The sequence below is a fragment of the Trachypithecus francoisi genome, unplaced genomic scaffold, assembly GCF_009764315.1.
Source record: "Trachypithecus francoisi isolate TF-2019V2 unplaced genomic scaffold, Tfra_2.0 Lachesis_group3, whole genome shotgun sequence".
NCBI lineage: Eukaryota > Metazoa > Chordata > Mammalia > Primates > Cercopithecidae > Trachypithecus > Trachypithecus francoisi.
In genome coordinates, this window is record NW_022681468.1 from 26921087 (window position 1) to 26993175 (window position 72089).

Consider the following 72089-nt stretch of genomic DNA (forward strand, 5'->3'; position numbering starts at 1 on the left):
GCTTCCTGCCCTCTACTTTAATGTCAATGATTATGGGAGCAAACATTATTAAAAGAAGGAAAATAAGCAAAAGAAATTCATAGAGGGGAAGGCTAGGTAGATAAAAATGCAATGAAAAATGCAGATTGTTACAAACTTTGTAATCATTTCTGTTTGACAGTGTTTATCTCTTTAAATGTTTATTTTCTTACTCATTTTTATTTCATTTTTATGTGTCTCATAAAGTTGGATATCACTCAATGTTTAGTTCTTTGGTGTCTGATCATAGAAAGCAGATTGCCCTGGCATTTTTATGTATTGTAGGAAAAGAAAGTCATTTTCATGTATTGAGATTTATTATTTGAATATGTTTTTCAATATAGTCAAGCACACCTACAAAATTTAATGTACATGCATATGCAAGTGTGCTATACTTGTAGAGCATCAGGTAAAATTTTATACCTCTGTTAGAGAGAATGCAGAGAATCAATTAGTTGCACACACTTCTCCCCTCCCACCTTCCACCTCTCTCTTAGTAATCGGTGATATGGGGAAGGGTATTACATTTTCCATAAAAACCTCCAAAACATCCATTCATCACTTTCTGGGCTTGGGGTTGTTCTGGAATGGTAAGTAGTTGAGAAGATGACAGATCACTGACGAAAGAGGTTATTACTTGTAGGACAAGGTCAATGACTCAGGAAGGGGAATGACTTTAGAGAGTAAGGTGCACAGACCTATTATGAGATGCACTAAGAAGTTTGTAGTCATACAGTATTTGTTTTATGGTAAATTGCTTGTTTTTTGTATCAATGAAGTTTCATTATGAGAAGCTTCTCATTAGGAAACACATTAGTTTGGTATTGATTACTTCCATGAATTCTTATCATCTGCTTCTGTTTTATCACAGTTGTCAGATTCTTATGACCTGGATGGCAATTTCTTGTCATACCTTGTGGGACATTGCATTTTGGGATAGATGTAAATGAATAAACTGAGACCACCTCATAATTTTAAAAGCAATCTTACTCTGAGTCAGCATGTGTACTGCATACCATTAAAAATGAATGGGGAAAAAAAGGAAATGACTGTGGTTCAATAATTTATGAAAATGTTACAGTTTTATTATTATCTGTCTCTGCCTTTTTTAAAACACCTATCACTGTATCATATAGGTACTCAGACAAAACATTGGTTTCTAGCTCAGAAATGATGGAGAAAAATTTCTATTTCCCATATATTTCTTAGTAGCTTGACAGATGATTGTCAAAGAGTGAGCAAAAAGGTAGATATAAAAGAAAAAAAAATCAAGTAGCTAGCTAATTTATATAATGCTTTCTGTAGACAATAATACTGTTGTAGATATTCTGGGAAAACCAAAAACTTCACTGGAACTTCCTTCAAATTACATAGGAAGCAAGAAGTCACTAGGGGTTATAAAGATGGACACAAGATTGGTTAGGAACTTATGTTGAGTAGTTCCTTATACACATCATTCTACTTTTGCATGTTTGAAATTTTTCCATGATAAAAAGTTTTTTAAAAAATCTCAGGATTTAACTGTTTTCCAGCAACAATTTATACTCTGAATATGGAAATCAGAATGTTCATTGTACACATATATGAGAGACTCTGTATTTCATAAATACTTCCTATTTTCATGAAATCTTGATCCCTACCTCTTTCTTGAGATGGCCTATACAATTCCACTACCAGTAAACATCCTCAAAGTCTCTAGCCGTGCCTCCTGTGCACTGTTCAGGTAACTTGCCATGAGAAGACAGAGGTAAGAAGCACCACAAATAAAGAAGCAAGAGAAATTTCCTGAGGTTTAGACTGAGGAGAATTGGAAGAATGGAAATGTAGATTAAAATCATTTTTAGTTATAAGCCCATTCCCCCCACAAGCAGCATTAATATTAGTTATTATATTAGCACTAATATTCATACTAAGATTAATTCCAAAGGCTCTAATATTATCTAGTCACTAATTTGGAATGTCAACATGTTTTATAAAAATGTCTTGGTAAGGTACCTGGCCAACCCCAAAATGAAACGAATGGCTCCAAATTATACAAGTGTGACTGTGGAGAACTAAAACTTAATTGGTTGCTGCTATCTTCACCACTAATGTATTCTTTAACTATAAATTAACAGCATTGGCAAGAACTGCTTCCTAGTTTCCATGCTCTGTAACATCTAGATGCTGAGACTCATTAAGCTTGTATGTACTAACTTTCTGTTAATTGAAAAGGAGACAAAGGATGTACCCAGGTCCCTGTTCCTTGCTGATACTGATAGGGTCTGTCAAAAACAAAGATTGCGTGGTGGTGGGCGCCTGTAGTCCCAGCTACTCGGGAGGCTGAGGCAGGAGAATGGCGTGAACACGGGAGGCTGAGTTTGCAGCGAGCTGAGATCGTGCCACTGCACTCCAGCCTGGGCGACAGAGCGAGACTCTGTCTCAAAAAACAAAAACAAAAATGAAACAACAACAATAAACACACACACACACACACACACACACACAAAACAAAGATTGCAACGAACTTCTTTCCTTTTGTTGATCTCTGTCAACTTTATGCTTATTGAGAGAAGGTTATCCATTCCTAATTATGTTCTAAGGTCAAATACCACATAAGTTCCTCTCATAGTGATTTATAATAAAATGTTACAAACACGATGTATACAAAACAATCATTTTAAACTTGTTCCATTATCAGATACCACGTGAATGAATTTCATTTTGCAATGTTCCATTTAGCTGGGCCTGTGCATTTTCTTCATTAACTCTTTCTTGACTCTGGCTTCACACAGATTTGGGTAATTCTTTCTCTATACTCTACGGTACGATTCAGTTCTATTATATTATAGCACATATTATAGCACGTAAAGAAGCATTGTGTTGCCTTCTTTAGTTTATATGTCTGTCTCCTCCTACTGGTCTCTACATTTTTTTGAGACCCAGGATTATTTTCAATGCCCAGCACAATGACTAACTTTGTAGCTTTCGACAAATGTTTGTTGTAAGTGAATGGCTAACTCAACCACAAAAATAATAATAATAAAAATGACTTATAGTCAATCCTTTGAGTGATTTTGAGTAGAATTTCTAATGTTAGTCGACGTCTCTTGGCTTTTTCCTTTTCCTTTTCTCACATATCCCATGTCTTTACACTGGGGCTACAGATAGAAAAGGGAAATATTTTGCCTATTGACTTTCAATTTCATATCCTGCCATTGAACTAACCTCTCCATTCTTTATATTTCTCTACTTTTCTACTATTTAGCATCTATTGTGATCAAGGCAATCAAATACTATTTATTATTACACTGCCCTCAAATTCCTTATGACATCCATTCATCTAAATCCAGCCCTACCTTCCATCTTTCTGCTTTGCCATTTGCCTTTTCCAACCACTGGTACCCTCTACCTCCTTCTAGAAGAGTGAGTCTGTTGTATAAAAAGACAATATTTTGAGATCCATAGTTTTCAGGTCCCAGGACAGTAGGGTAACATTTCTGTGTAGGATGATTTAAGTGATCTCTTAAAGAGCATGCAAAGTAGTACCCAAAATATTGGCAGACACTGCATTTTTTTTCTTTTTTCTTTCTGAGACGGAGTCTCCCTCTGTGGCCCAAGTTGGAGTGCAGTGGCCCAATCTCGGCTCACTGCAACCTCTGCCTCCTGGATTCAAGCGATTCTCATGTCTCAGCCTCCCGAGTAGCTGAGGTTACAGGCATGCACCACCACACCATGCTAATTTTTGTATTTTAAGTACAGATGGGGTTTCATCATGTTGACCAGGCTGGGCTCCAACTCCTGGCCTCAAGTGATCCACCCATCTTGGCCTCCCAAAGTGCTGGGATTAGAGGCATGAGCCACTGCCCCGGGTCCAAACATTGCATTTTCTTGAGGCTTTACTTTGATAAGCACCTTGTCCATTAAAATGTCAGTGATTTTCCTCCTATGTTTTTAAAAGTTTTTCTACTCCTTTCTGGTCCAGGAAACTTAGAGAGCATTTGTTTTCCAGGGTCAGGAATATTTGGCCATTTTATTTATACTCCCCCTTGAATCTTGGAAAATAAAGGGAATGCTATGTGGTAATTTAGAGGTAAGGAACATACCTCTCTCGAGGGCTCTGCATCAGGTTCAGTTTAGGGTTGAGTTTAAGATTCAGGTTGATTATTATTATTCTTTAGGCAAAGAACCCACCCATAGGGTTCCTAGTTACAGATAATTTTTTCTATTTTTTACTACATCCAAAATCTCCATCAAGTTAGGTAGAACAGGTTGGTAATTCAAACTAAAAATAATATGTGGCCTGCCTGCCAGGATCTGTTTTTTTGTTTTGTGTGCTTGTGTGTGTGTGTGTGTGTGTGTTTCTTTTTCTTTCGTTTGTTCTTTTTTTGTCGTTGTTGTTTGTTTTTACAAAGAAGGTTTTATTAGAAGGAATCTATTGACTTAGGCAGGTCCGAAAAAACTTGTCAAGATTTTTTTTTGTGTATCGCATATTTTTAGAATAAAGCTAAGTGCTTATAAACTTGAATATATTACCCATCAACATGGTATAAATATGAGAAAACATTTTAACCTCCATTTTGCTGGTAGAAAAATAAAATCAGAGATTTGTTTCTGGTCATATGGGCGTCTATGGCCCCAGAAATAGATTCTGTGACTTATGAAGTTCACCAGAATGTGACATCTCTTGATAAAAGGTAAATGTCAAATTGCTGAGTGAGTTGGTTTTATTTAACATTTATCAGAAAGCAATAGAGATATTTGCTTTGAGGAGTTCGAGGTCTTAGATTGGTGTATCATTTAGCTCATTACTGACATAAAACGTCTTGGTTTTATTTTGGGAAGGTATAGAATCTTTAAAGCATAACAGAAAATTTCCCTGACATAGTAAAGCATGACTATTTGGAAATTTGTTTTTACATCTGTTTTGAAAATAATCATTTAGCTAAGTGGTCACATCTTGATAAAAGACTCCCAGTGTCCATCTAATAAATGAGACTGGATGTAAAAATAGATTCGAATTTCATGCCTTATATTTTGTCCTTGGAAGACACACTAACGCTTTCCTGTCTACCACCTCTTAGAAAAGCATAAGGATTCACTTAATCTGACAAAAAAAATTAGTCTTTAAAATTGAAATGGAAACAGAACAATAATTTATAAATTATTGTGTTCTGCCAGTTGCTGAGTTGTATTGTTTATGTAATGTTATGTAGTAACTTATTCTGAACCATTATTTTAAGAGTACCACAAGCTTAAAAAGGTTTTGAGAGAGAATTTTATTAGCCTACCTTGAGAGTGAATCCGCTGATAACATTTTCATAACCTCCCTTGGTAACACACTCATTATACAATCATCCTCATTGCAGGTATTTTATCCTGTTACCAAACAGGAATTTTTCATGCTACAGTTAATTCTATTAGCTTCCTCATTTCCACTAAAATTAGAATAGAATATCTAGTTTATTTCCTTTGAGCCTTACTTAGTGTACTGATTCTTGAGAGAGGGGATGTGGCATCCTTTGCTCTCAGTGGGAACAAACTACACCATTACCTCTGAAATGGCATGAGCCAGCATGTTTCTTAATATATTTTGCCATGCTTGGTGTTCACATATTCAGCATATGAGGGAGGTGATGGATAAGTGACTTTTTAAAAAAACTGCTGTAAAGCCTTTTATAAAGAATGACCTATTTTATTTTAAAACTTAATATCATCTGGTGGTTTCCTATGAGCTGAGGAAGGAAACAAAGTAAAGGAAATGTTGTTCCAGAGATGATGGCTATTTTTGACCATTTTCCTTTGTTTCTTTTGGTCTAGTGCATTGGGTCAAGGATTTAGAGAGAAAGAAGAGATTGAGTCATAGTTTCAGAAAAGAAAGGGTGAGTTCAATTTCCTCATTTTGAGTTTTTCTTTCCTTTTTTTTGGTCATGAATGAATTCACCATGTTTAACTTTACAGAGCCTTCTTGATTCCCCTACCACACCTCTTCCCACACCATTCCCAACTCTGGGTGTCTCTAGAGGTTGACAAACTGTTCTCAAAACCAAGTAACAGTCAAGGCACCTGGAGAGGTTTGGGCAGCAAGGGGAGGGCATTGGCTATCGACGTGGATCTAGACAGGCCAATCGCAAGTGAAGGCTACTGTTGTCTCCTAACAGCTGTTCTGTGGCCTCTGTGAAATGCGGTGGTGGCTTTCATCCAGATACTGGGCAGCTGTTGCCTCACAAAAAGCATTGCCACAATTGGCATTAATTGGCTCTCTGTTGGCGGCCTCCACTGGCAATTCATTGAACCTTTTCTTTCCCTGCCTTTCTCCTACTGTCCTTATCTGCCTTTTTCTCTTCATTTTTGCTTTCCCTCTCCTTTTTATTTCCTTTGCTTTCTTTTCCCCCCTCTGTCTTACCAGTAGGTAGCCTGGAAAATAAAAGAGAAGCCACAGTTCCTGAGGGAAGAATGCATTAACACCTCAGATGGATGCTGTCTGCCAGCACTGCAGAGGAACCTACGGAGAGGGCTGCTGGGAGACAATGCTCAGACCTCCCAAGGCATCAGCCTGCCCTCCCGCCCCCAAGTTGCTTTGCTCAAGGTGTGTCAGAGTTTACTTGGGATTGCGTATTTTATCCATTGAGCTTCTCCTTTCATCACAAGGCAGAGAACACGGCTGTGTTTATAGAATGGATGGGCCCACAGGGAATTTTTAGTGATTCAGTAGTTGTGGTGTAAGCCCTTCATCATAACTCCCTGTCAGGCACAGTCACTAGAGGCAGAAGGTTCTACAGTTTGTGATTCCTTGCCCTGATAAGAGCAGCGCTGTTTTAGGGGTTGTGTATGGCAACCATATTCTGAAATCCAAAATCAGCATACCTGCTGTTTCCAGACATTTTTGGATTTATAATGTATTTATTTGACAGGTTTTTAATAAAGTAAAAATGAAAATGCCATTTTTTAATTATGCACTTGACAAATCACTTGATTTAGAAAGAATAAAATTCCACAAAACAAAGACAGCTTGAAAGTCCATGGTATGAACTGTTAAAATCACAGAACTGTCTGGATGCTCTTCTGCTCCTTCAAATATAATAAGGAAATGGTAGTGGCAACTGTTGTGCTTAAAATTTCCAAGTCTGCTTTCAGATTATCCAACTTTATTTTCTCAATCTCAATTTTAGAGTCAAGAAGAGGACTAAAGAAGGCTAGTGACTCATATACTTGTTATTTTCCAACCAGAAAGAGGCAACAGTAGGACATAATGCTCTTTTACTATGGAATATAAAAAAGTTAAAACAATTTTGCAAAGGTTTTTTCATAAAAAGCCCAAAGCATTTGCCCGAGGCTGCTTCTCTTTGGAATTTAAACCCCATGTACAACATCATATGGGGAAATGCAACCGACATGCCGCTCATTTGTTTGCATTTAACTCATTACACGTTGATTGCTAAGAACACATACATGACCAAGAAGATAGCCAAGCTGCTAAGAACACATACATGACCAAGAAGCTATCCAAGCCCTTCGAAAGGATACATGAAATCTAAACAAGGATCCTCAGTCGGGACAGTCTTAAACAGATGTGAAGTCCTAATAGCCTTTGCCATTTTGAAGATTAAATTACTAGCAAACCACTTTCGACAAGGGTTTTAGTTCTCAGAGTAATGACCAGGACCCATAACAGCCATTAAAGAAAAAAAGAGAAACTTATTTAGAGTTAGGGAAAATATCCCAACACCAGCTGGGACTCCCTAATTTTGGTAATCTGCTTTCTCTCATCTATATGATGGGAAAAATCATACTCTATCACCTTAGGATTATTTTGTTACTTAATGAGTATAAAATTACTTGAAAATCAATGTGATAAATACTCTTAATAACTGCAACAAGCAATTGTGGACCATGCATAAAAAAAGAAATAGCTTTGGAGAAATGTAATTTCTTGGATGGACAGATTGTCTATCTGCTAGAGGAATGGCCCACAGTTTTGTGATTTGTTTATTCATTCATTTAGAAGGATGATAGAAGAAATCTGAGAAATGACATAATCAGATTGGCTGTGTGTCTTTTTGTTCTCGTATTTTTAAAAACATTCCCTTTAAACACTTCTAACCTCAATAAATAAATAAAGAGAAACAAAAGCCCCCAACAGAGTCCTAATTCTAATTTATAACGATTTAAAGTCTGGATATGCTTTGAACTTTGAATTTAAAAGTAAGGTTTTTCTGATTTTCTACCAATCCTTCTCCTTAGCTTGCAATTCACAAACGTACTTTTCTCCTTCAGAGCTAAAGCAAGTGAGAGAGAATTGGTTTAAAGCTGCTGAAGTCTCCACTGCAGGGGAGCACTGGTTTAATTCAATCAAGGTAGAATGAAGGTCTGAGAAGGGGAGAGATTTTAAGGTTTGGGCAGTGAGTGGAAGCAGCATTTCCTGAGTCCACAACGCATTCTGCCATTGTTGGTGGAAACTATGGCAATATAGCTTTCGTATCTCCACCAGTTAAAATACCGTGTTGTCAACTCCCTGCCTTTGTTCTTTCTTTTTTCCCATAAGGACATTGAGTAGTTTGAGAAGGTACATGCAGTAAATGTACATTGTATATATTAGTAATATTCTTTTGCTAACATTGTATGCTAGTCATAGGGAAAATATAATTTTTCTATATGGTTTATATTATTTTTCTAAGCTTTGAAGTATTTAACGATTTTATCCATGAGATACAAATTCAAAACTCATCAGGAGCCAAACTAAGGAAAAAAATGAAATAATTTGTAGGGAATGCTGAGAATTGTGTCACAAGAGAGGGCATTGCACAAGGCCACCACGTTTTACAATTCCAGGGCACCCTCCATTCACGTCCTATTGTATGTGAATGGTGCCCCCTAGTGTAGAGCAATGCAGAGGCCCTCTACATGCCCTGTTCATTCATTCATTCAGAACATCCATCCACATTGAGCTGTGTGGCAAGCATGGTTCTAGGTGTTGGAGAGGTAGCAGTGAACAAAGTGGGCAAGAATCCTTGATCTCACAGAACCTAAAGGCATTCTCTTTTGATTATTATGTTTTAAAGGCAAAAAGCAACCTGCCAACCAAATAAAATGCATCAATATGCAGAATTCAGTTCACAGGACCACAAATTAATGACTCTTGTCTAGACTTCTGAATTATTTCTGTGATCATGAAGGTTTTAGCCACATGGAAAAAATACACAATACACTAACCACAAGCTTGCACCTACTGCTTAGCTTATGCCTAATGAGAGCTCTGGCTACATAGAAAACTCAGCTAATTAATTTTCAATTACAATTTTACACCCCATCCCGAAGTCTGTACTTGCCTTACCTTCTTCCAAGAAAACATAATTCCTAGAGGTGATCTATTGGGTAACATAGGATGAAAAAGTAGAATGAAATGGGGGTCATGCCATTCTGCCAAAGCATTGTCTGCCTAAATATCTATCCTAAAGACTCATGGGAGAGGCAAGCCATTGAACAATGGTCAGTGTGGCACCTTGAGCCAATTCAGTCTGCTCTTAACTTCCTATACATTTAATTAAATTTCTTTTCAAACAAAAAGGAAGATTCCTTAAAGTATCAGGTCTCTTAGGGGTTATGCTAACAGAAGCAGGTGAAACACCAAATTTAAAGAGCTTTCATAAAGAATTAATTTCTCAGCCTTTTGGCTTCTTAATGCTAGTCCATGGAAAGTTTTAATTTTATCTGCAAAATGAAGCTAAAAGAATGTCACCTAGTTCCTTCCCTGTCTGGAGGAATTTGGATTTTTTTTTTTTTTCATTAGAAGCTTGGGTAAAACTAAAAAGAAACCTGTATTCAAGTTTCTGCAAGCAGGTTTAAAGAAATGCTGTAATGGTACTCAAATAGTTTACAAGTTTTCCACCTACAACTCACTTTGCATTTTCTTAAATAAGATAATGACTCAAAAAATTTAAAGGACCTAGGTCACAGATCTTACGAAGAATTGGAGTCATGGTATAAAGGTGTAAAGATTGTACATAAACATTCATATTTTCCAAGAAACAGAGCAAAGACCACCTGTGATAACTCTTCCTCTTTTCTACCTGCCTTCCAGGATCCTTTCTTTCCAAAATCCCTCATAATGATAACGATAATCGGAAGAGAGAGTGTCGGCCAAATCAATCTGCACATTATATTAAATTACTTTTCCCAAAGTTTGGGAGCATTTCCTGAAAGCTGTCAAGGGTATTAGTTTTCTTCTCTCTCTTTAAATCACAAAGCAAAATTCCACTGTCTCTCCCCCACCCCTTCTAAAAAAAAAAAAAAGTTGTCGAGTTTTGCTTTTCTATTCACTGCAGTCCTGGCCAAAGTAAAGCCCTCTTTCTCAATGACGTCAAGATCTTTACCAAGATTAGGCTTTCATTTCTCTATTGCAGCAATTAGCCAGGGAATGTATAAAAGGCGTCAGGGCGACTCACTGGGCTGCAGAGAGAGGCATTTTGCACCACAGACAGCTAGCAAGAAGGGAAAGACAGAGAGTGAGAAAAAAGAGGAGTCAGCCGCTCCTGGGGAAGAGAGTGAGACTGGGAGAAAGAGAAGCACAGAAAGTGTGTGTAAAACGGAGTAAAGAAAAAAAAAACAAAAAACTACCCTTAAAGCACATTAAAAAAAAAAAAAAAAAACCTCTGGCAATTCAAGAAAGAAACAGTCTACGTTTAAAGAGCATAGAGACAATGAAAGGCTAAAGAAAATTTTAAAATCTCTGCCACAGTCTCATAGGTGCTTGGAAATGAAAGTAGAACTGCCTGTCTTTAACGGACTCTGACAGGGGTAACTGGATTAGGGACGAGTACGCCAGTTTTTTTTTGTTTTTTTTTTTAACATCTTAAATCCTGAAAAAAAAAAAAAAAAAAAAAAAGCAGCAGCTCCGAATTGAATGAATTGATGGGCACACTCCAACTGCTGGGCTGGAGAGACTGGACTTAGTCTTGCCATTTCTGCTTCTTTGAAAGAGGAGACAACTTGGGCTTCCTTTTAATTTAGTTTTTTTCCCCCTTCTCCCCCAACCCCCAACCTTCCCCCTTACCTCCCCCACCCCCTTTATCACCACCCCCCTTTTAAATAAGAGGGTGAAGGGGAACCAGAGCGCACAAGGGAACTGACTCAGGAGGCAGAGAAGATGGGCATCCTCAGCGTAGACTTGCTGATCACACTGCAAATTCTGCCAGTTTTTTTCTCCAACTGCCTCTTCCTGGCGCTCTATGACTCGGTCATTCTGCTCAAGCACGTGGTGCTGCTGTTGAGCCGCTCCAAGTCCACTCGCGGAGAGTGGCGGCGCATGCTGACCTCAGAGGGACTGCGCTGCGTCTGGAAGAGCTTCCTCCTCGATGCCTACAAACAGGTGAGCTGAGCTGAGAAGGGCTTCTCCTTAGGTCTACAGGGGCAGGGGCTCACATGCTGGGAGCAGAGGCCATTGGGAGCACTGGGGTGAGAGCTGTGAAGCCCTATTTGTGGGGCTGCCAAGTGAGCCTCTGAGTTTACTTTCCACACCTGTTGCACAGGTTAGTTTGGGAGGGTGACAGCTATTAAGCCATAATAACTCTGTGTGACCTAATGAGGAGTCTTTCTACTAAGGGTTATTAATATCTTGCTGTGATTTGGGAGTAGAAGGCATTTGTGCTGGTACAATCTCTTGGGAAAAGTCAGAAAATGATCGGGAAGAGGAGACTGCTGCATTTATTCTGCTCTTGCCATAAACTGGAATTTTCATTTTTTGCTTGATGCGAGGCTATGTGAGGTACACTGAGGAAGTATGCTCAAGGGGTGGGTACTGAAAAGCAAGAAATGAGAAATGCTACTCAAAACTCTCAGACAGTTGACAAAATAAGAAAATGGTCACAGAAAGTGTGATTGGGCATCATAGCTGCTTGGTTTCTGGTCGAGGTAAGAGTTAATGAAAGCAAGCAGCTGTGTACCACCTCCTCTACACGGATTCAAATTTGAACCCTTCGGAAGCGATTTTCAGGCAGTGAGTCCTGAGTTACTAGATACCAACTTGCAAAAGAAAAATCTGAAAACTAGCTGTCAGAAATCCAGAATTTGCAAGGGGAGCCTCCTTTACTTTGTTTCTCAAAAATAAAAGATGTTGCCCTAGAAAGAGATGATGGGTCTATGCTTCATTAAATCTCAGAGCTGTTAGGAGCAGTAGAGCAGTGGTCTCCCTTACCTGGTCAGGTAGTGTCCGGGGGCTGCTCTCTCAAAATCAGAGGTGGTGATCTTAGTTTCTAAATGCAAAAGACTGTGTTCCAGGCTTTTTGCTGGTTAGAGAGGTGGGTAGAGCATTTTCAACTAAGATCTTCAGGGGCACAGAGGAAGATTTTGGCCATGGTCTTTTGTCAGTTTTCCGCTACCTGCTATGCCCGTATGACTTCTAAAGTTCCCCTCCACCCCCTCAACCTGGCTTGAGAAGAATGAACTATTTTGGCAAAAGTAGTTATCAAAATAGACAATCTTGGTTTCCCTAAAAGTGTAGTGGGACCTTGCCCAAGATGCCAGAAAAAGGAACTGTACATCTGTATTTTAGAGGAATATAGAAGCCAGGTGTTCAGTGAAGTGGTGTGCTTTAGGCAGGCAGCACCTTAGAACCAGAGACGGGGAACTTGAAATAGTAGAGGCACAAGGGAACGCGTCCTCCATAAATAAACACTAGAAAAATAAAACCATGCAGCAGGAAAAGAGAAGAAGTAACTTGTAAAATTACAAAGAATTCAGGACAGGATTGTTCTTCTGAACATCAGATGTTCAAGAAGAAAATATCTGTTGTGAACTAGGAAAATTTTACCACAATACATGTCTGTATTACTGATAGTAACCTAAAGAGAGTTTGTGTTTATTGTTGTTAAAAATGTGAATAGCAAGAGCTCTTTTTAGTAGATGGAAATTCTTTTATGAGACTATGAATTGGTGCTCAAAGTTCTAACAGTAAAAACTCATTTATATTGTGCATGTCAGAGAGCATGGGAGATCTAGAGAAGTAGATATTGAATTCGTCATTTCATTTTCACAAAAGTATACATTGAATGGGAAGTCTTCATGGTTTGTTTTAGGGGAAGGCAATCTGGAGGCAGGTGGAGGAGTGCACAAGTATATCAGACATTAACTAGGAAGTTCCCTGTTCAACATCCTATTTTATATGTGTTAGCAGACACCATGGAAATATCAGTGGTTGATCTCAGTATATTAAACTCTTACTTTTTGGGAGGACAATTGCCTTTTGTCTATAAAGTAAAAACAAAAATAAAAACAAAACACTTATTGGAGGAATTTTACTTATATACATAGATTTCTTATATAAATGTCATGTTTCATTAAGAAAAACATGAAAAACGTCATCTCTTACATAAACAATGGGGGCTGTAATGTTACCCACAAATATTAAGTGAGGTTGTTTCTCCCATTAAGCAGCTTATTGAACATAAAATGTAAAAGCAAACAAATACCTCTTTAATAAAGTTTATTGCTTTTTTCACTAATGTATAGTGTTCCATTGTGTTGCAATATGTTGTTATTCCTATTCCAGGAAATTGGGAAGGATGAGTGATTTGTTTTCTTTTTTTGCATATGGTTTGTATATTCCTCTTCTGTTTTTCTTTGTCTCTGCCTACTGATTTGATTAGTGACCAAGTTCACGACTGATGTTATTACGTTTGCTTTTGATGATTTATGTAATAACTACCATGTGTAGAAGCAACCTCAGGACCCACATGTCCAAAGACAAGACTGGAGTGGGTGTGTGGTAAATGGAAACATTATGAACACAGCTGGAACTGAATGATGGTCTTTTTCTGTCTTCAAGTATGGCAAGGGTAGCGGTTTCTCTGGTGGCATTTGAGGGTCACTCAGAACCTCTCAACCAGGTTGAATCACTTCTGTGAATGCTGTTGTCATCTGTGCCACTGTCTTTGGGTGTAGTCATTTCTAGAGACATTGTAGGAGGTTCTGTTTGAGATGGCGTCACACTATTTCATCATCCTGACTTGCATTATTTCAAGGCTGCCCATCCCTAGAAGTGAAGTTTTCCAGGATGAGAGGGGTGTGTGCCCATGTGATACAACTAGACATGTGATTTGCCGTTAATTCTCCTTGTTGCTGCATGTCAGATGCCTGAAAAGATATGTAGAGAAAGTGGAGTAAAAGTATTATCCCTGTGCTTTGCCTCCACAAGGGGCAACACAGAAATAAAGAAAGAACAAAATAAAATTTTCTTTTCTTTTCTTTTCTTTTTTTAAATAAACGCTTTCTTAAAAGGTTGAAAAGGATTTGAATTAACTTTATGGAGAAGCCTTTAAAGATAATGTGAGTTTAGTAAGAGATGGATTCTGTGTACAATTTTGATTGAAAGGAAAGTCTATAGACACTGGTGAGAGACCCTGAGGTGAATAAAAGGTGTTTGTTATTTAAGTTTCTTCAGTCAGTGTCATTGCATCTGAACAGTATATCCTTGTGTTGGTGCACAGAGACTAAAAACATGCAACCAATAAGCAAACTGCTCTGTCTGGGAGCCTGGCTCTTACCTAAATGAAGTGTAAAAGTAAACACACAGTATAGATGCTGACAGGCAGTTTAGCTTCTGCACGGTTAATATTGCAGAGGTACAAAAAACATATTCATTTGAACATATAATTTTGGTTTTGAAAGGGTCTCTTTAACATTCTCCTCCTCCTCTTCATTCACCTCAAGCCTTTGACACTAGTTTCCACAATGGAAAATGGCCCTTTTAAGAGAGAAACAGTCCCCAAAGAACACAAAGCAGGCCACAGCCAGAGCTTGTCCATCACTTGGATAAAACATTGGGGAATGATAGAGCTTAGAGCTACATTTTCAAGGTACAAATTAAAAAGAGAATAGCTAAAAGGGAATTGAGCTCAGAGGAAGGAGTACGTAGCCTATTCTTCAACTCTGATTTATTTGGCCAATCTGAATATAAATGGTTAAATCTCTGCTTAATGATAGTTTGGCCATGTTTCTAAGGACATTGATGTAGCCTGGTCATTATGTCAAAGAATTTGAAACTTCCTGATAGTTAATAAAGCCATTTTCAGGGCTTTGGATAGCAAGAAGTATGTGTGAAAATTCTGCTGCCACACACCCACCCTTCATTTTTATAATTTGCTTTACTTTCTATTATGAGATTATATGATATATTGTCCACAAGCCTTTCTCAGGCTGTGGAAAAGAAAAAGAAATAAAACTCCAAAACAAAAAACAAGGTTAGTAGTATATGCTGTATTTTCTGCTTCTACTTGATGAATGGTTCTTTTCTCTCCCTTGCCCTGCATTTCACAGTCCACATGCTAAAGCAGCATTTCCTTTTTCCCCATGCACTGAACACTGAACATCATCAAGGGAATCGAATTTTTATATATGCTATATGTTTGTGTTCATGTTCATACTTATAAAGATGTCCATGGCAACATTCGAACTTGGCCCAGAGATGTCTTCTGTTGTAAAAAGGCAAATCCTTTATTTACCTCCTTTGTTGGTGTTGTGTTGATGTTGCTGGCAAAATCGTAAGAAAGGACCACTGTAATAGTGCAGATGAGAGAGATAAAAGTCAGCGATGACAATATCACATTTTACGTATGTCCTTTCTGATCCTTGCAAAATAAAGGGACCCTTTGGGAACATCGGAACTTCAAGACCAATTAGTGGAAATGATGCTTCTTGTGTTTGGGCATTAAATACTGGGCAGGGTTCTCTTTAGAGCAGCTAATGCTGGCAGGGAAAGAGGTACCGACCTAATTACTCTTCCGCAAGAGTAAAAAATGCCTTTTGAATGCCTCTTTGGCAAATATGTCTCATTAAGGACAAAAACCAAACACAAACCCTCTAAGAAGGAGAAATTAAGATGATAGGTAACTTGTGGCCAGACTTTCTGTGCCACTGTGGGAAATTAAAACAAAGTTTGGGAGTACCAAGGGATAACTTGTTTTTGTTGAGCTTCTTTCCTGCAGCCTAAATTTTATTATGGGACCGACTTTATTTTCTTCATCATTTTGGCTCTGTGTCAAGGAATGCTTTGCTCCTGGGGAGAGCAAAGAATCGTCCATCATCGAAGACAATGGTGATTCTCCCAGCCTGTCTCAGCAGGGCGCATAACCCAGCAAACCAAGAAGTTCTCCATTTGAAACTCTGGTCTGTTAGGAATTTAATTTTTATGGTGACCAAATGGGGAGATGAGAAGGAACCGTAATATCCTTTTAGAATATTTTCTTTTAGTTTAAAGGAAACTTACATATCTAAAAAAAAGTGTTTTTTTCTTTATTTTAGCTAAATTGTCCTCCATCAGCTTTTAGCAAAAATGGACACATTTTATGACTAGTATATGAAGCTTATAAAAGCAGACTACTGGTCTATTCACATTTGGATTTATGGATGGTGGGTGTGTGTTTTTCCTTCTTAGTTTTATTAATAATATTAATTTTATCTATGCATTTTCTCTTGTCTAGGCACCGTCATGAATAAGAATATCCATTTATGACATTGTAATATTCAGTAAGGGACCCTGGCTGCTCAAAAAAATAAAAAGAATAGGCCACATTTATTTTGTGCACTGACCAGATGCGACAATCAAGGACGGATCAATGACACTGAGTGGTGATTATGGTAGTACTCTACGAGACAGCTCCAGGATTCATATTTCTAAATTTATCTGCCTCAGTGAGCTTATACATCACCCAAATATGATTATGTTCATTGCAGATCAGGGTGATGATTATGTGTAAAATTCTTCACTGACCTAGGATTATAACAACTAGCATTCATTCAATAAAATAAATACTTCCCAGTCTAACCCTAATCCTAACAAAATGCTAAATCCCCCACATAAGAGCATTATGAATTTGGTAACTTTCCTAATTTTTTATTTTAGAGTGACAGTGTTGTACTTACTCTAAATTTCCCAAGGCAAATTAGTCTGTGTTTTGGAAAGCATTCTGCAGCTGAACTATATACATTGTCTCTAAGAAGGAGAGGGTGCATTAACTTCCCAAGAAAATTTACTGCAGGTAACAAGAGAGCCTCCTGTGACAAAAGCATCAGATTAGATTATTCAGTTGGATAATCAGACATAATGAAAGGATCAACAGGTCTGCTTGGATGAGTCAGGGGGTTAGAGGCCCATTTATCAAGGCCACAAAATTGTTCATAGGTTTCAAAAATGATTCCAAAATGCAGATGCATGTTTTTACCTATCAAGAACCTACAAGTGTACAGGTTGCTTACTTAACAGGAAGTCACTATAACAGACTGATCTGAATGCATTTAGGTCTTCTTATCACAGTATGTTGAGGTACACAGTACACGTGATATTGTTAAAACATCCCTTCTAGAATCATTACTATTATTTCAAATGGGAAAGATCTAAAGAGAAGAGGCTGCTACCCACTACCTAGATCTATAAAAAAGGAAGTACAAAAAGAACCCAAGGATGAAAAGGTTTCTAATACCTTCAACATGCATATCTTTAAATTTGATGTATATTTTCACGCCTTAAAGACTGGTGTAGTTCATATGAAAGAATCCAGCAAAATGTGCTTATTAGATTTCTCCATCTAGTGTCACTTGCAAATTAACCAAGAAAGTTCATATAAGTAAAATAATTTTCTCTGTGGCGGTGACTAAAAAGCAAAATGTACTTACTTAAATCACACCAGCAGCTTCCTTTCTAAGAAGGAAGATTATTACCGTAAGATTTCTCTTAGAACACTAATGATGCTTATTTCAAACCTGCCCTGCTAGGATTTTTTAGACGGGAGAGAAAGAACTTTAATTCTTTCTCTACAGTTAAAAAGAGTTATGCATTCATATTAGATAGAAGCTTCTGACTAAAAGCCCTTGAGTGTATTATATCAGTTTGGACTGTTACATCTTTAACAATTCACTTCTAAGTGACTTCAATTAACAGTAGCATTATGTGTGGCTAGATGTATATGAGGGAAATAAGTCGATCCAGTTGGAAGTATATTGTAATATTAAGGATAGTATATAAAAATCAATTGTACTGTCGTAAGTTGTCCCTAATGTTATTGGCTTTGATTAAACCATTCCAAGGAAGATCCAACTGTATTAATTCAAACTGAAGTAATTGGCTCTTTTACTGTTGCCTGCTTTTTATTATCACTTTACAGATTCAAAGGCTGCAAACTTTCCTTCACTCTGTTTTCAACTATTTAAACCATGTGCAAAGGGAGCACATGAAACAATTTTTATCTCTACCTCTTCTGCCCCAATATTTTATAATTCAGAGGAGCTTGTTAACAAATTGTAGGGTAGAAAAGTACTGTTTAGTGTGACTGCCTAGATAAAGACAGGGAAACAAGCACACATGGAAAATGAGAAATTAATATAGAACTGTGGAGTAACCATTTTTGTTTCTTTTTGTCTTTTTTTTTTTTAATGGAAATTATAAGTTTGAAGTGGTAAGAACTACCTTGTAAGCAGTGGCAGTAGAAGCCTCCAGGGGGGATGCCATGTTGAGGAGAGTTCAAAGCTTTGCTCGGGATATATATATATATATTTTAAACACAAAATTGCCCAAGAATGATGATGTTTTATTTCACATGGTGGGGTAGCATCTGATAAGGGCAACACACACCCATATAATGACAGTGCACAAAGAGCTCTTTTTCTCTTGTTGCCCTCCAGTTGCCATATGTGGAAGATAGGCATTATTATTTCCATTTTACGGGTGGGAAGACTGAATCACTAAAGAGGTTAAGTGGAAGTAACCCTTCTTATAAATGGTAGACCTCAGGTTTTCTAGGTCTGGCCAAGAATAGAGCCCACTGGTATCATTGGCCATTGGTTGAGATTAAATGACTTAGTATCATGCAAGAAAATAGAGGTCCTGCCTGGTGTTTCAGAATTCAGAAGGAGGCACCATGTCCCAGGACCCTGATAATTTGTCTTAAAGTAGACCATTTGCTTCTAACTTTTAAAATGAAGTCAATTAATCATTTGTTATAGAATGCATGTTAAGAATTGATAGCAAAATAAAGATAGTAAGGATATCAGCCTTGGCTTAATTATAAAAAGAGTTAACTCCAGTGCCTTCAGTGATGAAAATAATTACCTTCAGTGACTATACAGAATAAAAAAGACTTTTATTCTCTTTTGGGCCATTCTTTACATTACCTGCCATGAAGCCTCTTTACGCAAATCGATACATGTTTACCACATGCTCTGAAGGAAATACCACACTCTGTTAGAGCCAATTGTAACTATTTAATGTGAATTGAAATGGCAATGTGTTTAATGTGATGTTCTCACCTTCTTTTTTTTTTTTTGTTTTACCCTCAGGTGAAATTGGGTGAGGATGCCCCCAATTCCAGTGTGGTGCATGTCTCCAGTGCAGAAGGAGGTGACAACAGTGGCCACGGTACCCAGGAGAAGATAGCTGAGGGAGCCGCATGCCACCTCCTTGACTTTGCTAGCCCTGAGCGCCCACTAGTGGTCAACTTTGGTTCAGCCACTTGACCTCCTTTCACTAGCCAGCTGCCAGCCTTCCGCAAACTGGTGGAAGAGTTCTCCTCAGTGGCCGACTTCCTGCTGGTCTACATTGATGAGGCTCATCCATCAGACGGCTGGGCGATACCTGGGGACTCCTCTTTGTCTTTTGAGGTGAAGAAGCACCAGAACCAGGAAGATCGATGTGCAGCAGCCCAGCAGCTTCTGGAGCGTTTCTCCTTGCCGCCCCAGTGCCGAGTTGTGGCTGACTGCATGGACAACAACGCCAACATAGCTTACGGGGTCGCCTTTGAACGTGTGTGCATTGTGCAGAGACAGAAAATCGCTTATCTGGGAGGAAAAGGCCCCTTCTCCTACAACCTTCAAGAAGTCCGGCATTGGCTGGAGAAGAATTTCAGCAAGAGATGAAAGAAAACTAGATTAGCTGGTTAAAGGTATGATTATAAGAGAGCTTATTGTTTTAAAAGTTATATAAAGGCAAGGACATTAAGAACTGAATCCCTATTTCAACAGAGCCCTGTTGGCTTACTGAAAGACAGGAGTTTATCGGAAGAACATGAATCTCTAACAGCTCCATCCTTCTTTCACTACTCAAATGGCACTGGGCTAAGAAGTAGCCGTATCACCTCTCTTGGTAAAAAGCCCTATGTGAAAAGATCCCAAGACGGAGAGGAAGAAACCCTGATTCAGCATGTGTTCATTCTGCATTGAGAAGGAACTGATACAGCTGATGCATGCTTTGAGACCAGAAGAAAAGACTTACCTGAATAATTACTACATTAGGGAAGCTACTGTCTACGTTAAGATAAAGGGTATTGCCTTGGCGCTATTTGGCATGGATGGAGCCCAGTTGGAAAATTCCCAAATATTACAAGTCCTTGAAACCAGGCCATGTGGTTAGACATTGGTGTTGTGATTAGCCATTGGTGTTAAGGTTAGACCTTATGTTAAAGTCATTTCTGATGTTCCAGTTTCTAGCCATGTAGTGCTCTCAGTCTTCATATCCCAGAATTTATTGGTATATTTTAGATACCAAGAATGATCCCTCAATCTAGGAGGTTAGAATGATCATCTGTAATCTGAGGGTTAATTTCTAGGCAGGTGGAGAGAGTGCTAAAAAAAGAAATGAAATTGACAAGCTAGGGAGGAGGAGGCAGAAAGATTTGGAAAATTCTCTGTTTCTAACCTTAAGCTGTAGAGAATGGGACTCATCTGTTAACCACAGAAACATAGAAACATACACAAGGCCAGAAAAAGAAGAAGGAGCTCAACTAAAAGTGGCATAGAGAATACACATATAAAAACAATATATTTGTCATATGCTCCTAGAGAGGAGAAAGGGGAGATGGAAAGAAAAGAAATACTTAAATATTTGTAATTGTGAGGGGTTTCTTTTGGAAATAATTACTTTTGAACCATGTATGTGGTATGTATATTTTCAGTGGGTTAATTATACCCCCATGATACCTATTAAAGGAAAACCAGTGGGTCTGGTGGTGCTGGTGTTTTCCTCTCCATTCCTACAATTACTATGTGGCCCAAGTCATTCCTAATCTCAGTCTCTATAACAGTGTTCTCTCTGAATGCTGCGCTAAAAAAAGTATACGTACATACATACATACATACAAATATATATATATATTCTCAGCTGCTATGGGAGGTAGGTACCATGGCCATTCAGCACAGCCTTGATTTCCTCCCACAGTAGGTGAGCTATAATGAAGAATAGGTGCAAACAAACAAGCTTACTTCCATTGCAAAATAGAAGAAGAGGAAGTTAGAGAGAATTCCGATCAACCATTTTGGAGGCTTTGTTGTAAGGCATCCCCCGGTATCATGGAATTTCCATTGACATTTGAATTTGGACTTGGATCTTCCTTTGGTCCCATTAGCTGAGGTTTAGTCCCTCAGTATCTAAAGTCCCTATAGCATATGATTATAATGCTATTTTAATATATATATTTTTTTCTTTTTAAAACAGACACTATAGTTTTACCCATAAGTAATATTTAAGATTATAGCCCCCAAAAGAATAGACCAACCAATTTCGTATCATAATTTCTTTTGTAAATGTGAGACTATTATGAAATCATAGTGTATGATTGTATTTGATGGTACAGTCAAAGAATCTTTTGTCCATTCCATTAATAACTGAATAAAAAAATAAAATGGATAGATAAAAACTAAAGTAGAAAATACATTCTTAAATTAGTTGTCTGAAATGAGAAAAGCATGAGAACTAAGTGCAAGAACCAAAAGTATTTTATTTTATTTTTTAAATGGGAGCAACATATCAGTCACATCACTAGCTGGTATATTGTGTAAATATTAAAGCTCCATTGTGACTGATTTTTCATGGCAACATCAGCTTTCTAATGTTTTAAATTCTATAAAAACCACCCACAAAGAAACAAAACAAATTTCAAAAATGTCATGTTATCTAATGAGTTGCTGGAAAACATACTGAGAATAACCATTTCCGATTCCTCAGTTGTTAACCTCTACATTCAAGGCTTATCTCGGCCCCCATTGATTTTTAACCTCAAAATGGTGTTGAGATTTACATGGGACGCTAAAGCAGGAACATAAAGAACCCGGTTGCAGCACATTCACACTGTTGTCCTTAAGCTTCCCCTTTGTTCTATATGTACGATAATGTAACAGTATGTCAGATAAGCCGGTGGGGGGATGAGATTTGGCTGAGGCAGTGCTAGTCAACTGGGGAAAAGGATGATGGAAAAATCACCCAGTTGTGCTATATTTTTAAAGAAGGAGGTCATTTATGTATGTGCAGACAATTCTCCCTGAGGATAGCCCAATAGAGAAATGAAGCAGAGGAAGGAAACATGGAAAGACGTAGGCTACCAGGGAGGAAGATGTTCAATAGAACATGTAAGAATTTTCTGGAAGAAAGGCTGTGGAAGGGCCAATGGAGAAAATGAATGGACAAAGCTCAGGAATCCTACACTATGTAGAATGCCTTGGTGTTATCAGGGTTAAGTCTGTAATTATGTAACCTATTTATCACAACATGAATTTTTATGATTTCTTGTGATGTATTCTTTTATGAAATTAACAAGAACTCATTATTTTGAGGTAGAGGAAAATCAATGCTTTAGCTGATATGCTGAGAAATTATTAGTTTGCCAATACTCACCTACCTATCATGTGTTTTATAAGGTGTGTTCCTTTGAAGAATTGTAGTTCTTAGTCTCACAGGGAAAAGTATATCTATTTATATATCATAGTATAAATCTATGATATATTTATATCATATATAAAAGTCTGAGTTCTCTTTCTTATTCCCTAATCATGTTTCTCCCATAGACTGTGTTTACATGGAGATATCAGTTAGGCCTTTTGAGCTGCATTAGCTTGTCTATTATTGAAATAGTTTCCAAGAAATTTTAGATATTATCATAGCATCTGGGTTTACTCAAACACTTATTGTTTGAAAGACTTATGTCTTGGAACTATCGAAAACTGACTTTATTTATTGCTTAGTGAAAATACTAGTGGGATCAACAATGATTTTCTTGAACGGGCATGAATGGAGATGCCTGCTTAGTAATGTAGAAGTGTTTCATACAGCTATTAAAATGTAACTGACCTCCTTAGAGGCAGATTAGTAACTGTTCCTGCTTTGTATAGCTAAGTGACAGCCACTTAACTTACATGACTTTCTTTTTTCACATTGGGTCTCTGGTCCTGTGTCTTCACCTCATTTATAGAACGTCTCCTTGATTTTTGGTAATATCAACTTCCCAGGGGTCTGTTTAGTTCATTTTTTCTCCCATTAACCAGGAAGTGCCTATTCTCTCATCAAGGTGGGAAGAATAGCCTATTGTCTTTCATTTTGCCTGAGTGTATTTTACTATTTGGGCTCTGAAATAAAAATTATGAAATATGGTGAGGTCACATGTTGGTGCTGCCTTGCTGCATAAAATTCTAGAGGGCAGGTTAGAGACAATATGTATGCCTTTGGGAAAAGTCAAAGGTGGATTATAAGGTGTTCTCAGCATGCCCTGTGGGCTATGTGCAAAGCAAGAGGGATTGACTAATTTACAGGATGTCCTTTTATGTCAATCATAAGAGGATGGGTGAATCTGGACATTTGTTCTACCCGACCTCTGACTGATGGTTTGGAAAATAAGTTTAATTAGAGTCATATGACCATTGAAAAAGGAAAAATGTAGACACTGACTTCTGTCCCACTGAAGGATTAATGAAAACCTTTACTAGCATTTAGAGCTTTTCAGAACATCCCCAATGTCATGTGTCTCAGCAGTGGAGACTGACAGTAAGGCTTTTAATTTTAGGAGCCTTTTTTTCCCCCCCTTAATGGTATTGCCAAAAATCAGAGTTAAAGTATATATAGTTAGATTCCAACTTCCTCCTTCACTCTAAAAATAGAATCCAAACCCACTCTTCATATATACTTCCGGAATGGGGCTTGAGTACCAATGTGTGCTTTGCAATTGGCACAATCTTGGTCATGTCCTGAGGCTCTCTAAGAAAAGAGAGGATCTAGGGTGGGAGAGCTAGAAAGTTGCTCACTGGGAAGAACAAGGCCCTAAGGGCTTGGTCTACAAATCTGGGAAGATTTGAAAACAAACTTCTCACAACTGAAGGAAGGCTGAAGGCTGCTGCAAGTCATTGAGTGACTTTAGGATGAGCAAAACATCAGGCCACTTCCTAATGCCCTATGTGTATAGTACCAGAAGCAAGGTCTCAGATTTAACAGACCTAGCTCTGTTCCAAGGTGAGTCTGAACCAATAGAAGGCAAACATGTGCAGGTATCCAAACAAGACTGCTCATGCAAGTCAGGGCTGACTGCCCGTCTTAGGCAGCAACAGCAGAGCTCCAGGGAGTTTATTCAATATTTACTGAGACTTCGAAGACCCAGCAGATGTTTAATGAAGTCACTATTTTGGCTCAAACCCTCCCTTTCTCCCCCTCCCCTGAAAAAGCAAACAGGTAAACACATGAATGAAAGAAACCCACAGAAGGGGATGGGAAATAACGAAAATTCTCTCAAGACTTCACCAGGCCCATGTCACTGGTCAGTGTGGTTTTTATGTGTGTTAGGATTGGGGGATGTAAAGAAATAAGTATCCAGTACTTTATAACCAAAGCAATGAAATGATATTGGGTAGGGAATGTTGGCCAGTTTTGTTTAGTTTTGCATCACGTTGTCACCAGACTCACTAGCCCAAGTAATCGGGCACCCGAAGAGGGAGACAGAGATGTGCAGAGTTGACCAGTGTGCGGATGATAACTACTGACGAAAGAGTCATCGACTCAGTTAGTGGTTGGATGTAGTCACATTAGTTTGCCTCTCCCCATCTTTGTCTCCCTAGCAAGGAGAATATTCGGGACATGATGCTAAGAGTCCTGGGTAAATGTGGTGAGAATGCATGCGTGCATATGCTACTCATATGTGCTTCTCAGTTGCAGAAGATGAACTGCTTTGGAGATTATCAGTAGAAAGAGTGTTATCATATGGGTGCTGAGTGGTATGTGTGCTTATACAATTTGTTCTTGTATTTTAATAAACTTTGAATAAAAGAATAAAGCTACTCTTTGGTTCTATTTGTTTATTTTAACATTTCTCCCTAGAACTTGCCCCAGGCTGGAACATATTCATGGTTGACAAGGGAAAGAGAATCCATCATTCTAATATTTATTCCTTGGTATTTGTGGGCAAAGGAGCCAGCAATGCCAGATTATTTTAATCTCATGCTGTGTGCCAGAGTCTTCAAGGAAATCAAGACACGTAAAAAGAAAATCTTCAGATACTTTCCATATTTATGAACAAGTTACACACAGAATTCATAGAAAGGGGCCTGTTTAAGAGACTGTGGAGCCAACTTTTACTTTGTTAGATTTACATCTCAGGTTTTCTAAGTGCAATTAATATACCTTCCAAGAAGTTGGTTAAACTGACACACACACACACACATGCACACATGTACTATAAACACACACATCTACATTATTTGTTATATGATTGGCAGTGTATTAATATGTGATAAATTTGAATACATTTATATCAAGCACTTTTCACTATGACGAGGTATAAAGGATATGTTATATGGAGGCAATGGACTGTTAATGAAAAGGAATATGTTCGTAACGTGTTTAAATATGTGCATTTTTTGGAAAACAGGCAACTTAAGTAGGAGTATCTCTTGGGACTCTGAACTTGCTCATGATTTCCTACATGTAATAATTTTATTAATATTAGCATCTTACATACTATTCCAGAATTTCAAAAGGAAATTTAAAAAGTCATTACTTTGACAACTATTTGTTGAGTTTCTATTCTTTGCAGGGCCCTGTGAGAGGGACAATGTAGTGTGTAAAAACAATATAACCAAACTCATAATAACATCACTTCATGCCATGGTTTGAATGATGCCCTCTAAAACTCATGCTGAAGTTTAATCGCCGATATAACAGTACAGGGAAGTGGGGCCTTTAAGAGGTGATCAGGTTATGAGGGTTCTCCCTTCTTGAATAGATTATTCCATTATGGAGGGAGTGGGTTAGTGAATGCGAGAGTGGGCTTCTAATAAAAGGATGAGGTTCAGCCTCCGTTTCTCTGTTTTGTGCACTCTCGCCCTCTCTCTCACCATGTGATGCCTTCTGCTACGTTATGACACAGCAAGAGGCTCTCACCAGATGTGGCCCTGAGATCTTAGACTTCCCAGCTTCCAGAAATGTGAGCCAAACAAATTTCTATTGTTTAAAAATTACCCAGTCTGTGGTATTCTGTTATAGCAACAGAAAATAAACTAAGACACTCCCTTAAGGAGCCTGTTGTGGATTCATTAAGACCCTGCAAGTGACCAAGTCAATCTAAAAAATAAAAATAAAAAAGTGGAACTTATTGGCTGAAATAACCAAACTCTGCAAATGATTGGGATAAAACCTGCCTTAGTAACAACTGGATTCAGGAACATAGAAGCCTTCAGTGCTTGCCAGATCTTTTGTCTTCACTCTTTTTTGGGTGCCAGCTTTTTCACCCAGACCAGCTACTCTGTATGTTGGGTGACCTGGCTAGGGGAAGCCTCTGACTTACAATTTCATTGTAAAATGGTTCAGAAGGAGTTTGACCTTATTCCCAGGGAAAAAATTGGATTGGACCAATTTGCGTAACATGCCCACTCTGTTGAATGGGGGTAGGATCTGTTACTAGAAAAAGGGAGAGCAAGAAGAGCTCTGAATATATAGAGATGTCAGACGTTAACTCAGTGGCTTTTTGTTGTTGTTGTTAGAAAGAGACATTTTATTTTTTAAGAGCAGTTTTATGTTCCCAGCAACTTTCAGAAGAAGGTATGGAGATTTTCCATATACCTCCTGCTCCGCACAGGAATAACCCTCCCCTATTATCAACATCTCTCACCAGAGTGATATATTTATTACAGTTGATGAACCTATATTGACACATCATTATCACACAAAGTCCATAGCTTACATTAGGACTGTTTATACATTCTACGGGTTTGGACAAATGTATAATGACATGTTATCCATCATTATAAAACGGAACAAGGTATTTTTATTTTCATTACCCTAAAAACCCTCTGTGCTCTGCCTATTCATCTCATGCCACTCCCAACCCCTGGCAACCACTGATCTTTCTATTGTCTCTACAGTTTTATCTTTCCAGAATGTCATATGGGAATTGTACAGTACCTAGCCTTTCAGATTGACTTCTTTCACTTAGTAATATGCATTGAAGAATTCTCCGTGCCTTTTCATGGCTTGATAGCTCATTTCCTTTTAGTGCTGAATAATATTCCATTATCTGGCTATACCAGATTTTATTTATCCATTTACCTACTGAAAGACATCTTGGTTGCTTCCAAGTTTTGGCCATTATGAATAAAACTGCTATTAACATCTGTGTTCAGGTTTCTGTATAGAATAGGTTTTCAACTCCTTTAGGTAAATATTGAAGAGCATGGTTGCTTAATTGTACAGTAAGAGGATTTTAAAGTTTTGTAAGACATTGCCAAACTGTCTTCCAAAGTGGCTGTACCATTTTGTATTCCCACCAGCAATGGATCAGAATTCCTGATGTTCCGCATCCTCACTAACCCTTGGTGTTGTCAATGTTCTGGATTTTGGACACTCCCATAGGTATGAGGTGGTATCTTATTTTTTAAAAATGATTTCACAGTCCATTCCTTATCTGTGTTTGTTCTTATATTCTGTTAGGTTTAGTCTTCATGTCTGAAATGATTTTTACTTTTTTAAAAAAGATAAAATTTTTGTTTTAGAACAATTTGAGACTTACAGAGAAATTAAGAAGATAGTACAGAGAGTTCTTATAAGCTCCATACCAGCTTTCCCCTACTATTAACCTATTGTGTTAATTTGTACACTTATTATAGCTAATGGGCCAATAATGATATGGTATTATTATGAACTAAAGTCCATACTCTACGTTCTAATGTGCTTTTTCTGTTCCAGAATGCACTCCAGGATACCATATTACAATTAATTTGCATTTCCTTGGTAACATATGATATGGAGCATCTTTTCATGTTATTTTCCACTTGTATGTCTTCTCTGGTGAGGTGTCTGTGAAGGTCTTTGGCTCATTTTTGAAACTGGTTGTTTGTTATCTCATCTTCTGTTGAGTTTTAAAGAGTTTGCTGTATATTTTGGATAACAGTCCCTTATTATATGTGTCTTTTGAAAATATTTTCTCCCAATCTGTGGCTTATCTTCTCATTTTTTTGACATTGTCTTTCACAGAGGAGAAGTTTTTCATTTTAATGAAATCTAGCTTTTCAAGTATTTCCTTCATGGATGAAGACTTTGGTAACATATCTGAAAAGTTATCACCATACCCAAGATCATCTAGGTTTTCTCTTATGTTATCTTCTAAAAGCTTTATGGTTTTGTATTTTACATTTAGATCTATGATCTACTTTGAGTTAATTTTTATAAAGGCTGTAAGATCTGTATTACAGAGTGATTTGTTGAAGAGATCGTATTGCCTTTGCTCCATTGTCAAAGGCTACTAGACTATATTTTTTGGATCTATTTTTAGGCTCTCTATTCTGTTCCATTATCTTTTTGTCTATTCATTCATCAGTATCACACTGTCTTGACTACTGTAGCTTTATGGTTAAGTCTTGAGGTTAGGTAGTGTCAATCTCTCAGTCTGTACTTCTCCCTTAGTATTGTGTTGGCTGTTGTGTGTCTTTTGCCTTCTTATAACTTTAGAATGAGTTTGTCGATATCCACAAAATAACTTGCTTGCATTTTTATTTGCATTGCATTGAATCTATAGAGCACATTGGGAAGAACTGATACCTTGACAAAATTGAGTATTCCTATTCATAAACATGGAATATCTCCATTTATTTAGTTATTCTTTGATATATTTTGTCAAAGTTTTATCATTTTCTACATATAGAACATATATATATATTTTGTTACATTTATATGTAAGTATTTCATTTTTGAGGGACCTAATTTGATGCATTTTGTTTTCAATTTCAAATTCCCCTTGTTTATTTACGGTATATAGGGAAATGATTGACTTTTTATATCAACCTTCTTTCCTGCAACCTTTCTATTAATATAGTTGCTTGTTAGTCCCAGAAGGTTTTTTACAAAAAAAAAGTATTATTTCGTATTTTCTACAAAGACAAATCATGTAATATGCATCCAAAGACAGCTTTATTTTTTCCTTCCAAATCTGTATATCTTTTATATTCGTTTTTGTCTTATTGTATTAGTTAGGACTTCTAGTACACTGTTAAAAAGAAGTGGTGAGAGGGGACATTTTTGCATTGTTTCTGATCATAGTAGGAAAGCTTTGAGTTTCTCATCAAGTATGACATTAGCTGTAGTATTTTTGTAGATGCTCTTTAAAGATTGACAAAGTTACTTTCACTCCTAGCGTACTGAGTGTTTTTATCATGATGTGGTATTGGATTTTGTCAGATGCCTTTTCTGTATTTATTGATTTGATCATGTGATTTTTTTAGCTCCTTGATGTGATGAATTACATGAATTAATTTTTGAATTTTGGACCAGATTTTAGCATTGCATACATGGGATAAACTCCACTCAGAATGGTGTATAATTCTGCTTATACACATGGAATTCAATTTGCTAATATTTTGTAGAAGATTTTTGCATCTGAGTTTATGAGAGATATGGGTGTGTAGTTTCTTTTTCTTCTGATGCCTTTAGTTTGGTAGGGTAATGTTGGCATTATAAAATGAGTTACAAAGTATTCCCTGTACTTCTATCTTCTACAAGAGATTATAGAGAATTGGTATACTTTCTTCTTTAAATATTTGGTATAATTCACCAGCAAACCCATCTGTAACTGGTGCTGTCTTTTTCTGAAGATTATTTAATTGTTGATTCAATTTCTTTGATAGATGTAGGACCATTCACACAGTCTATTTTTCCTTGAGTTTTGGCAGATGGTGTCTTTCAGGAAATTGGCCCATGCCATCTAGGTTGTCAAATTTGTGGGCATATAGTTATTTATACTATTCCTTTATTATCCTGTTAATGTTCATGGGATCTGCAGTGATGCCCCATCTCATTTCTGATTATGTGTAATTTGTGTCCTCTCTCTTTTTTTCTTGGTTAGCCTGGCTAGAGGTTTATCAATTTTATTGATCTTTTTAAAAAACCAGCTTTTCATTTTATTGATTTTCTCTTGATTTCCTATTTTCAGTTTTATTGATTTCTTCTTACTTCTTTTCCTCTCCTTACGCTAGATTCAATTTACTCTTCTTTTTCTAGTTTTGTGAGGTGAAAATATATTGATTTAAGATCTTTGTTCTTTTCTAATATATGTATTCAATGCTATAAATTTCTCTCTAAGCACTAGTTTCACATCCCACAAATTTTGATAAGATGTGTTTTCACTGTCATTTAGTTCAAAATATTTTAAAATTTCTACTGGGGTTTTTTATTTGACTCGTGTCGTTTAGAAGTGAGTTTAATCACCACATATTTTGGCACTTTCCAGTCATCTTTCTGTTATTTATTTCGACTTTGATTCCCTTGTGGTCTGAGAGCAGACATTATATGATTTCTATTTTTTTTAATGTTAAGGTGTATTTTCTTACCCCAAATGTGGTCTATTTGGTAAATATTTCTTGGAGCTTGAGAAGAATCTATATTTTGCTGTTGTTTGATGAAGGAATCTGTAGATGTCAGTTATACCAGTTGAATGATGGTGTTCCTGAATTCACGTATGCCCAACTGATTTTCTGTCTGCTGAATCTGTCCACTTACGATAAAGGGGGGTTTGAAGTGTTCAGCTATGATAGGAGATTCAACTATTTCTCCTTGCAGTTGTTTTGTTTTTTGTTTCTTTGAGACAGAGTTTCACTCTTGTCACCCAGGCTGGAGTGCAATGGCACTATCTCAGCTCACTGTAACCTCTGCCTCCCGGGTTCAAGCGATTCTCCTGCCTCAGCCTCCCAAGTATCTGGGATTACAGGCGCCTGCCACCATACCCAGCTAATTTTTGTATTTTTAGTAGAGACGGGGTTTCACCATGTTGGCCAGGCTGGTCTCCAACTCCTGACCTCAGATGATCCACCCAACTCGGCCTCCCAAAGTGCTGGGATTACAGGTGTGAGCCCCCGTGCCTGGCCTCTCCTTGCAGTTCTATCAGTTTTTGCCTCATGCATTTTGACACTATTGTTAGCCACATACACATTAAAGATTGTTGTCTTCTTGGAGAACTGGCCCCTTTATCGTTAACATAATATCCTTCTTTGTCTCTGATAACTTTCCTTCCTTTGAAGTCTGCTCTGTTTGAAATTAACTTAGCTAGTTCTGCTTTCTTTTGATTAACATTAGCATTACATATATATTGTTCTTCATTTGTTTACTTTTTTCTAACAGTGTCTTAATATCTAAAGTAAATTTCTTGTATAATACATCCAGTTGGGTCTTGTCTTTGATCTACTCTAACAATGTCTGTCTTTCAACTGGTATATTTAGACTACTGATTTTCAAAATGATTAAAGATATAGTTGGATTAATATCGACAATAATTATTACTGTTTTATATTTGTTGACTTTGCTGTTTGTTCCTATTTTTGTCTTTTACTCTCTTTTTTCATTTTGTGGTGTTCTTTCTTTTTTCTTTTTTTTGAGTTGGAGTCTTGCTCTGTCGCCCAGGCTGGAGTGCAGTGGCACAATCTCTGCTCACTGCAAGCTCCGCCTCCTGGGTTCACGCCATTCTCCTGTCTCAGTCTCCCGAGTAGTTGGGACTACAGGCGCCTGCCACCACACCCGGCTAATTTTTTTGTATATTTTTAGTAGAGACGGGGTTTCGCCTGTTAGCCAGGATGATCTTGATCTCCTGATTGCGTGATCCGCTCGCCTCGGCCTCCCAAAGTGCTGAGATTACAGGCGTGAGCCACCACACCCGGCCCCTTTTGTGGTTTTAAACTGTACATTTTATATTATTCCACTTTCTCCCCTTTCTTAGCATAACAGTAATACTTTTTTTGTACTTTTTGAAGTGGTTGCTGTAGTGTTTGCAATATATAATCACAACTAATCTAAGTTTACTGTCAAATAACGCTATACTACTTCACAGATACTGTGGGTACCTTATAATAACAAAATAATTCTTATTTCTCCCTCCTATCCCTCCTAAGCCTATATATAATAAGGTGTCTACATAAGCATACATAGTTAAATACATGGTTGCTATTACTATTTTGGACAAATTGTTATCTGTTAGATCAGGTAAGTACAGGAAAAATGAAAGTTTTTACTTTATCTCCACTTATTCTTTCTTCATTGTTCTTCCTTTATGCAGATCTCGGTTTCTGACCTATATTATGTTACTTCTTTCTAAATAGCTTCTTTTAACATTTCTTGCAAGGCAGGTCTACTGACAACAAATTTCCTCAGTTTTTGTGTTTCTGAGAAAGTATTTATTCTTCACTTTTGAGGGATAATTTCACAGGCCACAGAATTCAGATTAGTGGCTCCTTTCTCTCAACACTTTAAGTATTTCACTTTATTCCCTTTTTGCCTTCCAGGTTTCTGAGAAGAAGGATGTTATTCTATTGGTACTCTATAGTTTGTTTTTATTTCCTCCCTCTAATTTCTTTCAGGACTTTTTCTTTCTTTTTGATTTTTTATAATTTGGCAATAATATGTCCAGGTGTAATTGTTTTTTGTTTGTTGGTTGGCTGGTTGGGTTTCCTTTTTTTATTTTTTATTTTGACATTTATCCTGCTTGGTATTCTCTGAGCTACCTGAATTTTTGACTTGGTTTCTGAATTAGTTTGGAGAAATTCTCAGTTATTAATCTAAAATACTTTTTCTTTCCTTTATCTTTTTCTGTTCCTTTTGGTATTTCTATTACATATACGTTAGATATTTTTGCAGTTGTCCCACAGTCCTTGGATATTTTGTTCTGGTTTGGTTTTTTTCAGTCTTTATTTTTTTTTGCTTTTCTGTTTTGGAGGTTTCGATTGGTATATCCTCAAGCTCAGAGATTCTTTTCTCAGCTGTATTCAGTCTACTAATAAGCCTGTTAAGGACATTCTTTATTTGTGCTATAGTGTTTTTGATCTCTGGAATTTATTTTTAGTTCTTTCTTAGGATTTCTGTCTGTGTGCTTACATTGTCCATGTGTTTTTGCATGCTGTTTACTGTATCCATTAAGGCCTTTAAACTATTAACCACACTTGTTTTAAATCCTGGTCTGATAATTCCAAGATCCCTGGCATATTTGCTTCTGATGCTTGTTCTGTCTTTTCAAGTTGTGTTTTTTGCCTTTTAGTATGCTTGGTAATATATATTTTTTTTGATAGCTGGACATAACTTACCAGATATATGGAATTGTTGTAACTAGACCTTTAGTAATGTGATGGTAAGGTGTAAGGGGAGGAAAAGTGTTCTATAGTCTTAAGATTAGGTCTTTTAGTGACCCCAGGCCTCTGGGTTATAAATTTCTCAAGTGTTTCTCAATATTTTTCTTCTTTCTTAGATAGGACAAGATGGCTACAATTGGATAGAGTTGAATATTTCCCTTCTCCCATGTGGAACGCTAGAGCTGGCTGGAGTTGGGTATTTCTCTTCTCTCAGGTCATTTAGGCTTTGATCATATCCCAGCAGGTTGCATTCTGGTTAACTAGTTTCTCCTGAGGACAGGCCTTGTTAAAAGAACAGCGTGCTCTAGTATATTTCAATTTGTTTTTTCTCCTCTCCCTGCAGGAAGCTGGACGGAATTTTTCTCAAGTACTTACTCTAAGAAGAATCTGGTCAAGCTCCTGGAGGCAAAACTCACAAAAATACGAGAGCCTCCCACGACTAGGTCCTTCTGGAATTTTTTAACTCTCAGACTTGCTCACACAGAGCCTCTAGCTATTTGTTAATTGCAGTTCAGATTTTTTTTTTTTCAACTCAGGCTTGGTTCCTGCAGTGATTTCCACTTGTAAGTTTCCTGGTAAGCTTGACTTCCTGTATTTGCCTATCTCTCTAATCTTAGGAACAGTGTTTTGTCCTATGTCTTAACCTTTCTTATCAATCTAAGAGGAGTTACTGAAATCCAGAAGTCTTAGTGGCCATTATTTTTAACTTGCTTAATAAAAATCATTACATAAGAATATAAGAATACCTTGATTAGTATTAGTATATAGAGTTGATAAGGACAGGCCCAGAGGAAGGAAGGGCCATATGGATAGAGCTCTCATAGGTGACGTTGTGGAGTTTAAAGGGACTTGGATTGACCTAGAAGGATGGGCAAGCTTTAGATAGAGAAGATGGGTGGTTTTTCATTTAGAAAGTCAATTATTTACTAAATATCCGTTTTTGTGACTAAAGAGGACAAATCAGTCAAAATGCAAAGGCACTAAACTATGTCAATCATCCTTACAAGGGAGAATTCAATTCAGTAAAAGAACCGAGGATATGAGCTATGTTTTATTTTTTTTTATTTCTCCCTCTTGAATGAACAGACATTGAAATAACTAAAATACAACAATGATGAATGTTTTGAGCACCCATTAGTTCACAGATAAGCCACTAGTTACTGTAAGGCACTACAATATAGTGTGTATACACAAATAATATAAAATATGGTTTCTTACAATATAAGAGTTTCCTGTAGTTGATAAACAAGAAATCCAAATATAAAGATGTCTAATGTTCCTGACATAACCTTCAAATGTACTGAGCCTTAAAATCTTGAACGTTTACTCTTTAACTCTATCTCCAAGGACTGTGAGAAAAGAATTGGAGGAGAAACAGAAAAAAAGGCATTTATAAAATAAGGGAGTCTTCTAGTTAGCATTCAGCCCTTAAAATAAATATTTCAAGAAGTTATATATTAAAATTGCCTAGAGTAAGGCATTCTATCGGGACTTTCTCTAAAGGTATTCACCATTCTTTTCTGGATTTACGTGGGTGAGGATTCACTGTGGCTTAATCATCTTAGTCAACTGTAATGGCCTTGATTTGTGCAAGATCCAAAAGGAAAATAAGGTAGAGTCAGAGGCATAGAATAAATTCCCACCACACACTAGTCCAAAAAGTTGAAAACTTTCAACTGGGAAAATGCAGGCAAGGATTGTAAGGTTAATGAGATGTCCTGGGTGAGCCTGCACATCTAGACATTGGGTCAAGGGGTCTACCTGTAGGAGACAAATTCGATTCCTGCTTACTGATATTTGCATTTTGTAGTTCAAATATTCAGGAGGAGCAATTCTGGGTCGTGAAGCTGCCTAGGTCTTCCAGAGTAGTGGCAGAGATTCCAGGTACCTCTTGATAAATTATGGTTACATTAACTGATCCAAACCAGGGAGATTTGGCCGAGAGGATTCTGTGACAGCATGATCCCATCCTCTTCCATTCCTGCTGCAGAAAAGGGAATTTGACTTCTGTTTTCTCTCCTGGCTTCGACCTCCTGTACTACATATTTTTCCTTTCCCTTCAAAAAAAGGCAAATTTTTTTTCAAGGAGCATAGAGATAGGATGGCATGGAGTGCACTGTATAGTTAATATAATTTATGTAATCAGGTAAAAATCGTGATTTATCCACTTTAGAAATGTGTGAGGTGGCTGGGCATGGTGGCTCACACCTGTAATCTCAGCACTTTGGGAGGCCGAGGCGGGCGGATCACCTGAGGTTGGGAGTTTGAGAGCAGCCTGACCAACATGGAGGAACCCCGTCTCTACTAAAAAAGCACAATTAGCCTGGCGTGGTGGCACATGTCTGTAATCCCAGCTACTCGGGAGGCTGAGGCAGGAGAATCGCTTGAACCCAGGAGGTGGAGGTTGTGGAGAGCCGAGATCGCGCCATTGCACTCCAGCCTGGGGGACAAGAGCAAAACTCCGTCTCAAAAGAAAAGAAAAGAAAAGAAACGTGTGAGGCAATTTAGGCAATTTGTTCACACCGGTGCAGACCCTGTATCTACGTGTCCTCATAGGTGTCCACCTCATAGGTCTTCACTGCCATAGGAGGCAGCATCCTCACCTCATGTGGCAGGAAAGTTACTCATCAGGCATTTCTGCTTCAGCCACCAGGCAGGTGTGAGTGTCTTTTGTGTTTCTGTTTCTGTTTTAATACCTCATAGGTTACCCTTGTTACCTTTACTGTTTGAGGTTTAAGTGCTGTACTCATTCTACGGGAAGAAGGAATGCATTGTAAACGTTTGACGTAGTAAAGTTTCTGTAAAGTGAAGTAAATTCTAAGGGGAATTTTAAAAATTCCTGCCATCTGATGGCAATAGGGGAAGCTAGTCCTCTATTTCCAATCAGATCATCTTATGGAGGCAAACCTCCCTCGCTTTTGTAATTGCCACACTCTTCATCAAACCCAACACTGATTTTTTTGGTCAACGTTACTACTAAATCACTAAATCTACCAAATTAAGTATGCTTCTTTTTTAAATGTATTTTAAATTAATTTTTTTTCTTTTCTTTTTTTTTTGAGACCAAGTTTCACTCTTGTCACCCAGGCTGCAGTGCAGTGGTGCAATCTTGGCTCACCGCAACCTCCTCCTCCTGGGTTCAAGTGATTCTCCTGCCTCAGCCTCTGGAGTAGCTGGGATTACAGTTGCCTGCCACCACTCCTGACTAATTTTCATATTTTTAGTAGAGACAAGGTTTCACCATGTTGGCCAAGCTGGTCTCACTCTCTCGACCTGAGGTGATCCACCCGCCTTGGCCTCCCAAAGTGCTGGGATTAAGGGCATGAGCCACCACGCCCAGCTAAGTATCCTTCTAATTATACTTTAAGGATATTTGAATATAGGCTATTATATGTTGCAATGACTGAAATCCCCTAAATTTATTCTTTATCAGTACTTCTTAAGAAAAGTTTTCTTCTGGTATATGTGTTTTTAGTTCATGCACACATTTTCAAAAGCAACTCCCTTGGGTATGTCAAAAAATATGTACTCATAATTTGCAAAGTTCAGCACTGTGGCCTGCATTCACTTCTGTTTCCCTTGTTCTGGTGCTCAGGGCCTCTGTACAGAGATTGGTGAATGAGACATGGCTCATATTCTTGTTATACCTTTAGGATATTTGTCACTTTCCATTACACATAAACACTTATATATACATACATAAATATATTGCCAATAATACTCTTTACAGTTCATTCCATGGTATGCAATGGTTGCCTTCTAAAGCCTAGAGAAAAAAAAAAAAAAAAAAAAGGATTCCTTCATATAGTTAAGCAGAGAGAGATAGACAGAATTCCAATTGAATTGGCAGTTGCCATTCTAGTGACCAGATAGAGTAGACCAGGCATGCTCCTATTAGGTGTGTACCATGATGATGGAAAAGACATCAAAAATTTATCGAGGGTAAAGCTATTTCTGTGTTTCGATGATTCCAGTATACTTAGTTACACCTGTAGTTCAGAAACACTAAACGTGTATGTCTCCTCGTTTTGTGCTGAGCTGGATGGCCTCCAAATAATGTGCACGTGCCAGTAATCCCATGAGTGCTGTGTTGCTTCATTGGCTTCCTGGTCACTATTTGGAAACAGCTCTCTAAAGTCACCAGTGACATCTTTGCAATCCAGACAAATGCAGGAGTTATTATTTCTTTTTTTAGTCCTCACTCTTCACATTTCAGTAGCATTTGGCATTTCTCTTACAGCTTTTTCTCTCTCTTTTATTGTTCTCTCTTCTCATCTAGTGTATTAAAAATGAATGTTTCTATCAAATTATTTCTATGTATTCCGCTTTTCTCTCTTGCAGTTATTTTGAAGTAAGGAGATTAGAAATTGGAACTCCAGGTTTTAAAAAAGAAAATGAAATAAGGAGAGAAGAAATGTCATTGCAGATTGCAGTTAGCATTCGATTTGACCGTGAGGAATAGAGACCTAAAATAATAGTGACTTAAACAAGAAAAAAGCTTATTTTTTTCTCTCATGTGAAAGTCTCAAGCCAGGCAATCTGGAGTGGTATGGGAGTTCTGCTCCATACAGTCCTCAGAGATCTAGGCTCTCTCAAGCTCTCTGCTCTCATCTTATGATACCTTATTGCCCCTTATGTACTCATAGTCTAGGCAGAAAGGTAGACAAAGGAACAGAAAAAAAAAAGGGCAAGGTGTGTGTGTACCATCTGTCTTTTAAGAAGGTCCTTGGGAGCTGCTTTATGGAGACGTCCACTTATATCTTATTGGCAGTACTTTGTCATCCGGTGATCCTGCTTACCTGCAAAAAAGGTCAGGAAATGTAGTCTTTGTTCTGGATAGCCATATGCCCATATGAAAATTTTATTACTGTAGGAGAGGAAAATAGATATTTGTAAAGACTTTCTCCTATATTTTCTTTTACCAGTTTTAATATTTGCTCTTTATAAGTATGTGTTTTACACGCGTGCAGCTAGATTTGTTTATTGTATTAGGTAATAAACCTAATTTGACTTCACTTTCCTATCAGGTAATTAATTATTGGAGTACCCTTTATTAATTTTCTCCCAATGACCTATAATGGCCTTTCTGACAGTGTTCCCAAATATGCACAGATCTGTCTCTATACGGTGTATTCTGGATTTTCCTCATCTATTGTCTTTCCTATATCAGTACCATACGACATCTTTATTGTGAGCTTAAATCATGAGAAATGGCCAATATTTGTTTTGGACCTGTAAAACCTCAGTTTCATGTGATTCAAAATTAATGCGACAGTTTTATAATAAGCTTTGTTATAGCCAATTACTTCCCTAACTTTTCTCATGGACACTTTCTTCCTGAGGAGTATATTGATTATTATTGGCACCGTACCTTTTTAGATATACTTTAGAACTGGCTTTCCCTGTTCCAAAAAAAGAACACTTTTAGCATTTTAACTTGAATTTTGTTGAATTTATACATAATTTTGTGAGATAATGGACATCTGTTTGGTATTCCATCTTCCTATCTGTGAACATGGTATACATTTACATTTATTTAGGTCTTCTTTGATGTTTTTCAATTAAATTTTGTAATTTGCTCAATAAATATCTCCCACATCTTCTAACATATCTTGGTGCAATATTTTAGTCCTATCTTACTCACATTACTATAATTATTTTACTTCCTGTCATTATTTGTATTCACCTACATATTACTCAATTTATTTGCTTAACATTTCTTCTCAAATACCAATCCTACTTCGTGAACTGACCTTTTTTCTTCTTGAAGAACATTCTTCAAGTCTTCCTTTGGTGAGAAAGTGTTGCTACCAAAGTTTTCCTATTTTATTTTTTTTGTCTACAAATATCTTTATTTTACTCTTGTTCTTGAATAAAAGTTTAGACAAAGATATAATTATAGGTTGTATCTATATGTAACTGTATAATATCTATATATATGATATCAATCTATGTTAGATTGCCCATTATCTTCCCTGAACCCTTTGGAAATGTTACTCTGCTGGTGTTTCCAATATTGCTGTTGAGAATCTGCTGACAGTCTGTTACTCATTTGTGTGTGTGTCTATATGTATATATGTATAGACACACACATATATTTCTCACCAGCTGCATTTTAGGTTTCCACATTGTCACTGGCATTTTGAAATTTCACTCCCTACCATGTATTAAAGTGTGGGGCCAAGCGTGGTGGCTCACACCTTTATTCCCAGCACTTTGGGAGGCCCAGTGGGGTGGATCACCTGAGGTCAGGAGTTCCAGACCAGCCTGGTCAACATGGTAAAACACCATCTCTACTAATTTTTGGGCAAAACGCACCCCAAAATTAGCTGAGTGTGGTGGCACACGCCTGTGAATCTCAGTTACTCAGGAGGCTGAAGCAGGAGAATCACTTGAGCCTGGGAGGTGGAGGTTGCAGTGAGCTGAGATTGCTCCACTGCACTCCAGCCTGGGTGACAGGACAAGAGTCTGTCTGAAAAAAATAAAAATATGTAAATAAATAAAGGATGGATTTTCTTTTACTTACTTTTATTGGTGTTTGTTGTGTTTTCTGAATTGAAGATACATGTCACAGAGACTGAAAAATTCAAAGCTATTATTTCTTTCTTTTTTTTAAGATAGGATGTGCTCTTTCTTTTCTTTTTTTCTTTTTTTCTTTTTTTTTTTTTTTTTTTTTTTTTTGAGACGGAGTCTTGCCCTGTCACCCAGGCTGGAGTGCAGTGGCGTGATCTCAGCTCACTGCTACCTCTGCTTCCTGACTTCCAGCGATTCTCCTGCCTCAGCCTCCTATGTAGCTGGGACTACAGGCGCAGGCCACCATGCCTGGCTAATTTTGTATTTTTAGTAGAGACGGGATTTTATCATGTTGGCCAGACTGGTCTTGAACTCCTGACCTCAGGTGATCTGCCCATCTCAGCCTCCCAAAGTACTGGGATTACAGGTGTGAGCCACTGTAATCAGGTGTGAAGCACAGCCTGGCCATGGTTCTTTCCCCCAGGCTGGAGTGCAGTGGTGCCATCTCAGCTCACTGGAACCTCTGCCTTCCAGGCTCACATGACCTCCTGCCTCAGCCTACCAAGTAGCTGGGACTACAGGCACGTGCCATTGTGCCTGGCTAATTTTTGTTTGTTTGTTTTTTATAGAGACAGAGTCTCACCATGTTGCCCAGACTAGTCTCAGATGCCTAGGCCCAAGTGATTTGCATGCTTCAGTTTAACAAAGTGCTGGGATTATAGGCATGAGCTACCACACCCAGCATCAAAGCTATTATTTCTTTGAACGTCAACTCTTCTCCATTTCTCTGTTTTATTTTCCTTTGTAAATTCCAAATAGATGTATGTGTGTCCTGATCATTCTGTTCTCAAAGTCTCTTACACTTTTTTAAATTTCAAAGATGTTGCATTGTTTTTAGTTTCTTCAGATTTTTCTTACAAGTTCTTCAATTCTCCCTTCAGCTGTGTCTAATCCATTGTTTAACCAAACTGCTGAGTTTTGAAGTTCAAAATTTACATTGTTCATTTATACAAGTTATTTTGAGTTCTTTTTCAGATGTGCCTGGTTAATTCTTGAAAGCACATTGTTCTGTTGTTCTTATTTTTAATTATCTTCCCCCCCAAAAAAATTTAAAGCATACTTTAAAATAATTTGTACCTGATTCTTCCATATCTGAAGACCATGCATTATTTTTCTACTGACTCTTATTTTTAGTATATTATTTAATTGAGTTTTTGGTAATTTTCTATTGTATGCTTTCCTTTGGCTGATATTAATTTATAGGGATCCTGAGGAACCTAGGTTAAGCAAATATGTCTCCACACAGGATCTGTGTTTCCTTCTGCCAGGTGTCCTGGGTCACTATCAGCCTGGAAACCGTTAAACATTAATTTTGCTTGTGGTCTACTAGAATGCAAAGATAATAAATGTTCAGATCTCCAACTCATGTGAGGGCAGGCTTATCATTATGTTTTTTTTTGTTTGTTTGTTTGCATTGCTTTTTTGAGATGAAGTTTTGTTCTTTTTGCCCATCCTGGAGTGTAATGGCACGATCTCAGCTCACTGCAACCTCCGCCTCTGGGATTCAAGTGATTCTCCTGCCTCAGCCTACTGAGCAGCTGGGATTACAAGGCGTGTGCCACCATGGCCAATCTCATTATGAATTTTTAAGGGAGGCTTATGGTTTTTTTCTACCACGACCTAAGGCAAACTGATTCCTCTGTTCCTCTCTTTCCCAGCAGATGAAATCTTTTCTGGCTTACCTTTTTTTTTTGGTTTTGAGGGAATATCACTTCAAGTAACCCAACTTTCTCCAGAAGGCTCATATTTGACTTATTACCTTGAGCCAGACTGAAGGCTTTCTCACTTTCCCTGTTTGTAAACATTAAAAAACCCAAGCATCTAGATTCCTGCTCTCAGGAGATGCTCTTGCACAGTCTGTGAGTTTAGCATTTGCTCACCTTAAGTTTCAGGCTCTTTTTAGCCTTTTTGAACCTGTGAATTTCTTCCACTTTCTTTGCTGCTCATTAATGCATTTTAAAGTCTATTTATTTTATTGTATCCAGAATTTCTTAGGGGTTATGGTAGGTTTTTCCCAGAGTATGTAGCCAATCATATTGTCAAACGCTGGTTTTCGTTCCTTTGGAATGGTATGCATTCCTAATGATGAGTATCATCAATTCCTAATGGTGAGCATCACCAATTCCTAATGGTGAGCATCATCAATTCTATGCTCATGACAGTGAATCCTACTCCATACCTTCAGACTTCAACTCTCATCTACTTTCTACTTCCCAAGGCATTTGGAAATATGAACTGGCAACTTCGATATTTTATTAGCTGTTAAAGCTCACAAGGTGTCCAAAATAAAATTTATCTTCTTCTACAAATTGATTCTCCCATCAAACATTGCTATTTTGTTATTATAACATGTCAACATTATTCCTAGTTTTTTCAAATGTAAACCTTGAAAATACTAGAAATGATTACTGAACTTTAATATATTTCATGCAATCTGTCACTGACTCTTCTTTGTCCTAATGCCTGTATTATAAATAATCATTTCTAATTCCCACCCAGAATACAAGGTCCTAACTACCTCAATTGAGATTAATTCCATATAATTTTAATGCAACTAGTAGATATTGATCATCTGCTTTGTGAAAGGTAATATGCAAGCTGCTACAGATTATACAAAAGACATACATTATTTGGTCATTTCTGTAAGGTTCTTAGTTTCACAGGAATAAAAAAAATATGATATTGCTGGGCACAGTGGCTCACGCCTGTAGTCTCAGCACTTTGGGAGGCCAAAGCGTGTGGATCACTTGAGGTCAGGAGTTGAGACCAGCCTAGCCAACATGGTAAAACCCTGTCTCTGCTAAAAATACAAAAATTGGCCTGGCATGGTAGTGGACACCTATAACCCCAGCTACTTGGGAGGCTGAGGCAGAAGAATTGCTTGAACCTGAGAGGCAGAGGTTGCAGTGAGCCGAGATAGTGTCATTGCACTCCAGCCTGGGCAACAGAGCAAGACTCCATCTCAAAATAAAAGATATCTACTAAATCTATTATTATTAATTAAGTATTAACTAAATATAATCAATTGCCTAAATATATGGGTCAGGTAACAAATGTATGAATGGGGGAAAGAAAGATTCCATTGTTGACTGAATTTAGGGAATGTAATGAAAGACAACACATAGAAAAGCAGAGCTGGGAGCTGAGTGAGAGGATTTTCTGATGACATTATCTCAGTACCTAAATCTAGCTAACCAAGCCACTGAATTCCCCTCTTCCTTTGCTTTATTTTTCTTTAGTTTCTTCTGGCTAACTTCATTTTTTACATTTTTAAAACAAATTGGCTATTTTATTCTAGCCATCTTTCTTTCCCCTTTGGGGGTATAATTGGGATTTAATTTCAATAATAAAAAAACTTACTTCTCTATGTCTGGTGAGGTTTTAATCTTGCAGTGCTCTGAGATGTTCGCCTCTTCCTCTGTAGTTAACTGTTGGTTCCTCAAGGCTCATTGTCCCCTTGAAGCCCACCTTGACTTCTATCACTGTTTTCTTCCATTTTAAGGCATCTATTACGTTTATTTTCTGGGGATTTTCTTTTTAGAACAAAAATACAACATGTAGCTAAGCATGAACTGTTTTCTATCTGTCTTAATTCCTGTCCTTAATGAACATTTTTGTATAGGAAAGTAAATGTTTTGTAGTCGTCTTTCTATTCTTCCAGTGATAAACACAGTGACTGATTAATAGTGCTTAATACATGTTTATTAGAGTAAATTTTGTGGAGAAAGGACTGTTCCCTGGGAAATAAAAACTAAAACAAAAACAAAAACCACTTCATTCCTCCTACAGCTGCCACCAACTACAGTGAAGTCGGATTCATCATGAATATTTAGAAAACAATTTATTTGAGACTTCATGGGTGGCCAAGAATTTTTTTCAAATATTAATATTCTTACATCAGAGATATACTTTAAAATTAACCTTCAAACAGAGAAACTAATTATTGGCTACAAATGTAGATTATTAAAAGCATTTTAACTGAGTTCCAGAGAATTTGTTCTATCATTGGATTCATTAATTTACAGACTTCGAGTCCTTGATTCTAATTTGCCACTAGTAATATTGACTTTTTAAAAAATCATGAATTATGTGTCTTATATTTGCTGTCCTCTATAAACTATAAAGAAATTCTGCTTTAGATCTGGAGAAACACATGTTTAGGTTACTCACTGTTGGCAATTCTATGACAATGGTACTGCTAATGTATGACTATGGAGGCAGAGATCTTATTTGTCTTGTTCATTCTTTTTATCTTTAGTGAGTTTCCAATATAGTTCCCTGAACATGATAGGTTCTCAACAAATATCTGTTGAATAAGTGAACAAATTAATGTGTATATATGTTAAGGCAAAACACTTATGTTTATACAAGCTGAATCTTGTACAATATACCATTTTCAGAATGATATTGATATATAGTCACACAAGTAAATTGGCATCGTTATTGCAAAGGATTTCTTTCTTGTTCGATAAGGTAATGCACTAATGAAAATAGAGAAAAATGAGAGGCCAAGGAAACATGAGAACAGCAGGCAGATATTTTATAACACACTTCACATTTCTAAATTACTAAAGAATGTAATTTCATGAGATATCCTTGTTTCATTACGAAGTTTGTCAATAAACAGAATGATGGCCTGAGTGGTTAGAATATCTAGATTTTGTTGTAGTTCTGCTGTTTACCACCTATGTGACCCTGGGTTATATCGTATCACCTTTCTGGCCCAATTTCCTTATTTATAATAAAAAGGCTGAGTTAATTTTGCTAAGATCTCTTCCAGCTTTAATTCTCTGTATTCGGTATTTACTTCACATATGTTGTATGGCCCAAACTCACTGGCCCACAGTTGGAGGGACTATCCCTGCTGCTACTCAACTTAAATTGGGGAAATAAAATATAACCAGTAGATAGTTTTCATGCAGGGATGCAAGTCCAGTGAGATCAGATCTTCATATTGTTTTTAAAAAAGAAGCCAGAAATCTGATTTTTATGTGAATTTTAAACTTTTCAATATTGGCTATGAAGTCAAATAGCTTTAAAATACTGTTCAATCCAAACAAAACATAACAGCAAGTTGGGCTTGGCCCATGGGCTGTCAGTTTATGCTTTAAAATGATTTTTCTGCCCTTATCATCTTCAGTTTCTACTTTTCTGGTCAGCGAACAACAGTTGCTGTACAATATTTTTCTGCTGCCTTTGTAAAAGATAGATCAAGCCTAACAGAGCTGGGTCACAATATGTGCAGGTTTAGTGTTCTAGGATGACATTGTAGTCGTGACATGAGGAAAATGATATTCTTGAGCAAATTTGACTTCAGATTCTCAAGGCATAATATGGCTAAGTTATTTTATATGCTTATAATCAGAGAATTGTCAAATTATTTAGGAGAAAAAAAGAGATATCTAGGAAGGGTGTCAGAAGTAGTACACCAAGCAATTCAGTAGAAACCTTGGGGTCTATTTCCCATTTTGAATCAATGAGAGAACCTATAAAGTGGACTCAGTGAGGGAGGAATGTTGTTTCATATCTAACCCAATTCTATTTCTTCTACAAGTTTTCTGCCTGGTGAGGTCATCCCGACTTAATTAACATTTAATTGAATCAGAATGGTGTGGCAGAAAATCACATGGACCTTGGAATCAGACTTGGGTGTGAGTCCCATTTCAGTCACTAACTGGATGACTTGAAAGTTATTAATCTTGTCTGTGCCTCAGATACCTCTTTTACAAAAAGAAATAATACTTCACTCTGAGATTTGTTGAATGGACTAGAAATACCATATATACTGATATGGAGTGTATAATAGATGATAGCCAAACTTACCCTAAACTTACACTTCTTTTTGGAGCCCTTGCTATGTAAAAGTTTCTGTTGTGCCTTATAGAGGAAATAAACATCAACAAAGCATTATTCTTATTCTCAACGACTAAATTCTGTAATTGGGGAAATAAAATATAACCATATATGGCTATCAGTCATGGTAGACTTTAATATACATGAACCAACAGCATGAGAGCACACATGGAAAGAGTTCTGTATTACCGCATTCATGAACACTTTTGTTAACCATCTAGTTGAAAATTGTTTGAGGTTTGGTTATTTCCATAGGAAGAGCCAGGTTGAGAAGAAATACTAGGAATGATTTTCCTGGAGCAAAACACAGCCTGAGGAAATGCATGTTTCCCAGAAAGTGTAGGGCATATAGTAAAGATATTGATAGAAAATTATAGAAGAGATAAAAGATTGGAAAGCAAGGTTTTAAAATGGTGGTGGCATTCACAGAGGTATACAATTTCCCCATCAATGGATTTCAATAGGTCAAGGTCATGTAAAAATGTGGTAAAAGCATAAATTGTGAGATCTACCTTCTTTTTTTTTTTTTTTTTTTTTTTGAGACGGAGTCTCGGTCTGTCACCGGGCTGGAGTGCTGTGGCCGGATCTCAGCTCACTGCAAGCTCCGCCTCCCGGGTTCACGCCATTCTCCTGCCTCAGCCTCCCGGGTAGCTGGGACTACAGGCGCCGCTACCTCGCCCGGCTAGTTTTTTGTAGTTTTTAGTACAGACGGGGTTTCACCGTGTTAGCCAGGATGGTCTCGATCTCCTGACCTCGTGATCCGCCTGCCTCGGCCTCCCAAAGTGCTGGGATTACAGGCTTGAGCCACCGCGCCCGGCCGTGAGATCTACCTTCTAAAAACATCATGAAATTTCAGGTAAAGTTCAACAAAGGGCAAATGAAATAAAGGATAGAAGAATGACCTAAAATTTCGCCTCCTGTGAAGAACAGGTACTCTGTCCTTGAAGAGGTAGAGACTGAAGGAGGACTTGGTAGAACATATTGATGGGACTGTGATTTAGAGGAAGGGCCAACTTACGTGAGAAGTTACAGGAAGAGAAAATAATTAGAAGATCAAAAGTTTTTATCTTAGGGATATGGAGGAAGTCCTATCTCCTTTGGCTTCTACTCTTCTAGCAGAGGCCTAGTATGATTGACTTTCTTTCTTCAGCTCTGAGGACATTTAAATAGGAACATATCATCACACACATAAAAAATAATGCTGCAATTCAAAAGGGTGGTGCTATCTTTTCTTGGGTGGAAGAAAATTAGAAGTATTCTCGTTTCGATTATTGACATGATTCAAGAAGTTGTCACAGGTATAAAAATTGAGCATCAGTTGTGAAAAATGAATATTCTGAAATCAAGAAAGATTTTATAAGAATTTTCAAAAATGAATACTTAAAAGGAGGCAGTGGAAAGTTGATTGAATACTCTAAAAACTGTTTCAGATGTTTGAAACCGAACATTTCTCCAAGAACCAAGGAAATTAAAAAATTGGAATTCTTGAGAGACAAAAAAGTAAAAATTAAATACAAATTTAGAAAAAAAAATCCACTTGTGAGTGCAAATTTAGAACAAATAATGCACACGTAAAATGCAGAGTAGCAGAACAGAAAGAATAAGAAAGATATAAAAGAAAATTTTTCTGAACTGACAACTCAAGTCTTTGAGAGGATTCACCAATTATTCAGATAATTTTAACAGAAATATACCAACACCTATTTATAGCTTATTGAATTTTTATAAATCAAAGATGAAGTAAACTTAAAAGCACAGAAGCTAATTAGGTTAAAAAAAATACCTAAGATGAGACTGGCATTACATTTCTCCAAAATACTAAATATAAGAGGAGGGAGAATGAGCAAAAGTGTTTTGAATTTTAAAGAATTGTTATACAACACTATATATATATATATATCTTATAAGTGTATACTTCCTGAAAAATATTACTTGCATATACATTCTGAGAAGGCAAGTGAAAATTAAGACAAAATCATGAACTCAAAAGTAAGAGTGCTGGAAGGGAGGCCAAGGCAGGCAGATCACTTGAGCCCAGGAGTTTGAGACCAGCCTGGGCAACATAATGAGACCCTCTCTCTACAAAAATACAAAAATTATCCACGTATGGTGTTGTGCACCTATAGGCCCACCTACTTGGGAGACTGAGGTGGGAGAATCACCTGACCCCAAGAAGTCATGGCTACAGTGAGCTGTGATCACACCTCTGCACTTCAGCCTGGGTATCTGATTGAGACCTTGTCTCAAAAAAATAAAATAAAAAAAAAAGTATTGAGCTATAAAACTAGCAATAATTTGGGGATGATAAAACATTTTGCATATAAAAATAATCTTTAAAATAGAAGTTACAGTCTAAAAGTGATAGTAATTGGCTTTAAAAACTCAACTGAGATTATGTCATAAAAACTGGGAAACTGAAGAAATGAAAGAGTGATAAAATTATGTCATGTAATACAGTGAGGGCATGAGTGGATACTTTTCATTCTCGATTCTAATAACTAGAGAAACTAGTTTCTAATATCTTTTTTAAGATAGAAGTTAATTAGTTCATCATTGCTAGAAAGAAAACATTATGTAAGCCTACCAAATCACTAGAGAAAAAAGAGAGAAATGATAACCTCAGATAAATCCTATGATATAGTATTAAAATTAGGAGTAATTTTATATACTAAAATGTCAACAATGGTGAATTCTATGTTATCTAAGTGTGAAATACATTGACTTGTTTACCTATGTAGTCTTGTTTGTACCTTACGTTTTACAATAAATACAGATTATTAGATAATAAAAACAGAAAATTTATTTTTGAGTCAGTGTGGCAAATGATACAGAACAAGCAAAACTTATTTTTAAATACAGAAAAATGCTACTGTGATATACTATTAAATGAAAGAAACCAGGACATTTCCACTTTTGTAAATAAGGACACATGTACGTAGAACAAAATATCTCTGAATGGAGAAAATAGGGAAGAGATTTTTATCATTTGTCATAATTTTCTGCAGAAATTTCCTATAATTACCTGGGGTTATTTAAAAAATAACAATAGCAATAAAAAGAAACAGTCAAACAAAAAATGTCGTAGAGAGGGTTTGGCTGGGGCTGCAGTGGTGAAGGACTTGAATACCAGGGTAAGGGTTTTGGGTGCATTCTTTAGTCAATGGGGAGCCACTGAAGCCTTTAAGATTAAGACAGAAGTATTGTTATTGTTTAGGTTGGGCTCAAGTGGAAAATTGACTGGAATTTATTGTCATTGTCTAGACAGGAAGTAATAAGGGCCAGAACTACATTCTGCAGAAGGGATAGGAAAGAGAAGAGATATTTGATCAGAGAATGGAACAATCAAAGGGACTTGGTGGCAGTATTCAATGACAAAGAGTACAGGAAAGAGAGAAGCCAAAGTATACGCAGTCGAAGTTATTGAGGTAAATGGGTACTCATAGCAAGGGTGGATAGTGAGGGGAAGCAAGAAGAGGGGAAAGTTTAGAAAAAAGGATGATGAATTTGATTTTAAATATATTTTTGATGCTGAAGAGATATCACACTTTTGGGATTTTTATGAGATAATGGGTGCAAATCATATCTTACGTTTTAATAAACTGCATCTAGAAAGTCTGCTTGAGGACCTGTAATGGTCTCATTGAATCATCCTTCCCTTCGTTGACAGCACATGGGCAAACAAAACAGAGAGTGCCCAGTCCTCTATGGCCAGTGACCCACACCATGCTTGCTTCCTTCCCTGCCAAGAGATTGGAAACATAGCTCTAATTCCAATGCCAAAGATCCCACCCAGGTCCAAGAGTCCCTAGGTGATTTTTGACGTTTCCAGCCAGAACTGCTTTTAGACCTTAGCAACTAAGTTCCCTTCTCTGGGCTTGGAACTTTAGAGGGTTAGCCTTTCCCATAGGGTGTAAGGAGTTTGTAGAGCTCCCATCTCCTAGAACTGCCCCACTTCTACAGGGCTCTAGGAAGCTGAGATGCTGAAGCCAGTTCTCAAGGCTTGCTCAGCCCTCTTCCCCAGTTGATCTTCCCAGGAGTGGGCTGTGCTGTTGCTGTGTTTTTCTTGACCCAAGTGATGGTTAAGAGGTGACTGTTTGGGAGGAGAAATATGGGTTTAGATAGGGTTCAGTGTCCACTTCATTGACCTAAGGCTCTTTGTGGTGAAAGATGACAGTGTGGGAAAAGAAGATGGGTGGACCACAATATGAAGTTTTCTTTATACTCTGGCCATGAATCATGCAGTCCACAGGGGCCATTCAACCCTGTGTAGAGAGCAAGCTGAGGCAACAAGCAGAGCAATTAAAGGTGAATTAAAATCGAGGAATATCTTAATATTTTGGTTACTGGTCCTAGTATGCTGAACATACTGGCGGGTAAGGGAAAAATTAGGCACAGATTTTTAACAAGGCTTTCTCCCAAACCACAATTAGAGGCCCATTTGAGGAATCTTCCTATCCCTTTGTGACTCACAGTAGACTCTAATCACCATTTCCTTTAGTAGCCTGTGATGGGAAACACCAAGAAAAGGGAGGAGATGCATCACACTTTGGCATTCCCTGGTTTTCTGCTTTATTGGTGTGGTTCTTAAATGAAGAAGACCACTATCCACAAGCTCCTCTTAAACCATGCTTTTTTCCACATCCTTGGCACCACTCATAGGCCCAGAATGGCTCTCAAAGGATAGATTTAACCAGTTAGGTGACTTTTGTACCTCTGCCTCTGCACAGGGCCCTTCTGCCTTCTTTTATCATGTGACCCTACATATAATGGCTATAGCTGATTGGATCAAAGGGGAGGTACATGCACCAATATTTCCAGGCACTAGAGCAGGGGTGTCCAATCTTTTGGCTTCTGTGGGCCATGTTGGAATAAGAAGAATTGTCTTGGGCCACACATAAAATATATTAACACTAACAATAGCAATGAGCCAAAAAGAATTGCCAAAAAACAAAACTTTTGAAAAAGTTTACGAATTTGTGTCTGGCTTCATTCAAAGTCATCCTGGGCTGCATGTGGCTCACAGGCCATGGATTAGACCAGCTTGCACTAGAGTAGTGATGGTGCATTGTCTAAAATGCCATATGGGACCATATGTGGCCAAAGGAGGTCAATCAAGATACCAAGGTGATGGGAGAGGCAAAGATGCACATGGCCATGGTGCCCAAAAGAAACACAAAGAGTGTCCTACTCCTGGACTTTCCAGTTCCCATTCTTGTCCTTGTGTGGCTCTTCTCTTCTTTGTCTTCTCTCAACTGTCAGTGAAATTTTCTTTGTTTTCTTACAGTATAAATATTTTGCATAAGCTTGTTAGGTCTCTATTCCTTGTAACAATCACAAAGACACTCGGGTCAGGTTACACTTGGGAGAACTTAATTTTTTATCTTTAAGATTCAATGATTGACTGCTAGATTTGCATCATGTTGACCTTTCATCTCTCATGAGAGTTTATACGTATTGCCAAGGCCACTCAGACAACATATGGCAGATTTGGGTGAGGAACGTTGGCTTGGTTTTTTTTCAGCAGCTATCCTCATACTAAGCTCTGTTCAACAAGTCAGTGCCTACCTCCTAAATACTGATGAATAAGATCAACAATAACTTATCAAACATATCCACAAATCCCTCGATACAAGGTTCAAATTCAAATTTTCCCAGTTAACTAATTTTTTCTCTCCTTTCTTTTACAGTCAGTCCTTCTAGCTCATTGTAGATCCTATGCTGAATTCAGAGGACAGTGAACAAGATTCTGTATGCATCCTTTCAACTCTTCTGATTGCACATCACTCGAATAGCTTCATGGGAAGGTAAGATAATAAAATTTACATTATACTCAACCCAGTAATTTGGAAAAAACTATTAAAACATTTAAACAGTGCATCACAGCTGTCCCACTGACCTAGGGTCTCAAAATTCAAGTTGTTCTTCCCTGTGGAAATAGTCACAGGAGATGAGAGGCATGAAGCTCTCTCTTTTATCCAGTGCTTGCACCTCTGTGGCTCTGATATCTAGGGACCTCTAAGCTGGACTACCTGAATTGCCCAGGAGAAACTCTCCGCATATCAGCCGTGGATTCCATGTAGTTCACTGTGGAATTGTACTTAGCACAGTACATGGTTGGCAGGCTGACTCCAATCTGCTTCCCATATAATTTTGGCTCATGTGCCCAGATGTTGCATTATATTAAATATTTAAGCCCTCAAGCATCTATGTAGGTGAAAGAGAAAGGAACTCAATCTGTTGCTTCAAGTTTTATGCCACAGTTCAGTTGGCAAAATACTTTCCCACCCATAACTTTACTTGCCCTCAGAAAGCTCTATGAAGTAGACACAGTTATCTTCATTTTATAGTTGAGCACAGAAGACTCAGACAGGTCAATGGCTTTGATAAATGGCAGAGCTAGAACCTGATCTCCAAGTCTAGTATTTTTGCTACCATTCATTCCTTCATTCATTCACTCAACAAACATTTCTTGACTACCTATGTGGATCGGATATTATGCTGAAAACCAGGCACACTGAAGTGAGCTTCTTTATCCATCTTGAGAGATCAGAGAATGCTTCCCAATAGGAGTGGTGTCCAAGCTGAGAAGCGAAGAAGTGATAAATGTTATTCAAGCAAAGTGGGAGGTCTGGGAGTATTCCATGCAGACTACATTTTTATCTTTAAACTATTCCAATGGATCTGAAAAATAGGAATCAGACAAGGAAGCTAAGGATTAAAGTTCCACAATTGTGCAATCTCATATTTAAAAGATGAGGATTACAATAATTAGACTTCCATTTTTTCTTTAGAAATTATATTGAATGTCTTGTCATTACCTTCTCAAGACCAAAGAAAGTCTGATACTTTTCAAAATGGCTTTTTGTTTGTTTTCACTAACTTAGTGATAATTGTTTGGCAACCTGGTTTGTTTTTATAATCTCAATGATAATTGAAGATGGAGTCTTAACTATGTCCCTTTCACAAGAACCCTGAGGCTGTCTCCTCTTTTGAGGTCACTGCTTACAAAAGCTGGAACCTACTTTATAAAAAGCCAAATGGTATGGGTTGTTCACACAGCACCCCTTAGAAAGGGGGATGCCGAATGCTGGAGCAAGGGCTGTTCCTGATATCTCATGGGGTGTTGACACAGAAGGCAAATGCCTCCAGCTATCTAAGCAAGTCCTGACTTTTTCTACACACAGAACATCTCTAGACATGACAGAGAACAACAAAACTGCAGGCAGGATCCAAAGGACACCCTGGTTTGGATGTGTTAGAAGGTTCACTTGACTTGTTAGTTTTTAGGTTGGCAGTTATCAGGAAACAGGAAAGGGCATATAATCCTTGTGAAATAATTAAGTCTTGGGAGCACAGTTTCATCAACTTCCTAATGAATCCCATATTCTATTGGCTTTGAGGAGAGTCAACACCCAAACAATGTAATAAACATTGCATTTCAAAGCAGGAAAGTATTCACAGGGGTGGGATGAGGAGATTCTTTACAACAGAATCCTGGGAACATCACTAGAAAGAAAGAAAGTTGGGGAACAATGCCAGAATGGGAGACAAGGCTGATCCAGATAGAAGGACAGGTAACACGCACAAGGAGAGGTAAACCCAGAGCACTTAGGCAGGAGAATGAAGGACATTGTTAAAACGTTGTCTTCGATTGTCATTGATATAGCTATTTCTAGATGAATACATTGGCAATAGATGGATTGGCAGTTCATCAGGTGAAATCACACTCCAAGCTTCATCATTATGGACTATCTGAAGAATAAGAATGAGGGGTGTGGAGAGATTCCTGTGCTGATTAAGTGGCTTAGAAAGCTTTATGTAAGGATGAATGTAGAAACTTATAAAGGAATAAATAAAGGCATGAGAAGACATTTTCATATGATAATTACAGCATTATTATTATTAAAATTCATAAGACTCAGTTCTTACTTTGGAGGAGTTCACAGCTTAGAAGGGGAGACATGTAAATTAAAGGAACCTGATGGTTTCATTTAGAGTGCTCTGGTAGAAATTTGTAGTAGCAAAACAATACAAAAGGCAGTAACTATCTCCACCTGAGGGAGTTAGGGAACGCTTCCTGGTAGAGGAGACATATGATCTGGGTCTTGATGGATGAATAAGAGTTTGCCAGAATGAACAAGAAGGAAGCATATTCTGATAGTAAGGGAATTACCTGTTCTCTCCCATACCTTTTTCCACTAACTTCTGTTAAAAACAAATATGTCATTTGAGAACGTTCACCCTTGTCATTGTCAAGGGTAAATTGATACATCAGAAATAAGAGTCCTGAGAACAGAGAACAGTGTAGTCCAATAGAAATATAATGTGAGCCCCAAATGCAAGCCACAAATATAATTTTAAAATTTATAGTAACCACATTTTAAAAAAAAGGAAAGAAAAACAGTTGAAATTAATTTTAATAATATATTTTATTTAACCTAATATATCAAAAATATTTTCATTTCAACATGTAATCAGTATAAAAACATTTTGGTGTGATATTTTACATTCTTGTACCAAATCTTTGAAATCTGTTACATATTTTACATTTACAGCACATTCCACTTCAGGCTAGCAACATTCCAGGTGCTCAACAGGCACATGTGGCTAGTGGCTACCGGATTGGAAAGCTTCGAAAACCAGCTTGTTATTTTAGGGTAGTGGGAATGGGGACAGGCTAGGATACCCTGTGGGAGGGAAAACCTAGAATTGGTATAGAGGGGAGGCCAGGGACAGGCCAGGGGCAGGACAGGGACTGAGGGTGCTTACTAAGGGCCTAGATGATGAGTTTTGCTTATCCAAAGCTGTCCAGCAAGGTCAGTGCTGGTGTCTGCTGTTCCACCCACAGAAAGTATGTCCAAGTCAAGTTTTCCTGGGAAAATTCTTATTTTGCTTTTTAAAAATTATTTTATTTAAAAAGCCCACAGGCTACTCTTCTCAGCACCTAATAATGTCTTTCCCAGCTCTCTTAGGAAACAAGGCCCTGAAATTTCCCTCACATATTAGCCCCAGTGGACACTGTCTCTATTCCATAGAAACGTTGCCCAGAAATGAGCTCATAGACCTTCTCATCATGGCCAGAGGCAAGCAGTACTGTCTGGGACACCAGGAGCAGAGGTCAGAGGCGAGCTCAACTTTCCTGAAATAATGCGCTGATATTTCCACTGCAAAAGATCTGTCATAGATGGTGCCTAAAACTGACTCAGCTCTGCCCGGGGCATAAGAGAGAATGGGGTTTTTGAAATTCCTTAATCTCATGGTCCAGAATGTCCAAGGAAGTCAGTCGTTGTGGACTACCCCTCCTGTGTCTCGGCCTCCTGCTCCTCACTGACTCCCTGGGTTCTACCCAGACTTCTGGGCCTCATGCTCCACCAATACTTAAAGCAGTAGGCAGAATGTCACTGCACTTGACCTGGTCATTTTCTTTCAAGGAAAACTCCCTTTCCACAAGTTCAGAGAGATCTACCCAACACTTGGCTGTAGCTGCTGGATAGGTGACTGAGACAATAGAGATCAAGAGAAATCACTCAGTAAAGGAGATGCTATTCGGTCTGAGTCCTGTGCTAGCCCTTACTGCTTTTGAATATTGCCTGTGTTGTGCATGGATACCAAAGGGTTATTTGAAGGAATAAGCCATTTATCTTCATCGTTTTTGGCAGTGCATAACTCAAGATCTCTGTGAAACTTACTGGAAATGATTAAAACACAGATATACTCTCCAGGAAGATGGCATGTGCTTTTTGATGGAAAGCCAAGGCAGGTCAGAATGGATGTGCCAAATAATTTCTGTTTTGATTTTATCATCATCATCATCATCATTATCACTATCATCATCATCACTATTATCATTATAATCTCCACTTTTTGCTTCTTTCTTGAGTTTTATATATTTTATTTAATCAAGGAGAATGTTTATACGCTTAAAGGCTTTTAGGCAACCTAGTCCACCAGAAGACAATGTCTCTCTCTCTTTGTGTGTGTGTGTGCGTGCAGCTATGCCAGTTTAGTCTTTGAGTGCAGGTAAATAAATAAGACATGCCATTACTAAAATCATTATTGCCTGGGTCATTACCCATAATACCATCTGCTAGTATTTTATCAAGCCTCCTTCTATTAAAGGGCCATTAAATTACTTCTTGTAGAAGGCTTATAAATCAGCCCATATGACAGATAAATAGCTCACCAAGTAACTTTGTTTTAATTGTCTCTGCCACCCTCCAGTGTCACTCAATTTATTAATTGGTAGCACCTTAATGAAAGATTCCCAAAACCTGATCTGGTCAATAGATTTAGGGAAAGAAGTAGGACTGCAACACTGGAATAAGGGCTAAATTCCTTATGGTTCTATTTCTACGGAGCAATTCATAGCATGATTTAAAATGTGTATCTCCCTCTGGTGGAAAATGATTTGTCTATAAATTTGAAAAAGTAAACAGAAGTGGAGAGAATTTTGAATTTACATTTGTTTATGAGATTTTGCTTACAGACTCTCACTTGAAATCCATGTAAACACATTTTTTTTTTTTCCTCGAGGGTAAGGGACTTGTGTTGTTTTGGGCATGTATCAATGTATATTATATATTTGTGTTTTGGTCCTTTTTTTGCTTTTTTGAGAAGGAGTCTCACTCTGTCGCACAGGCTGGAGTGCAGTGGTGCAATCTCAGCTCACTGCAACCCCTGTCTTCTGGGTTCAAGTGATTCTCTGCCTCAGCTGCCCAAATAGCTGAGATTACAGGAGCCCCCCACTACACCTAGTTAATTCTTGTATTTTTAGTTGAGACAATCTTGGTCAGGATGGTCTTGAACTCCTGACCCCACAATCCACCCGCCTCGGCCTCCCACAGTGCCGGGATTACAGGCATGACCTACCATGCCCGGCTGATCCTCTTTTTTTTTTTTTTCCCGGTCTTCCCCTGTGCCCTCCATTTGGTATGAGTTCTGTGCTAGTTTTTACCGCTTGTGAGAGTTGCCTGTGCTGTGTGTGGATGCCTTGCCAGTAGTTTGGGCTGCTCTAGCTACAGGACCAGCCTAGGGGTTGAGTTCTGTATTGCTGGAGCTAGATAGTTGTACAGGTGTTGCGATTCAAGACAAGAAGATGCTGAGGCCAGGGGAGCTGGCACAAAAATAGTAAGAATAGAGCCAAGGACCAAATTTCAAGTGAGAATGAAAATAAAAACTAAATCTGAAGGGCCAAAGGTGGAAACCAATATTGAGAGTGTAGAGTTTACAATTTGGAACTAGGCAGATGATATCAAGCCACCCTACCAGTAAATGCAGGATTTGGAAAATAAACTTTTGTTTAATATGGCTCCAAAGCTCTTTGTATAACACCATGCTTCCTCCTCGTCTATTAATAACTGCATCTTAGACTTTTTTCAAGTCATTGAACCTCGCGTTTCACAGGTGAAAACACAATCTCACAGGATGGTTATACTTGTGAAGAAGTGCTGAAAGCATGGAGCAGATGTTAATCATTATCATCAGATAATTAGTCACTCCTCAGGAATATTCAGACCTGAACTTAAAAAAAAAAAAAAAAAATAGGAAAAAAAAAAAAGGCTGTTTCTCTGCATGGTCTACATAGCCATATGAAGAGATAAAAATCTGGGATATTAGTGAGTTACTTCATTGTCATATTACTAAATTTGGATGGAATGTTTTTCATGGAATCAAATTGTTAATTGATTGAATCGACTGGTTGGTAATTAAATCAAAGCAGCTGAACCAACTCTGTATAGACACATCAGAAACATTCCTTTCTGATGATCCTGGTTCCTCCAGGGTTTTAGGACTAGCAGTCGGGAAAATATTGAAAATCTAGTTTGCTTTGGCTCTCTATGGGTGGGCAATTGATATGTCATGAAGTACACAGAAGAGGCTGCAATGGGTCTACTGATTGGGCAGCTTCTGTGATTTGCTTATCTTCTGTGGCTGCAATAAAGAAAACATAAAAATCCACTGGTGATGACAGGGTTCAATATGTAAATGCAGTTGATACATTTATTCTACTAGTAGGTGCAGACTAAATTTTTCTTCCCATGAAAAATTAGTATAATTTCTTCTTAGAGATATTGAGAATTGTGTAACTTGTTTTTGCCTGAATTTCCAGGACACTCTGAGAAAAATTATGGCTAACATAAACTAATTATGTTATATATCCATGCTGACATACTTATATATTTATATTCCTGTTTCCTTAATGCTTATTTTTATTTGTATTTTTTCTTAATTTAGTTTTAAAAAATATTATATTAAAAATTATTCACTAAAAGCTTACTCGAGCACTATGTGATAGACATTTAAACAAATTATGTAATAAAATTATAAAATTTTACAATAGTCAAACTGTGCACATAAGACCTTAGTACATCTACACAAGAAATAGAATATTTCAGCCAGGTAGTGTTTTATTTTGTCAGCTGGATTTTAGAAACATCAAAATAAAAATAATTTTTTCCCCTTTCCTCTCTGGTTAACAGAATCCCACTTGTCCTTCATGACCCAGCTCAAGTTCTGCTTTCTTCATGAAGTCTTCTTGGCTGTTCTAACCAAATGACTCTCTTTTTGGAATTTCCATAGCACTTTGAGCTCACAGTGCACAGTTTAGAATTTTGTTATGCTGCCCTGGATTTTTCCTTCATTGTTTCTGCTCTAGCTATGCTGGCCTGCTTCTTATCCCTTGTCTCTGCCTGCTGCTTTCACAACTGTGACTGTTTTTGCTGCTTCCGCCTGTCTGAAGTGGTCTCTCCTATGCTCTTATCAGATTCTATCCACTTACCAGGGCATGGTCAAATAATATTGCCCTATGAAGCCTGCACAGCTCAGTTCAGCCAGCAACATCCCTACATTCATAGTGCCTACCATCCATGTTATGGAAACAATTCTCATAGATATTTTTGGGTGTCTTCCATTGGGTTCTTATAAAGCAATGTTTTAATTATTTAAATTATAAGTTTAGCTTGAGAAACTGTGGGAAATATATGGTTATTGCTAAAAGAATATTCACATTTATTCTTACATCCTATGACAGTGGTTCTCCAAATTAGTGCATGTCAAAATCACCTCTGGCATTAAATAAATACAGAGACACAGCCCTAACCTCAACTGATGACTGATTATCTTTAGGGTTTTTGCCTTGGCATTCATGTTTTAAATAAGCTCCTTATTTTGATGCATGGACTAATATAATAACCACTGGTGTATGAAGAGAGTTGTGGAGAATAACTTGGAAGAGTTTATAAAACCTCTGAGTACATAAGTTTAGATTTTGATAGAAAGTAATAAAGAAATCCCATCACCCCATAAGACAGAATTGCATGTCAGTGGTTAGAGAAAAAGTTTAATCCTTAAAAAAAATGACAGCCTGTCTCTACTTAAAATACAAAAAATTAGCCGGATGTGGTCGTGGGCACCTGTAGTCTCAGCAACACGGGAGGCTGAGGCAGCAGAATGGCATGAACCCAGGAGACGGAGCTTGCAGTGAGCAGAGATCGTGCCACTGCACTCCAGTCTGGGTGACAGAGCGAGGCTCCATCTCAAAAAAAAAAAAAAAAAAAAAAGATCCTTAATATTATGCTGGATATTATGACACTTTTCATTGTATGTTTAGCATCTCTTATGTCTCTCACCTTATGTTTTGAGTCTCTGTTCTTATTTTTTACAACAAAAAAGAACAATGAAATCTATACTGCAATTACTTAAGTGTTTACCTGAGGAATTTAGTACTTGTCCTTGGTCAAATCTATATTATTATACCTAAGACATGTACTAGTCTGTACCCTTGGTTGCAAGTGACGATATACCAAATCAAATGATTTTAAGCAAAAAATAAGAATCTTTGAAATGCGAGTTCATGAGCTATGGTAAAGACAGGTTGGCTGTTCATCAGACCATTGCTCCTCTTTTATGGGTACTCATCTGTGCTCTTTTCCCAGCCTCCCTGCAATTGGGCATGGCAATATGGCTAAATTCCACCAGTGGAATGTGGGCAGAAGTGATATATATGTACCACTAGCTGGCTCATGAATCCCTCCTATGTGCAATATCCCATTTTATTTTACCATTTGGCCCCTGAATAGAGAAGACTCCAAACACCAAAATGAAATGGAGCCACAGGCTGGAAGAAACCTGAGTCACTGAATGACTGCTCAAAGAAAAGCCACCTAAAAGAGTATGGACTGCATGAGTAGGATATACTATGTGATATACTTTAGTGTATACAAATAAATATACTATGTGACGCCACAAATATTTTGGGACAATATTAACCACTGAATGCACTGGGGTATCTCACATAACATAGAGAAAAAAACAACATCCAAACTATGAGAAGGGTTGTTACGCAACTAGGCTTCTTCAGAAACAACTGGAACCACATAAAAATGTCTTTACAAATCTGTCCTTGTTTCTAGAGCTCTAGTAAACCATTTTCTCCTAATCAGTAGAGAAAATGAGAGGTCATTGGCATAATTTTCACTCAGGAGAGAGATGTACTGGGATTTAGATACAAGTAGGAAAGAACAGAGACAATTGTGACCCTAGAGGCTTTGGATAAGACCTAAGGGGTTCATGCTGAGATTTGAGATTGGGTGCATTATCTGCTGGTGCTTGAGTTAAGGAAGGTCTTCCTACCTTTTTTGAGGGGAAAAGGTGATAAGACCCTGTTAATACTTTAACAGAGCTTAGGATCCTCTGCCTTGAGTCCACTAAAAACACAGACATTTACGGTGACTTTTAGCCATCCCAAACAAAAGGATGTGTATTTTGCAATTATAAATTATTCATTTTTTATTATGCTTACCTGATCTACCATATAGAATATTAGGTGCCTGTGATCGTTCTATGATACTTATTTTTGACTCTACTGTCTAATTTCAATAAATGCCTAATATGTTTTATCATCGATGGATTATTTTGTCACTTCTCCCTCTAACCCAGTTTTGTTTGAATGTATAAATTCAGCCTAAAATTTTTATCAAATTACTAAAAGAAAGCACATCATTGTTTTAGAGCGTGTCTAAATTAGAAACGCCTCTCTCTTCCAGACTAGGCTGTACTTTGCTTATTTGGATTGTATTAAGATAAGAATTTTAGAATATTGATAATCATATACTGATCAAAGAGACCAAAATATTTCTCACTCTTTGTGGAATACTTTACAATGCCAAGGAATACTGGAATATTACTGGCTCTGCTTTTAGCTCTTCATTGAAGGTAGGACCCTTTGATAAGACAAACGATTTCTCTTCACTAGAACCTCAAAATGGAATAAAAACAATAGCAAATGAATTGTGCTGTATTACAAATGAACCACATTGCCACAATACAGGGTGGGGAAGAAAAGATCTAACCTACATGTCATCTTGGAAAACATTATTTCAACCGTATCCTGAAAGATTAAAGATTTAAAAAATAAAAATTATGCACAAGTACTGTGCTCTAGTTAGTAAATTTGTTTTTCGGAGAGGTATGGATTAGCAATTCTCAAACTTTTTTGTTTATATTCCGATACTGAATAGATAAGTAAATTTACTATAAATAATGAAAGCTTAGTTTCTCATTGTTAGAGAAAGAGCTTGCAAATAAGTAATAGGGACTATTACTAAAGGGAACCGCATGCTGTTAGGTGGAATCAGAAGTATCAGTATGAACTCATGGTTTTGAATGATGTGGAAATAGATATAGGTGTATATGTGTGCGTGGGTTAGTATACATACATGTATTTTTTAACTCTGCTGCTAAGAGAGCCTGGAAATAATGATATCCCAGTTACAAAAGAACACCCATCCCTGAGATATTGGTTTCTAAACACCATTCACCAGTTAAAGGACCTAGACTCCTCAGAGAAATGTCTGACTCCAAGAAGGGGTCAGGCAAGTATGAGATGAGCCTAGAAACATTTAATGATGCCAGAAAGTAAGGAAGTGCTCAAAAAAATGATGGAAGCATGTCAAGAAGCTGACTGGAGGAAGGTCCCAAATAACACATCTGAGTCCATCCGTGTAATAAAACAGATAATGATGGTAATGGCTTAAAACACAGAGAATAAATAAATATCCACGAGTCCACATAGATGTAAATAATTAAAGAAGTGATGGAAAAGAGATAGCTCTTTAAGTTGAATTTCAATTTATAAATGAGGAAGGAGTGGTGAAAACAGATGCCAGAAAACTTTTACAGCTAAGAGGAGCCTATGGAGACATGACAACCAAATGTAATGTAGTATCCTGGGTGAGATTCTGGAATAGAAAAGGACCTTAAGTAGAACTAAAGAAACTGTGAACTGTAGTTAATAATAATGTGTCAATATTGGTTCATTAATTGTAACAAATATATCATTAATATAAGATTTTAACAACAGAAAGAACTAGTTGTGGGGTATATATGTATTTTAAAACTATTCTCAAAAATAGTCAATTAAAAATTTTAAAAGTCACTGTTTGGCAAATACCATAGTAATAATTGTTGCAGTCAATTATCATCAATGGATATTAAAATTAGGGGCAAAAATACTTGTGTAGTTTAAAGTATCTCAGCATAAAATGCTTATTCATTACAAAGAGGAAGTGAGTAACTACAGTGGAGAAACCTGGCAAACATCACCTTAATCAAATGATCACCTTAACCATTTCCACAGCAATGAAACATAGCGGCATCCTGTGCCTCCCACTGCGACGCAATGTCCCCATAGGCAGTGATTCTCCGGTTTTAATATTTATATGAAGCACCTAGGGATCTTGTTAAAAATGGAGATTCTGACTAAGGAGCGTTGGGGTCTGAGATTCTGAATTTCTAATAAGATCCCTGTGGATTAGATGCTGCTGTCAAGTGGACCACAATTTGTGAATCAAGGCCTGTAGGAAAACCTTGCAACTTTTCAGCAAAGAGGGAGGAGGCATGGCAGAAGATATTTACATCCCTTTTATGACCTGCCTCCAGTTTTTTCTTTACTTTACTTGGGATACTAAGGGACGCCTTTTTTATTTTTTTCTCTAGTGCATTTTTAGCATCATAAATACCCAAAGCTCAAGGTAGATATATAGCCCATCTGTTTTGGAAGAGGCAAGAGATCTTCGCACACTTTACTTAGCAGCAGTAGGTGATGGTCTACGACTGTTGATAGCATCTGATGTCTTTGATTAGGAAACATTGTTGGACTGTGGTGTGGTATGGGTAGGGCATGTTGAATGCCATTTAAGGAATTATCCTGAAGCTCTATTACAATTATCATGAAAGATCAAGCACACATTAGCACCAAAGCCAAAGAGACACTTTCCAGCAGTATGGAACAGCACATCAAGGAAGAGACAGGTATCACTGCACATGGATTCAGATGGAATTCTATATCTTCATGGAATTCTGTGCTCGATGGCTGTCTGGAGTTCTCAGTAACCAGATAGGTTGTTTCTGTCCTGGCCAGCGTTCCCAACCTTTCAACTTCAGGGATAGCAGCTGCCTAATGTTGTAGAACTAAAGGATCCTCTTCAGCAGGACAATTTGAAAGCAACACTTGAGCCATTTTGTTCTTGGCCTTAGTTGCTGGACTGAAAAGGTCCTCGGTTGCAAGAAGACACAAATGGCCTTGTTGCCTGGTGTGATTACATTTTATATTTTAAAGTCATATAGGAATTAATGAGAGCTGAGCTAACTTCATCTAAGAAAATGAAATTGGGGTGGGAGAATGCCAGGTGTCAAGACTTTGGTCAGCCCTTGAAGAGGTTCTCTCTAAGCCAACTGCTGGCACCAAGTCGAAAGTAACCGGAGGTAGTTTATTTTATTTATTATTTTGTCCCAGGACATTTTTTCTGGCTTCACATAAAAGTCTCTACTTCCATTCCTTTAGCTCTCCGCAGGCTTTCCCAGTTTCTACCCTGTTCTGTCATGGTTGAATCAACGATGATTTGGAAAATCTGCCTCATTTTTCAAATTCATCTCCATCTTCTGAATTCCCTCCAATGTTGCCTCTCCAGTTGGCTTACCTGGGTTTGTGTCTTGCATCCCTCAGACAAGCAATTATTCACCTTTTCACATAGTCTAAGAGATTCTTTACATGCACTTCACTGGGACCTCTTCAGGCAGGTGATGCTGTCCAGATTCCATGTGATAGTCATCTCTAACCTAGAATTCTATTTTAAGTCGAACTTCCCATTATGTGTGAAAGTGGAATAAACATTTTTTTAAAGCATGCAAGTTTTCAAAAATGTCAGTTCTCAAAAAGTGAATTTTTTTTTTTTTTTAATAAAGGATGCACTGAAAAGGTGCTGAAGATGTGATGCAACACAGGAAGAAATAAACACAAAAATACAAATATCTAGGATCTAGGAAACATGGAAATCAACACAGGAGAGGACTGAAAAAAAAGGCAAAGATGATGCTGAGGGGGGAATCTCAGGATGGCAGCTATGAAGCAGACCCCAAGAGCAATGATCCAGATGAAAATGAGAGGGTAGAGGGCCTGAGGAGTAATTGAGTTGAACTCTATTGGAGTTTGGAAGGAGGTAAAATACGTGTGGGGGAAAGGAAAGCATGTAAAAAGCTCAACCCTTATCTTCCACTTAATACCATGGGAAAGGTTAAGAAAAGATTACTGTGTAGCGTTTGCACATGCAGAAGCTAGTAGTGGCAAGGAATACAGGAGTTGAAGTGTTTGCCTCTGAGGATGAGGTCAGGGGTGGAAAGGAACACAGAGATGGCTGCTTTTTTTGAAAACCTTGGAAAACTATTTGACATTTATCTAAATTTATACATATATAAATATATACATGAAATATATTACATATATAAAAATACATTTTCATATATATAAATGTCAGTTTTCCATTATATATGTGTTTATAAATACACACATATATAAACACACACACATATATAAATATGTATATGTGTGTATATCTATAAACACATATATATGTGTATATATATTTAAAATGTTCATTGTTTTTATTTTCAAAAAGGTTGATGGGACTGGGTGCAGTGGCTCACGCCTGTAAATCCATCAGTTTGGGAGGTTGAGGAGGGCAAATCACGAGGTCAAGAGTTCGAGACCAGTCTGGCCACCATGGTGAAACCCTGCCTCTACTAGAAATACAAAAAATTAGCCAGGTGTGGTGGCACATGCCTGTAGTCCCAGCTACTGAGGAGGCTGGGGCAGGAGAGTTGCTTGAACCTGTGAGGCAGAGGTTGTAATGAGCTGAGATTGAGCCACTGCACTCCAGCCTGGGTGACAGTGTGAGACTCTATCTCAAAAAAAAGGGTTGATGGAGCAATTTACTTTAAGGGATAAGTAACCCTGATAATGGTCTTAGAAGTCAGGTGACTAAAGTAACTCAATTCAAAAACCACTTATTAAGTATGTGCTGTGTGTCAGATGCTATGGAGACAAAGGTAAATAACATAACATTCAAATGCAGTGAGCTGAGATCCGGCCACTGCACTCCAGTCCGGGTGACAGAGCGAGACTCCGTCTCAAAAAAAAAAAAAAAAAAAAAAGAGCATAACATTTCTGCCCTCAGGGGCTTCACAATTTAGGCCAAATTAGACATACATGCAAATACTATGATATAGAATATGATAGCAAATACTGGAAATAATACTCTGGGGAGAATGGAGGAAGGAGCAATGGTGTTAGAGTAATTGGATTAGGGAAGGATGCAGTTAATGTCATTGCCCAATACCCAGTATGAGCTGGTTTGTTTTCTAGCTCTTATTCCTCACTTTTTTGTTGTTGTTTGAGCATAATGTAAATGACAAGGAACCTCTTTCTGACCTCTACAATATTCTTTGGGTTAGGAGAGATTTGGAATTCTGGAAATAGAAAATGAGAATAACTTTGCAGATGAAGAAGGGACTATAAGAGAGTTGCAGAGACAGGGTGGAAAGGGTGTCTGAGGAGAGTGGCAAGTCTCACATATGAAGACAGAGTTTATGAAGCAGATTTGACCTGTGGTGAATGGAGAGCAGTAAACGTTTAGAGAAACTTGATGTGTTCAACCAAAACAAATGAACAACATCCTGAAAGTAAACTGGTTCATAGAAGTTCCAGAGTAAGAGTTATGATGGTGTTTGTGCTTCCAGTGTCTGGCTAGGGTCTGGAATGAGGTGAGAGATCAATTTAACAGCATGGAACCAGTCATCTGTCCTTTGAAGCAAATGCTTAAGGGCTCATTCCCTGAAGGATCCTCACTAATGATACTGCTACAAGTAACAATAATGCGGGTGACTCATATTTATTGAAATATGAACAACTTTTGAAATGGAAAGAAACACATCACAAGGAGGTAAAAGCCAAGTGTTTCTATAGGAATTTCATTAAAAAAATTCATTTCTCGACTGGGGAGCTGTCTTCTACCTTCTTTTTAGCTCTACTTCCCTTCCTTTCACCCCACAAATCTTCCAACTGAAAACATTTGTTGAACACCCAGCAAGTACTAGTTTCCATGTAGAACACTATATTTCAATGGCAGAGAGAGACACAGCTACAAATAACAATAATGCAATTTAGTATGTACTGAGGAGCACAGAAAAGGACTTGATCAACAGAATAAATAGATCTAGGAAATTTAGTGATAATATTGTGGAAGACATTCAGGCTGAATCTTGAAGAAAAATCACAATTTTGTGAATTATTGAAAATAAAGGAGAAGGAGATTCACAGTCTAAAAAATTACTCAGCATGAGTTAAAGATATATAGTAAGCCATGTGGTTTAGTGAAGGGAAATGCTGTGTTGTCTGGTGTGAAGGCCTACAAATGCAGACTAGAATCTGCTTGTGAAGGGATTTTAATATCACTCCAAAAAGTTTGTATTATATCTAAGTGAGTTGATGGTCTGTGTCCTGGTGGGGGATCATAGAAAAGGCAGGAGATTTATTACAATTTCAATGATGGGGAGTGGAGGGTGATCACCTTTTTACGTACCTCAAGGAAACTTGAGTTTTTAAAAGCTTGAAGAATATTATAGTAGACAATGAAATGGCACCAGTGGTTTAAAATCAGAAAATCACACAAACGTGAGTTACTGTGAAACTGATAAAGTTTAAGCTTCTGAAACCTCCATTTTCAGGACCCTAAAGAGGCCCCAGCTGGGGCCTCCTTAGACCAGAAAAGTTTAATTCTGACTCTGCTGTCCATACCCAGTTTCACTAGGATATCTTGGATATCATGGACTCAAATAATGGTGCTTTGCTATTAAGAATATTATTTCTGTAAGCTACCTTTCTCTACTTTCTCCTAAACACTTCCCATCTCTGTCTTCTCAGACAGCAGGATAATCAGGAGCAAGCAGAATGTTCTAGATCCACGGTGCTCACCAATATTGACTTTCTGGGGTTGAAGTTTTCTCCCTTATTCTTTATAAGAGAGTGGAGCTAGAATGAATTGGCCCGGACAACACTTGGGCCACCGTCCCTTTCTTTCCGATTTTATTCAAGCAGGAATTTCATTAGTTCGTTAAATATTCTGTGCTGCTTACCTTCTCGGGTCCTTTGTGGCAGCTATTTATGTGTAAAATGATCTTTCTACTCTGCCTGAGTCCAGCTCTTTCTTGTCTGTAGCCTCAGCTTCAGTGTCACTATACTTCCTCAGAAAGGTGTATCTTGATCTCACCATCTGCAGCCATGACTGAGAACTCCAAAATCTCAATGGCTTGAAACAGCCAAGGTTTATTCCCCATCACACTTCAAGTGCATCTCAGCTCAGCAATTCTATTTATTGTAGTCATGCAGGGACCTGGGCTATAGACACTCCATGCTTACAGGATGCCCCATTTCACTGTATCTAGCTATAATTTTCATGGCAGAAAAGAACAGTGAAGGTAGAGAATTACTCTGGTGCACTAGCTCTTAAATGCTTCCATGGGGAAGTCACACAGGTCATTTTGCTCATTGATATTAAGGGGCAGAGGCATGCAATTGACTTGCATATTTGGAAGAAGAGAAGAACCAGGAACATCAGCAAGTAGCCCTCATGTCTGCCACCTGCCTTACCTAGAATCACTCTCTTCTCTCTTGTGTAGCTCAGTGCTAGGTTTGAGGAAACCCAGTGAAGAGTAACTCTATCACGTGGTTGAGTTAAGAGAAAAAACAAAGAATTGAAAGATAATCCTAGAGATGAAAAATGTTAGCTTTATTACTCAACACTGAACTGGAAGAAGAAATGGCTTAGATGTGTGGCAGCAGAGAGCTTCCTAATATTTAATGATGTTTTCAGACTGGTACAGTATTAGTCAATGTTCTCCAGAAAGACAAAACCAATAGGAGATATATATCTCTTATTTTGCCAGGTATCACAATGAAGCAAAAAATGACATGAAAGGCATTGTTTCTGAAATTAATCATATTAGTAAATCATAACATAATATTATTTTATAATATTAATACTATAAGACTATTACACTATTTTTCATAGCAATTATTTTAATTATCTCATATAAATCAATATTGATAGGTATGACATCTTTATATTATTGCATCTGTTACATATTTTTAGATTCTAGTATATTACATATGCCAATATTTGTGTATTTACATTAAATTTTGTTTTCTAATATTGTATTGGTATAAATTCATCATTATTGCTATTATTATTATTTAACATAAGGACTATATGCCAGCCTGAAATAGCTTAAGTGTATTTACAGATTCCTGAGCAGAAATTAGAATTTCCCTAAAGCAGATCTTAGGCTGCATTAAGTCCTTTTTTTGCTTTCTAATGAGTTAAAGGAGTTAATATCTTCCTGACCTTTGTCTTAATTCCACTCTGATAAAGAAATTCTGCCTTAAGTGAAAGTTCAGGAATAAGCAGAGAAAAAAGGAAAAATAGACAGTAAGTTTTTTTAAAAGTAGGCAAGAAAATGATGCATAATCCACTTCATAGAAACCCCAGAAATGTTATGTCATGGCAAAAATATTTAGCATATTTATAAATAATGAGGGAATAGGGAAGAAGAAACCAGGAGATTTAGACATGAAAGAATTTTAGATTCAGTAACAGCTAATATGCACATACACATGCACACACATACAAAATGTGAAAAATACCAGTCAGAGACAAAATAGAACCCTAAAGACTCAACGAATATCTTGTTTTGGTTACTACACTCAGTAATAGAGAGACGGTCAATAAAGTAACTTCACTAGCTAGCCAAGATTTTTTCTTGAGTTTATAAGGATATTGAAATTATACTGGGGCTAATTTAATTAAACAGTAACCCGATTAATATCAATTAAGTGTAGGTCAGTTAGCTCCATGAATGAGTGTAAGCATTTAATGAAGTCAGAGTTACGAGCTCAAAATGGGCCAGTTATGTTTTATCTATTGGAGAATACATATTATACTCTCAACCCTACTTACCCCAGCCATAAATATGTTTGATCAAGAAAGGAATGAAATGGAAGAAGCAGGGGATGGGGAGCAGATAGGGCAAAATTTATTTAAGAATATGCATGTTTATATAATACGTTATTCTATTGCAAAAACAGTTTGAAACTGCTGTGCTGTGAAGATAAGTTTAGTAACATCATCTTTATTGCAAAGTGCAAGACATTATTTGGTAACCACCCATAGGTTCCTCAAACGTATAGTCCCCATACATTCAAACACCAACATTTACCAATATGGAAGGAATTGGATTCTTTCCTATTCTTGGGTAATTTTCATACTTTTTAGCAAGATAGGTTTTGGTACCGTCCAGGTAAACAATGCAGGGCTTGGAAGTGATCCTGTAACATAAATTAATGTATGTGAAAACTGATGGGTTAGAGATGGTTATAGGAAGGAAGGACAGCTCTTTCTAATGTTTTAATAGATGGTCTAGATTTAAATATAACATGTTAAGATTTTCAAACAGATAATGAATGAAGAATTCTCATTGCTAGGCATTATAAAATCTGCAGGAAAACAGAACATGTTTTCTAATGGAAAAAAATGGAAAGTTTGAGTTTCAGTGAGAATATGCTGAGCCAATTCTAAGTCCAGAAAATAAATGGTTAATATATCCTTAAATTTGTTCAAAGGAAGTTACAGACCAACAGTATTCATATTATACATATAAATGCACATATGAATGTACATATGACTATGTAAATATATATGTGTATATGTTTGTGTACTTGGATCTGAGTGAATATCAATGTACAAGGTCAAAGTAAATATCTGTACTTGAGAACAGTATATATATTATATTTTTATTTAATTTTTAATTAAATGAATACTTGCTGAAGCTAATAATCAAAGGTTATACTAATGACCTCTGAAATTCTGCCCACCTCAGCAGTTTTTGTAGAATTACAAACCTCAAGAATTTACCACGAACAACATTTATTTTAAGTTACTTAATTTTCCACAATAACTCTACAAACTCTTAACTATTTTTGTCCCTATCTTAGAAATGAGAAAACTGAAGTTGAAAGAGGATAACAAATGTGCTGAAGGCCTAATGATTAATAGAAGGGGCAAGTTGCCTCTGAGTCCAAAACCCATCTTTTAATTCTATGTTATACTGCCTCCTTTATACGTTTTATCAGAACTGGTAGCATGTAAAAATATATCTATTGATTTAGGTTGTAAAATTTCTGAAATTCAAAAGAACTTGTGAAATTTGAAACAAAAAGATAAAACTCTTAATTTTTATAGGTGATAACAGAGCAGATAAACTTACTTAAGTAAGTAATTAGACTTGACAATAAAAGGCTAAATAGAAATACAAGTGAGATTTTACTACTTAAATTAATATAAGTAAGACTAATAGCTGACTTTTTGTCTTAGCCAAAATATGAACTCAGTATTATGAATTATGCATTACTTGGGCTAAATCTGATTATGAAATCCTCTAAAGAATTTACTTGAGTCCTGTTTTTCCAGTTAGAGCTTTTATTTGCCTTAGGGAGAATTTGGTAGTGAGGAGAGGTTCATAGAAAAGCAAGCTTTTCTCTGAAAAGAAGTTTTCTCCAACCCACCTCACTAGGGATTATTTTTGGGAATTTATGAGCATACTACCATAAAGAAAAAAGACATGAGCAACCACAGCTGATGTTTCTTGAATGCTTACAACTGTTAGACTCTTTTGAAAAGCTTTACATATATTAACTTGCCTAGTCTTTACAAAACAAAGGCGAGAATAAACCTGAGAAGAAAGCCCTGGCATTATGGCACTTTTTTTTTTTTTTTCTGTTAGGGATGGACTCTGATTAATTACAAAAGTGAATATATCAATCACTTACATGAACTGCCAATCATTTGCTATGTGGAAAGAATCATTCTAGAGTTACTTGAAATACCAAACTTTTCTAACACATTTGAAGTGATTGAATTTATAGAACAGTGATTTAGAGAGAACCTTTGAAAATGTCATTTTTAAGTTTAAAAAACATAGGTTGTGTCCTTCTCACATTTATTTGTCTGTAGCCCTAAAATGCCTGACTGAACCTTGGAAAGATAAGGTCGACTAACTATAAAAATTCTTTTGTTCTTTGGAGATGTTATTAAAGTCATTTACTAGATCAGTACTAGATGGGTGACTCAGGGCTGTCCTCCTGCAAGACTCATTTTTACTTTCCTTGGTCCGACTTTATTTCTCTATGGCCATGGATCATGTCAGCACAAGGAGTTGAAAAGTATAATATATAGTCTGCTTCTGGTTGCCTGGTCAAGGTTAGGATCATAGAATACTTAAGTTGGAAGAAAAACTCTATATATCATACAGAGGTCTACCACTCATCCATCCCTATACACATGGAAAAAACAAACAAACAAAAAACAAAAAGGAGGTAAAAAGATGTAACTTTTGCTGAAAAACACTTTTTACTCATTCATTTTTTTCTGTATTGACTGAACTGTGCCTCGTGTTTTAATAGTATTTAATTTTGGCTATTGTATGAGAATTATGCAGGTAACTGGTTAAGGTAGAGAGTGTTTTGGTAAACTGGCTTCTTGGCTAGATATCAGTGAAATTTATAATTTGATTCCTTTTCATCCCATTTCTTAATGTTAATGTGGCTATTATTTTTCAGAAATAGTAATTTGACCATTATATAGTGAATTCTCCATATCCTCAGGTTCCATATCTGTGGATCCAACCAACTGTGGATCAAAAATATCCCCCAAAATGAAAATATAACAATAAAACATAATGTGAATAAAAAACAATACAGTATAACAATTATTTACATAGCATCTACATTGTATTAGGTATTATAAGTAATCTAGAGATGACTTAAAGGATATGGAAGGATGTATGTAGGTTATATGAAATACTAAACCAGTTTATATAAGGGACTT

At 37.3% G+C, this 72089-nt stretch overlaps 1 protein-coding gene across 1 annotated transcript; it reads left to right on the forward strand.

Annotated features, from left to right (window-relative positions):
* Positions 1 to 10306: 10306 nt before the first annotated feature.
* Positions 10307 to 25071, forward strand: DIO2 (iodothyronine deiodinase 2). The gene is made up of 2 exons (XM_033187250.1): positions 10307 to 11365; positions 19324 to 25071. Exons 1-2 carry the CDS (start codon positions 11144 to 11146, stop codon positions 19498 to 19500), a joined length of 399 nt encoding a protein of 132 aa, XP_033043141.1. The 5' UTR covers positions 10307 to 11143; the 3' UTR covers positions 19501 to 25071.
* Positions 25072 to 72089: the final 47018 nt, after the last annotated feature.

Bases quoted from the DNA above. Each gene is read 5' to 3' on its own strand.
- DIO2 (XM_033187250.1), top strand. From the start codon at position 11,144: ATGGGCATCCTCAGCGTAGACTTGCTGATCACACTGCAAATTCTGCCA. The intron at 11,366-19,323 runs GTGAGCTGAGCT...TTTTACCCTCAG, and splicing joins TCCTCGATGCCTACAAACAG to GTGAAATTGGGTGAGGATGC.